General features: G+C 38.8%; 1 protein-coding gene across 2 annotated transcripts; it reads right to left on the reverse strand.

Annotated features, from left to right (window-relative positions):
* Positions 1–14,943: 14,943 nt before the first annotated feature.
* On the reverse strand, positions 14,944–46,896 carry EHF (ets homologous factor). 2 transcript variants are annotated; one of them, XM_009997276.1, is made up of 9 exons: positions 46,814–46,896; positions 28,188–28,287; positions 25,421–25,666; positions 25,055–25,114; positions 21,462–21,530; positions 21,302–21,370; positions 18,357–18,416; positions 16,115–16,310; positions 14,944–15,275 (listed from the first exon to the last, which is right to left on the reverse strand). In XM_009997276.1, the coding sequence occupies exons 2-9, from the start codon at positions 28,282–28,284 to the stop codon at positions 15,176–15,178; spliced, it is 897 nt and encodes a 298-aa protein (XP_009995578.1). In that variant the 5' UTR covers positions 28,285–28,287; positions 46,814–46,896; the 3' UTR covers positions 14,944–15,175. The 2 variants fall into 2 exon arrangements, with proteins under 2 accessions (XP_009995578.1, XP_009995579.1); XM_009997277.1 differs by lacking the exons at positions 21,302–21,370; positions 46,814–46,896 and having other exon boundaries at positions 15,176–15,275; positions 28,188–28,284.
* Positions 46,897–72,089: the final 25,193 nt, after the last annotated feature.

Genomic DNA, 72,089 nt, shown 5'->3' on the forward strand with positions numbered 1-72,089 from the left:
ATTAAGTACAGTGTCCAAAGCTGGACATGATATTGTAGCTAAAGCTAGTCTCACTGGTGCTGAGTAGGCTGGAAAGGTGTTGTTGTTATGTCACCGTTGTCACACCCATTTATATGCTCTCGTCTATTTTTACACAACAGCATGACACTATCGACTCATAGTTAACTGTGATTCACTGCAATAATATGTTCCTTTTTTCTACAAAGCAACCTTTCAATAAGTCATTTGCCATCATGTGTTTGTGCAACTGTTCTGTATTTGTGCAGCTCTTCTATGTTTGTGCAACATATTGAGGCATTGATCTTGGTTTTTTTCTGTCTGGAATGATATTTTACTTACTTCAGATCACTTCTGTTACCTGTCATAAGCTTTTTGAATTTTCATCCTGTCTGTCAAAGGGCTTACTACATCTTCCTGCTGGCATGACTCAGTAAATTGACTCTCTTTTTTTCATGACCAAAATAATGAAAATACTGAAAAGTACTTGGTCCATGACAATTCACAGTGGAGTCACATTAAATCCAAATTAGTTTGCCGGTGAATTGCTACTAACCACTCTTGGAGTGGAATTTTGCAACCTGTTAGAACACAGTTTGCAGTAATTTCATCAAGATAATGTTTCGAGGCCTTGTTTATTAAAGTATTCTGTGAAGCTGTATTAAGTAAAAAGCCTAGCACATTGAACCTAACACATTCTTTCTCCTACCAAGTTTCCAGTGAGAAAGTCTCAGAAGTTCAAAATGCTCTCACTAGTCAGGTGGGGACAGTGAAAAAAAGAAAAAGAAAAATCTATTCCAAACTGAAAAATAATATTTTATAAAATTTTTGAAAGTTGCTTTTCTTTAAAAACATATTTAAAAAGTACATTAAAACTTTAGCAGCTGTAAGTCATGGTTTCTTTTACTTATTTATAATGTGTCTTATGAAAGAAAAGAAAAAGATAAAAGAAAAAATAAAATATCTTGTGATTATCTTAAGTAGATTAATATTTGTGGGTTTTTGGTGGGGTTTTTTTGGGGCAGGGGTTGGGCTGTTTTTGGAAACACACCAATGAAAATTTCCTAGCAGCAATTTTCCATACTATGCTACATGCATCAAGATTTACAAGCTGTATTATATGCCTCTGGTACTCAATACCTGGGCTACGATTTCTACATTTTGGAATAAAACTGATAGACCCAAAGTCAAGCTAAAGGTTTATAAGCAAACAACTCCAGAGATTATTACCTGTGGATTATACTGGTTCCCTTTGACAAATTGCTGTTTTCTCCATATTAGTGCAGAAAATACAGGTATGGCAAACATGGCAAATATAACAGAAAAACATTAATCTTTTATTTTTAAAGCATTGCAGAACTAATCTTTTCAAATGTATCACACTGCAGAAACAATTTAGTGAGACTAGGTGTTGCAGCTAGCTCTCTCTTTTCCCACACATTTGCCATAAGTCAGCTTTCTACATGCAGTGCTTCAGCTGCAATCACTTGGGGCATGGAGAAAGATTTGTGTCTGGAATACAACATGGCACAATGGTAAAGAGGAGTGTCCATCTGAAATGGGTGATAATATATATTGCAAGATCCTTCCAAGTGATCAAAACCAATATAACACATTCCATATTCCCACACACATAAATCCCTTAATAAGGAACCACATAGCACTCCACAGAGGTATGAGCATACTAACCTGTTTATCAAAACCAGGATCTATTTAGAAGAAAGACATTTGCAATTACACTAAAGGAAAAAATAAAGCCTCCAGCTCCACTGTCTTATGACAATAGCTGAAGAAAAAACATCAGACATTGCCAATGAGAAAATGAGAAGACACATGCTGGAGTGATTAACAAGTTTGGACTTCATCGTTAAGATGATGCTTTTTTCTGGGAAACCACTTGAGTATGGTTGCACAGGTACTTTTTCACACGTAGGTAATTATCCAGGTCATATTTATGATTTATGATTTATTAAATTTTGTAAATAGAAACCAACATACTCAAGAACATCTTAAAATAGTAACATTTTAACTGTTTCAATGCTACATATTGCAACGCACACTCAGTAGAGTTACCTGCTTTGTCACCAGAACACGGCAGGCATAGGAGGTTGGAAACTGTTGCTGCAGTACCTTAGCCTCTCTAGTTATAAAGAGGTTCACTTTCTACTAGACCATAGACTTCTTACTACCTTGAGCTCCATGTGTAGTGCTAGGTTGAAAGGACACTTGTAGCTATCCTGTCTCAAAAGAAACTCCTTAGATTTATTCAACAAGAGTAATATTTTCTTTCCTGAATTTTCTGGAAGCAAGTAACATCTTTTACTCTTAACAGTGCAGTTTCCATCTCCCCTTTTCCACTGCTTGAACGAGAGAAGAATGGTTATGACTCCACCTGACCCCTGTGCCCTTGCTGTTAGGAAGGTGAGTGCAGAACAGAGACTTGATCCAGGCATAACACCAGAACTCAAACATGTTGCTGCTTAGCATTAGGAGGGAGATGCTTTATTCTGCCTCACTCCTTTGGATAGATGTAAGCCCAGGGAGCATCTAGTCCAAAGAAAGTAACTGTCTATAACCAACCTTTGCAGGGTTGCGATGATCTACTCCACTTGTGGTTCCTTTGGGTATTTTTCAACCAAGTCCTTTGAATGGGCTAGGAAATGAAGGTGTGGGAACTGACTGAAGAACAGAACTGTGTGGGTTGATCACACAGTAGGTTTTTAAATTTTATTTTATTATTTTAACTATCATATCGAGTGAACACATACAATAAAATAATAAATTTTTAAGGTGGAAAAAACCATAATAGGTCACACCTATCCTACCCCTCTGGCAAGTACCAGATTGTTATCTGCAGTTTATTTTCCATCATGGTTTTTCATGGGATAGATGATAGCTCACTACCTCTGAAAATTGGACCCTAATGGTTCTCAGTGATGGGGCCTTAACAAGGCCTTCCCTTAGGTAAAATGAAGTAACTGTTCTCAGCCATTAATATGCAAATACAGCATCCAGAGATCAAAAGGAGCAGATGCATCACACTGCCATTTCTGTCATTACAGTTATAAGAGTTTCTAATTCCAATCATGCACTACAGCATGGAGACAAGGACAAGAAGAAAGGCTTCTTTAATTATATTGGAGGCAAAAGGAAGACTAGAGGAAATGTGGGCCCATTGATGAATGAAGTGGGTACCCTAGTGACACAGGATACAGACAAGGCAGAGTTACTGAATGCTGCCTTTGCCTTGGTCCTTACTGGTAAGGCTGGCCCTAAAGAGCCCCAGATCTTCGAGACCACAGAGGAAGTCAGGAGAAAGGAAGACTTTGCCTCAGTCAAAGGATTGGGTTAGAGATCACTTAGGTAAACTGGACATCCACAAATCCATGGGCCCTGATGGGATGCAGTCACGAGTCCTGAGTGAGCTAGCAGAAGTAATTGCTAGGCTGCTCTCCATCATCTTTGAAAACTCCTGGAGAAAAAGGAGAGGTACCCACAGACTGGATGAAATCCGGTGTCACAGAAAGAGTGGTTAGATAATAGGCTGCCCAGGGAGGTGGCTGAGTCATCATCTCTGAATGTGTTTAAGGGTCATTTGGATGTGGTGTCGGTGTATATGGTTTAGGGGAGAACTTTGTAGAGTAGGGATGATGGTTAGACTTGGTGACCCCAAGGGTCTTTTCCAACCTGAATAGTTCTATGACTCTATGATTCCATTAATTCACCAAGGGCAAGACACATTTGCCCAATCTGATAGCCTTCTACAATGGCATAACTGGATAGATAGATGAGGGGAGGGCAGTGGATGTGGTGTACCTTGACTTCAGCAAGGCTTTTGACACCATCTTCCACAGCATCCTCACAGCCAAACTCAAGAAGTGTGGATTGGATGTTAGGAAAATGGGGTGGATTGGGAACTGACTGAAGGACAGAGCTCAGAGAGTTGTGATAAGTGAGGCAGAGTCTAGTTAGAGACCTGGGTCTAGTGGTGTTCCCCGGGGGTTTGTACTGGGTCCAGCCCTGTTCAATATATTCATCAATAATCTGTATGAAGAGATAGAGTGTACCATTAGGAGGTTTGCTGATGATACAAAACTGGGAAGAGTGGCTGACACACCAGAAGGCACTTCTGCCCTTCAGTGTAACCTGGAGAAGCTGGACAGTTGGGCAGGGAGAAACTTAATGAAACTCAACAACGGCAAGTGTAAAATATTGCGTCTGGGGAGGAACAGGTCCATGCATCAGTACAACTTGAGGGATGAGTTGCTGAAGAGGAAACTCTGGGAAAAAAAGGACCTCAGGTTCTGGTGGACAACAGGCTGACCATGAGACAACGATGTGCCCTTGCAGCCAAGAAGGTCATTGGTACCCTAGGGCGCATTAAGAAGAGTGTGGCCAGTAGGTTGAAGGAGGTTATCCTCCCCCTCTACTGTGCCTTGTTGAGGCCACAACAGGAATACGGCATCCAGTTTTTGGCTCCCCAGTTCATGAAGAATAAGGAACTAATGGAAAGAGTCCAGCAGATGGCCACAAAGATGATATGGGGAATAAAGGTGAGGAAAAGCTAAGAGAGCTGGGTCTGTTTAGCTTACAGGAGACTGAGTGGGAATCTCATAAATTCTTTTAAATGTAAGTAGGTGGTTGTCAGGAGGTGGGTCCAGTCTCTTTCAGCAGTGTCCAAAGGCAGGACAAGTGGTAATGGGCATTAGCTAGAGCATAGGAGGTCCAAGCTAAACGTAAGGAAAATCTTTGCTGTAAGGGGATTTTGGACTAGATGACCTTCAGAGGTCTCTTCCAACCCCAACCACTCAGTGATTTTTTGTGAAAAAAATGACTTATGCCAATCTAACTGGAAAGAGCTGCTCAAGGGGCCGGAAATAATCTCCCTCTCCTGCAGGTTTTTACCTTCTCCCTTGTGATGAGACTGATGATCCTTTGATCTCAGCATGTGCAGACTCAACCAAAAAACCTGCCCTTTTTCTTCTCAGACTAAGTTTGGGATCTATCATTGAGTGGGGCCAATGCATGCAGTAGTGCTAGTGTCAACATCAGTCAACAACAAGCACAGAGGAACAAAACAAGGGAGTCAGAGCTGCCTTTTCATCAGGAATCTCAAGACACCTTAAACAAGCTATCACTAAAATAATATGCAATCAAGCTTAAGGAGTTTTCACATGGGGGCTGAGTTGGAAGGAGTGTTCCTGATAAGGCCTCACTGCCAGCCTTGTTTTTTTCCAAGCTGAGGAAAGGCTTGTTGATGTACGCCACCTTTTGGATGGGGGACCTCTGCCCAGAAGTCCCCTATAACTCATAACTCTGATGTCCTATGAAAAGATTAGTATGTAATATTTCCCCCCCCCCAGTGTTGCTGGCTGTTACAGTGTGTGACATCCAGGATGTATAGTGCTTGTCTCGAACAATCCAAGAGGTAAGTAAAGTACTTAGGCACTCAGGATATTTGTTGCCTGTCTCGAGATGGACTAAAGAGATGTCTCAGCAACCCACCAAAGCATATTACTGACCTCCCTCCCCCCCCAGCATGATGTGTACCTGAGAACTGGGGAGTTTAGTGTGGGACATGCTGAGATTGGAGACAAAGGAGTTCTATAGCTGGCACCGGGAGCAGAATATCCAGTGATAACAAGGCCATAAGACTTCATGAAAACCACTGATGTAGCAGGAAAATATAAAGAATGCCAGTCTCAAGCTGCCTTCTAGGACCGAACCTCCACTGCAATAAACTAATCCTGTGAAGCCAGTTGTCTCAACCTTCTGTTTTGCAATGGCTGATCTCATTAATTAGCCAAAGACTATCTGCAGGACATAGCCCCAGCACCAATCCCCCTCCCCAGTCTTGAAGGAGCACGGAAAAGATAGAAGGATTTTCTCACCTGTACAGGGAGAAAAGTGTGGGTGCAGTGGGCAAGAACTGTACAAAAATCTGGGACACTATGAGTGCAGTGAAGCACTTCCCCCACCTACAATGTTGCTGGACTATGGTGGTAACTATTCTCTCACTTCCTGTCCTCTGTATCTTTGCTTTCTCCTTTCTTTTCTGTCTTTGTTTTCCTCCCTGTCCTATCCGCTCTAGGGACTATGTTGTGTTACTCCAGTAAAGTTTGTTGTGCACATGAGATCTGACCTCGGTTGGGTCTTAATTTCACCATTTGGGATCACCTTTAAACTTTTCACTGTGCAGCTTATCCCAGGAAAAGAAAGGCAGAATCCAGCCTCAACCAGCCTCCCACTGCGGTGAGGAGTGTTAGAAAGCAAGGGGGTTCTGCCCAATCTCTCATAAGACTGCACACCAGCCCCAGTGCCTATTTTTGCACTTGTGTACTTGTTTTGTTCTGGAAACATAATAAAAAATGGCCAGGCATCTGAATACCAGATCATGACACATTGTAACTTTTTCTTAAAACATAAAGGGGCTTTAAAATGCTGGTATATATATATAAATGCTTGGGTATAGCAGCATCAAGTTATTATCTCATTAAACCATTTATTAAAGGTGACAATAAAGGTTATTAACTGGCTTTCTTCTTAATTTCAATATCTGAACATGGATTATCTGTGCATAGTGAATTCAATTCTTTCTACAGACCACAAAAAAGGGCTTTAAACTCTGTCATATAGTTTTTTATTGTATGCATATTGAAAAATTACTGATGGAAACCTAGAGAAAGGGCAGATCTGGTTATAGCTGTTCATGGACACCAAACCTAATGGTAACAGAACGCAGTTGGAATGCGAGAGTGCTTGCTCAGAACCTGAGAAACCAACAATGGGTCTTTGTGTTCCATCCCCTTAAATTCATTAGCACTGGGTTGCTCCTCATCACATACATGCAGCCCAGCATGTGAGTGACTTTCCTCTGCTGAAGTAGTGAACCCAGATTTTAAGGAGCCAAAGGCTGACTGTCAGCCTCAAAATTCACAGCTGTTCTCCAATCCTATATGTTTTCAGCATTGCCAACCCTGAGCTCAGTTTTTATAACAAAATTAAAGAACTGCTCCATCTGACATGCTGCCAGTCCTCTGCAGTGACTGACAGTGAGGGGTATAAGGAATGCTGACACAACAGGCTGATTTGCTCACTAACCTGTGCTAGCTCAATCAGAGCTTTACACAAGTGCATCACCTTGCAGCCTCTGAGCCATGGTGACTGGCATGGCTGGGCAGGAGTAAGAGCAGTGGGGAGGAGTAAGAGCAGTGGGCAGGAGTGAAGTTGTGCCAAGCATAAGTCTGGGGAGGTGGCAGGGCAAAGTGTGTCCCTCTTTCAGTGGCAAGGTAATACCTTGGGTTAGTTTTATCACCTAACTCTAAATTTCCTTGAAAGCAAATTTAACTTCCATTACGCTCCCACTCCCAAACCTACTCTAAATTTCCTTGAAAGCAAATTTAACTTCCATTACCCTCCCATTCCCAAACCTACTGGAAAGTAAAGAGTGTCCATAGGCTGAATGTGATTGCATGACAGCTGCTGAACACGTTATGCATCCCCATGCAAAGTGCCCTTCTCTATTAGATGGCTCCTGGCATGCAAATTATTTTAGTCTGAACATGCTGGAATGTTTCACTCATGAGTTATAAAGCACTGAAAAATACTGGTTTGGCATGAGTAATGGGTGAATCATCAACATTTGTAATTGTTTGGAGTACAGAGTTTATTTGTCTTCTTTATTTGGTTTATTTGTCTTCTGGTTTCACATGAGAAAATTGATATGAAACAGCAGGAATTTTGTCTGATAAGATCTGGTGAGCCTTCCTCCAGGAGAGGAGATACAATTTAGAGAGAGATATAAAAGCACACAAGGAGCTCTAGAAGGATGTATGTAGACTTGCAGTTTACCTCACATGGCAACACATAGATTTTACCTACTCCTAAAATGAGTGATCATCATCTTAGGCAAAGGTAACTACCTGATTGTATCTGCAATGAGAAGGATGAAATTCAAGGCATTTCCCCTCCTCCCCTTTTAAAATATTAATTGTCTAATTAGGCTTTCTTTGAAAATACAGGGATCTTAGACAGCATAAGACTGGAGTTTGTGAGGTTTTGGTGGCAAATGTTATTTCTCCTTCTGTCAGTGTTCAGGCACAATCTTGGTGCGATACCCAGGAGAAGTACTGTAGGCCACAGAAAACAAGGCAACATCAGACCTGTGGTCTGATCCTCCATTCCCTCTAAGCTGCAATGACTCAGCAAGAGAGGCCCTGTTAGCAGATTTGGTTTGCACTTTAAAATTTCCATGTCTTGGCAAATTCACAGCCTATAACCATGTGAACTAGAGCCAAAGGGCTAGTTTGGCTGAGGCCTGTGAAAGCTGACTCAGAAGAAAAGGGGGCTGATGCACAAATGCTTTACATTCAGTGTTATAATTACTCCACTTGGGAAAAGGGAAGGGGAGACAAGACGAGAGGCAGAAACTGAAATATAGTGAGCAAAACTGGCAAGACTTGAAGGAGAAGGTGCAGTCCACTGTCCCGCAGCACTTCATGGTCTCAAGCAGAGGGCTCTGTCTCAGCATCCTCATAGCAGTATCATCTCAAGAGGCTTCAACAATCACTTCAATCTCCTGACTTTTCTGTAGTGCTCACAGTCAGGGCGTTTGGAGCCCTTCTCCAAGAATATTAAAAATCTGTAGCCTATGTCTGCCCAGCACATCTGAGAAATGCATAAACCACAGCCTGGGAGATGAAGGTATACAGCGGCACGAAACCTCTCTACAGAGTGAATCCTCTGAAACCTGGATAAACACAGTGCTTCTCCTCACCCATAGGTTGCTATGGAGTCATCTTGCAACTTTCCCTAGACAGCTGTGAAACACAATTATTTCCTTGCCACACAATGCTGCAGGCCACCTTACTGCCCAAAGTTTTCAAGACACAGAAAGGAGCTTTTAAAAGCAGCTTAAAAGGTATAATATTCAGACTCTGAGTACCCTGAGTTCCAAGAAGCAGACTTTCAGAGAATCTTCATGCTGTGATGGTCTCTTCACTGCTCTTAGAGGAAAGAGGAGGCTTCTCTGCAAAATTCACAAGATGCATCACTGATACTGAAACCATTGCTTAAAAAGACATTCATTCCTCACTTAAATACCTATAGTCTGAAAAGAATACCAATGCACTTATGTGAATATCTGGGATCACTCAAGAAGCATTTGTCAATGGAAATAAAGCTGTTTTCACAATGCAATATTTGCAATAAATAGTCCACCTGCTAGTCTTATTTTGTGACCTGATTGACTTAATAAATCACTGTAAGAAGAATCTATATCAACATCTAGAGTGGCATAAAACTGCAGACTCAAATACAAAATTAAAAATTAAGTAGAAAACATATGTAAAATGTAAAACAAGAGTTGACAAATATTTATGAATCTTTGCTACTTTTCCAGGACCAAGAAATACTGCATATGCAGCAATATTATGTGTGAAGGCGTGGGCAAAAGCACATTTTATGTTGCTCTTGCATGGAGTTTGCATGCGAAGTCTAGGAAGAGAAACTGCATTTCTGGCCTAGCCTGTCTCTCCATTCCTCAACATGATTTGAGAGGCAAAAAAATTTGCAGTGCTGAGATTTTTGTAGGTTGCCTCCAGCTTTTACCACTTTTAACCTAACATTCAAAGGAACATTTTAGATAAATACTCTACATAAAACAGGTATCAGGGGCAAGCATGACTGTGAAATAAGACGGAGGTCCTGTGGTAGAAAGGAAGGTAAGTAAGGTAGCCACAATGATCTGTCAGGACATAAAATTTATGGGAGAAATATCTAATTAGTTCAACTTTACTAAAAAAAATATAATTGCATGCATCAGATTTCCTGTGAGGCATAACATTTTAAGGAAAATATTCCAAATGACAGGTGCAGTTGATTTTTTTACTCAGAGATTGTCATTAATAGGTTTCTCCTAGAAAAACCTCAAACCTGAACAGACTTTACAGTAAAGGGCAGCTGAATGCTGAGCTACTGATACCAAGGTAGTGAGCATGGGATTTTCATACAGTCTTGAGCTTTGTGATTAAAGTTGCTCACAACTCTTTTTAACTTCTAAAAACAGATGAGTCACTGGAAAAGTACAGAAATGTCACCAGTGCTCCTCTGGGAGCTTTCTTTGACAGTCTGTTTGCTTTTGGGGCTTCTCACCAGGCTTGAATTTACATTATCATTACTGAATAGTTTGCTAACAGATCTTTAGTAGAATCATATTAACCTAGCAGTTTCTTTAAGAGATTTAGTCAAGCCAGTTCTGTGGGTACGTCCCATCCAGGGTATGTCAGCGTGCGTATGTCCTAAATATATGAATCTACTTTGCAAAGATATTCATGAGCTGTTGTCAGTAATCAAAATTTCACTGCATCTTCTTTTGCTCAACAGGATATAGAAAATACAAAATATTTTTCAAAGGGTGACTCCATTCATTAAGTCAGTTTAACTACTGGTGCAACAACTATAATGTAAAAAAGCAGAAACAAAATTATAAAAGGAAGGTTAGTACATAACCTTTTCTCAAGTTTTGCTTCATTTTAAGTCACAACCAAATAAGAGTTTGAGGGGGATTTTAGAATGTGTGTTTATTTGCATGTTTCTGTACAACATTCTCATTCGTCTTTGTCTCAAGTGTTGGCCTCAGCTTACATGAAACAAAAGGTTCAACCATTTACTGGAAAAACAAATGTGTGCTTCTTTAAAATTCAGTTTGAACTTGCTTGCAATCTGATTCTAACTCCTTTTGAAACCTGTCTTGGGACTCCCGTAATCTCAAACTATGGCAACCCTTTCAAGGAACTGGGTTGGTTTTACAGGGGTTGTACCTGTGCTTAAAATTCAAACATGTTCTTCTACTTCCGTGGACATAATTTTGGAGCCCCTTGACATTCTGGGTTTGAATATAGTCTGATTCAATATAGACTGAGCACTTTTAGAGCCATCAACCTCGAACACCCATATACATAACTTCGAATGCAGTGGGATCACTTGCTTGTTTAAAATTGAGCATGTTTGCAGATTATACAGCATAACAGTGTGATCTGGCCCATTGAAATGAAGCTCTCTGAGATTCAAGTCCAAATCCAGACGTGCTGGCCCAGTGACAAGCACAGGTTGCTATAGCAGGCATGTTGTACTACACCACCATGGTGCCCCACACTGCCAACAAAACACTACCACTAGTGAGGCAGTGGCAGTCTACAGACAGGCTCTGATATACAGGGATGTGTGTACCACCACCATGGTGCCCCACACTGCCAACAAAACACTACCACTAGTGAGGCAGTGGCAGAGTCTACAGACAGGCTCTGATAGTAGATCCATGCACTACACGCTTGCATCATACTGATACAGCCACAGTCCCCCCCAGAATGTAAATGCCATAAGGGTCCACTTTGACTTTTTCTTAATTATAGATGTTTTCTCTTTTTATCCTCAGCTTCCAAACCAAATCAGGAGGCATATTCTCTTTGTTCATTAAGTGTTTATATAGCCACCACATAGATGGAAAAATAACATGTGGAACAGGATTTCACAGTTTTAGCTGCTTTGATTCAGTAAAGGAAATTATCTCTGTGAGTCACGGCACCCTTAATAAGCCTAGCTCTTGCACACACTTCAAAATACCTTGAAGTTAAATCAGTGCTGAAGTCAGACCTTTGTAAAGTTTAGCAGCCAAACAAGGAAGGCAGTCTAGCTGTATCAACATAATCAAGTATTCCAGCAAAGCCTGTGAGACATAAAAAAGATTTGGAAATCCGGTATCTTCACAACAGATGGGTTATTCAGCATATTAGTAAATTTAAGCTATTTGATTTTGTGGTACTTACATCAGTCCTTTTGCCAACCTCAAAATATTCTCCAATATTGAAAGACTTCGTATTAGTTGCTTCCAATCTCAAGACATAAAAAAGTTAAGAAAAACATTTATTGGAAAATTTCTTTCCTGAGCATTTTATTTGAATTTGTATCATATGCAGAAAAATAGAAACAGTTTTTAGAACCATTTTGTGATACATTGTCTCTAAGCTGAGGTTTACAATGGCAACAGTGAGATATCTAACATGGATTTGCTTCCATACGTATGCACTGAGGACAATGCTGTGGGAAGCAAGCAGGAAACATACAATGTGTTGCAGAAAGAAACATGAAAATGTAACTAAACATTTTAATGTCTGTGAAGTTCGCCAGCCTACATAGTTTTTCAGGATGTTTTTAGAATAAGTTGCTCTAATTTTGTGCAGAAAATATAGATTGAGAGTGCTCAGGCCAACACGTTTGACATCTTGATTTGCATGTAACTATATAAATATAATATACTTTCCTATCTAGAGTTTTATACATATGAAAAATTATGGTACAATAAAAATCTATACATATGATGCTACCAGTTCAGCAGCTACTAACTTAAAGGATATAGCTAAAAATATAATTGCTCAGCCTCTGAATTATAAAATAAAAGAGTAATTAGAAATGTGTTGTTTGGTTTTTTTTTTTTAAATAGTACTTTACATAAACATTAATCTCTTCATTTTCTCCATTTGCTTAGGTCTGGTAAAAATATTCCCTTCAGTTGGTTGCATCTGTCCTTGGCAAGAACTTTAGTTTTAAACAGTCCCTTGTGTTTATCTTAGGCAAAGGTTAAAATATTTGTAAAACAGAGTAAATATTGGCTGTCTTCTAGTCCAACTTTGTGCTATTGTAATGCTAAATGGCAAGTACCTAGTCTTAAAAGTTTTGTAGGGTGGGAATGGAAATGTTTACATATGATGAAAGATATGACAGTGGAAGACTCGCATTTATACTGTACCTCAGAATAAATCACTCTCTAGATTTATACAATATGCTTCTAAATGAATCCTTGTCTTTCAAAATCTTTAAAAGCAGGTTTAGGTGCTGCTTGGTAACCAAGTGGTGACAAATGTATATTACAAGTTTGTTGCATCTCCCAAGAAGTTTTGTGAGAAATCTGCTATAAAGTAACTTAAGATATTACAATAAGTTTCTGTGACATGTATGTTAACCTGAGATAAGGTGCAACAGTACCCGGGATGTGTGATGGTACCACTGATACCAGATTTTCACCCAAGATTTGGATTGAGTGTGAGGAGGGAGGGAATGGGGGGTGGGCAAGGAGGGTGAAGAGGACTGCAAATAACTGTGGTACCAGGAGAATGAAAGTCTTTTGAAACTAGCTAAAGGTTAAGGTGCTCTCCTCGTCTGGTGGCCTGTTTTTTTGCTATATGAACTACAAAGTGATGGCAAAGGAAGTGGAATGTAGCTAATCAGGCTACAAAAAGGAAATTATTGAGTTGCACAAAAGCAAGGTTAGCATAGTCAAAAAAAAAAAAAAAAAAAAAAAAAAAAAAAAAAAAAAAAAAAAAAAAAAAAAGATAGATGGGAGAAAAAATGCTTTGAAGTACAGAGGCTTATCATTTGTTTTGTAAATAAGATGAACCACCTAGGTTATGAAAAATAAAATTTGTCATGTATGGGTGGTAACAGCTCTGGCATACAAAGTGGAAGAGGTGGTGGTGGTGTTTGACATGCCCTGTATATTTCGATTAAAAGTTAGGCTCGTATGTTTACCTACACACTGCTGCTAGTAATATTTAATGCCCTTTATATTGATACTTCTATTGTATCTTAGTTTCACCTCTATTTCCTTAAAAAAAAAAATAAAAAAATTATGTGTCCTATAATTTTCAGCTCCACCTTGCTGCACTTCAAGCTAATACTTATTCAAATCCAGGGGATTCCTCAGGAAATGGTTATTTGGTGGATTTAATATTCTTGATTTTATTTTTCTTTTTTCTTTCCCCAGACTTCTCAGGCCCTATTATTGTTTTCCAAATTCCCCCTCCCTGAAAAAATGAGTTGGAATCCACCTCGGTTTCACCTCTGTTAACATCACAGAAAAACCCTCTTTCTCAACTCCCACATCTCATGTACTCAGTGACCTGCTGAAGTGGTGCCTCCTCTAGATTTTATTTCAGCATGTTCTGCAAGTGGCTTAGTGCCAACAGGAAGCATTTGTGACTTGGAGAAAGAAAATGCTGCCGATGATGATTCAGTCTCTGCATAGTACTGATAGAGGTGAGCCCAAAACCGTGACCATGATCTGAATGTCCCCAGAATCTCAGTGTCTTTATCTTGGCTGTTTTCTCCAACTAAGAATCCCAAGTACAGTTGACACATACAACTTGGAGGAACTGAGGACACTGTTCCCTCATACCATGTTCTGCTTACCCACCTCCTCACCGCTTTTTATGGGCATATATTTGAACACTTTAATTAAGAATATAAGAGGGTCGGAGGAGTATTAAAACTTCTTCTGGGAAACCAGTGCCTTTTAATAAGTTTGCCCTGTCAGAAAATAATCTTTTTCCTTCAATAGCTTTTGATCACAGAGATTGACACTCTTCCTGCAGTTCACTTCAGAGATGTTGTTTAGAAACCGATAGCCCTTTTCCCAGGATGAGTTGAATGCTCTTTGGAGATTAGGGAGGATACTCGATACCACTGCCTACAAAAGAATGTCCCAGTGGTGAAGGTAATATGGGTTCTCCCAATAAATGCTGACAGCCACCTTGCAGCACCACTGCTCTCTGTGGTTGGGATAAGCTAACTGAAGAGAAATCCACTGTCCAACCCAACAAAAGCAACTGGAAGCCAGCAAAGTGTTAAAACACTCAGAAATCAGAAGAACAAGTGGTATTATTAGCCAATGAGAACAATAAATCAGTTAATTGTGGAAAAATACTATTTGGCTCAGAGATGCTTAACTATTTTCTTCACTTATAGTTGCCTTCTGAAGTGGATTATTCCCTAAATGCCCTAATATCTCACTCCTTCTCTTTCTCTGCATGACTCACAGCATTGTCATATTATGCCTCCAAGATTTAAAAAAAAAAAAAAAAAAAAAAAAAGGAAAAAAACTTCACAAGAAGGGAAAAATGATTAAAAATTCTATAATGTTATCTTATAGCACAGAATACTGTGCACGTTTTTTTCCCCCATACAGGACATACTTCAAATAAAACCATTTTAACACCCATAATGATAATGTTCCTTCTTCCCGACAGAAACAGAAATGTTTTTTCACCCCAGTTTGTTACATAAATATAAGAAAATAGTCTTTGAATATTTACACCCAAGTGTTCAGTGTTGTTTCTTGACACATTTAATTTTCATTTTCTCTCCAGCCACGAGCATTCTTTCCAAATTTATACACTAATCTCCGACCGTCCACTCGCTCCAGGATTTCTCTTTTATAATAGTATCTGTTAAAATTAAAATATAGAAAAATATTTAAGAAAAAAATCACTTATTGTCTTAAAAGACTACTGTCAACTAGGCAATCCCTCAGCTACCTTTAAAGTTTTTAATTTCTGTTGATATATAAAAATTACCTAAGATTATTGTAACTGAAAGACAGAGAAGAAAAAATTGATGTCTTCTTTATACTTTATATGAATTACCTTCAGAGTTTGGATTTCACCATATTTCAAGTAATAGCATGTTGCCATATTTATCACACACTCCTATGAGATTTCACAGGGATATTTTCCTGGTAACCCAGGATCTGAAATCAGACCAGGAAAGAATCTCAGCTTTCATTTTAAAATCTATTTTGAACTTTAATAGATTATGGAAAACTGCTCATAATATGAAAGACAAGAGAAAAGAAAATCCTCACATAGAATTTGTAAACCTGTTTTAAGATAATGGGGAGTCATGTTGAGTTTCTGAACAATGCTGGAAATAACAAGGTCTTAGGATATTACCGGGCCATTTAAGCCTTCCCAGTTCAGTGGCATGTGAACTTTTTCAGCTTGCTGCAACCATGTTTCCTTCATACACTGGTTGCTTGGGTGGACAGCAACAGAATATATATTATGCATATAACACATACGCATGTCATATGTACTCTGTATACTGTAGTATATAGAAACAGAAGGGGAAAGAAAAGACAAAGAAACATATAATGTTACAATATCAAAATTAGTAGGAGACACTCAGTTGTCAAAGAGTGTTGGTGGCAACTCATTTTTAAAAGACAACCAGACTCTCCATTCAGATAGCCTCTTGACTTGTCTTCCATAGCAACATCTCAGCTCACCTCATAGCCCGGCTGAGTTTCTCATAAGTCATGCTGCTGTTGTTTTTCTTCTTTCCCCAGAGCTGAGCCACAGCTTCAGATTTTAAAAACCTGAAGACACCTTCTGACCGGTCTTCCCACTTGATCAATCCTGGGTTTTTCTCAGGATTGAGAAGAATATCTCGAATAAATTCCCAAAGATGAGTTCCTCGAGGGTCTGAAAGAGGAAAGGGGACAGGCAGAAGGTGTGTCTAAAGAGATTTATTGGCTATTACTGCCATTTTTACATCATATTTTTACAGTGTGACAAATACACATGGCTTGTTTTTAGTCAGAAAGGACAGGCCATAGTTCCTGGAGCACAGGACTCCAACCTTAAAGACATAGGCAAAAAATGCAGAAAGACTGCAATATGGCTATAGGTGACTGCCAGTCTTTGGCAGTCTGAGCCCCATGGCAAGTCCAAGCAACTAGGGGGAGTGGAGTCCAAACCAGTCACTGCTTCCTCCTTCCTTTGGCACTTTGCCCTGAAGACAACTTGTTTAAGTCTTCTCCTCATCTCATTTGCCCATTTTTCCTGATATTCTTCTATCACATGGCATGTAACATGATACTGTGTAGTATGAGAAACAGACAAGATAATTTTGAAGCAGGCACTGAATGTCCATGCATTTTAAAGACAGAAGACAAAGGAGGTGAAATGCCATTCCACATCAGTAAGTATTTGATCCAAGATCTCTTAGGTAGACTTAAAGAAGTAAGAAAGTATAGAGTGGATAGAGGAATAATGACAAAATGGGTCAGCCAAAGCAGTATGTGAAAAGGGTATAAAAAGTTTTACCTTGATATCAAAAAAAGACAAAATCAGATCTCTAAGTTCAATAGGCAGTTTAAGCAGAAACCCATCCCACAGTTACTGTAGAGATGGCACCAGAATGCCCAGGTCAAAAAGACAAAAGAGATTAAATAGATCCAACAAGTCAGATGTAGTAGCTAGTGAAAGAATAACTACTAACACAGTGACAATGTGGACCAGAAAGCTCTTCGGTGTGACTTCAAAAGCATTAAATGGTTTAGACTAAATTAAGATGGAAACAAGGTAGTGAATAGAAAATGGTATAAAGTGCACCTTGAGTAGCAGTAGATTTCAGTCAACTTATGCAATATTTTTCTTTGCTATTAGAATTGTTTTCTAGAACAAGCAAAATGTGATGTACCTAGTCTATCTGGACATCAGTAACATAATAGCTCATGATACAGAGCAGTGCTGAAGAAACTGGAAACATAGGGCACTATCCAAGCACAGAAAGGGACATTTTCTATATGCCAAGGGTGTGACTAAGTTCATGGGTGATCTAAAGTTGGAAAAGACCCCTAAAGATCACTTAATCCAACTTCCTGCTCCTCACAGGACTACATAAAACTAAACCATATGACTAAGAGCTTCGTCCATATGCTCCTTGAACTCTGACAGGCTTGGTGCTCTGACTACTTCCCTGGGGAACCTGTTACAGTTAACTGACCACCCTTCCAATCAGAATTTTTCCTGATGCAGCCTCATTTAATTGTGTCCTGTAGCTGGTCAACAGAGAGAGAAGATCAGCACCTTCTCTTCTACTGCCCTCCTGGAGGAAAGTGTAGATTGTGATGAGCTCACCCCTCAGCCTTCCCTTCTCTAAGGTGAACAAACCAAGTGACCTATCTATTCCTTAAATTAGCAATTAGTAACCCTGACATACACACACACACAAAAAAAAAGAAACAAAATCTCTGTATGGAGATATAAAATCCAAGAGCGGTGAGCAAAGTCACAGAGCAGGGTAAGAAGAGAAAGTCAAGAGAGACATATAATCCACAGATCATATTGATACATGATGAAAACAAATACTACAAAACGCAGTAGAAGATCAATAGCAATGTTTTCTCTTATAAACAGGGAATAGCACAGAATGCAATAGACATTCACAAGATATTTTCAGCATGAAAGTATCATTAAAGTACATTAATGGAACTATGTCCAGAAATCACAACTATAGTAACCACAAGCCCTCATTTATAAAAACTATTTGAAAAGTTTAAAAATACTGAGTCAAAAATAATATGAGCAAATAGTACAGTCAGATCCTTGGAGGATTCAATCACATTTATGATCTAGCCAGATTTGCTTTCAAATTGTTTCCTTTTCCCTCCCAAAGGGGACTGGCTTTTAATGTCTTTCTTTTCCATCTGTCAACCAACCATTATAAACATGATTTTGACTTACTGTGCTTTTTGGTGTGGGACTTCGGGGTATGATCTTGTGATTTTTTCACACCTGAAGAATCTGCAGAGAAGGAAAATGAAGCCTATTTGTATATTTGATTAAATGCTTTCCTTTGACTAGTATGCTGAAAGAAACAAAACCACAAAAAGAACTAGTATCTTATTTAAAGATAATCACTTTTCAGAAGGTAATCTAAGTGAGGAGGAAGTTTTGTTTTCTGTACTATATGTTAATCAGCACATTTCACAAAGAGGACATTGATAAATAAAGAATGAATTCAGAGGTAAATATTTGGCTTTTGAAACCTAAATTTGTTTAACAAATATCCCACCTCATGTTATATAAGAGAGAAAGAAAAATAAGACAATCACTTTTATGAAAGGAATCTTGAAGTTTTCCATTATATCTTTGCACTGGTATGTATCTTTGGGGGCACATTTTTCTGAAGAAATGGTCTAATGCGCAACGTATGCACTAGTAACAATGCACAGAACATCTATCTGACTAAAATATAATGAACTGGCAAAGTGTTGTCTGGGGTAAAGTGGGGGAACAGGGCTGATGATTTTTTGGCAGCTGGACATGCATATATGGTTCTGTGGTTCAGAGCCATAGAAACAAGCCTTTTCTCATTAATGGTACTTCATCACCTGTAATGAAATATAGGGTGTCTCGTACAAGCATTTAATCAGAAATGAAGAAAAAGAAAAGTTCCATACGTTCATTACTATAACCTACCTCACAGTCTGCATGTTCAGCCCTCCTTCCCTCAAGCCATTGCATCCTGGCTTTGTTCTTGATATTAATGAGAAAATCTGATCATCTTTTGTCTGATTTCTCTAAGTCTCACAAAATCTGTGGGATAGTCCTGAGAAGGAGCCCCTTCTGTGTTTGCTTTTCAACATACTTTGTGCCTAAACTGCATAAAGAAAAGCTTAAGGTCCCACACACATTTTCCCAGCTTCTATGAATGCATTATTATCCTACTTTTCATGGAAACCAGACATTTGCATGGGAAAATGACTCACAGGAAATATTAATTTGCATAGAAACTTGTTGGATTTGCACAAGCAACTGCAATGTGAAAAGGTAGATGCAAAGTTGTTCACATACTTACTTTATTCATGTATAACTGGAAACATAAACTGGACAGGTCAGTGATGATGAGCCTAACCTCTTCTTTTCGGAATCTTAATGCAATTTTTGACCTTGACCTCCAAGCCTCAAACAGGCTCTGAGACGTTTTGCCTTCCCACTCTCAAAGAGCAGGACCTTGCCTGAACCTCACTCAAGTTGGAGTGGAAAAGTAAAATTAGGCTTATTTGACTTTTATTTGACTTTCCTCAGATTATGATTCCCTTGATGTTATTAAAAATGTGTGGGAACTCCAGTTGAGGACAGCAGGACCCCATCCTTTATTTGCTCTCTTATATAAATCCTTCTCATTTTAAAATCCCACAATTCACTTGCAAATGTTTGTTATACTCCACTTAGCTGGAGATTTATTCTTGGAAGTTCAGTTGCTTTCTGCCTAGCTGGTGATTTATTCTGGATGTCAGCTGTGTAAATATCCTCCCACTCTGCCACTGTTTCTACATGGAGGCCAGTTTCAAGCATGCCATGTTAAGATGCTGCAGCCCAACAGATGAAAAGACTTATGATGTGGTTTCAGTAAAGCTCTCTTGCAAAACTTTTGACAAAAGATTGCACAGTATTTGCATATGATTCAGGAATGAGCCATTTTTTTACAGAATATACAAATATAGATTTTACAGTAGGCTGTGCCCTTGGCATGCCACCCTAGCTTTATGCTTAAGCAACCAGCAGATAAACACACTGTGCCAAAATTTTGACAGGTCCACAGTCCTGTCAGAGAGCTATGAAATCCTGGTAGCCATCTTGTGAGATTGGGTGGAGGTGGCAGAGAAAGCAAACAGTGTTTGGTTGGAGTTTTTAAGGTTTGGTGGTTTTCCACTTCTGGTTAGGTTTTATATTTTTTTATTTTATTTTTTTCCAAATTGCTGAGTACAGTAGTTTAAACTGTATGTCATTTGGCACGTCTGGCTCTGCTTGAAGGCTGGGAGATTCAGCAAATTGGCAGACACAGAGGCTGTAACTGCCATCTGCATGCAGAGGCACACGGTTGCCTCTAGTGCAGACGTAGCCTACAGACTTTCCTACAGTGTGCTTTCCTTTCTTATCCTCCCATGACTTCCACTCCTTTCTCTCTCTGGTCTGTTTGCTTACAAGCCATCTCTGCTCTCCTCTTTTTCCACTGCCTTTTTCTCTCACCTGTACCACTGGTGTCTGCCTCCAGGACATGGCCCCCAGCGTGCCCTGACACATGAACCCAGGCTGCACTTTTACCAGGCACTATGGTAGACAAGTTTGCTCTTTCTCCTGCCCTTTAGCAGGCAGCAGGTGCCTGCTGTACTGTCAGCTGAGATAGGTAGGAAGCCCTTCTGCCAGTGTAGTTGGGCTGAAAGCTTTTGTTTCTGCCCCATAGCTCTCCTAGGCTGCCCCCAAACCTAGCCCAAAACCTATCAACCTCTTCCTCATTAATCACTGGCTCCCTAGGAAAACACAGATACTTTTGGGAAGGAACACAACACTTGTTTGCCCATACCTAGCTACAACACAAAAAAGTGTGATGGAGTTGGAATGTCCCATCTCTCTCCCATCTTCTGCTTTGAACTTCAAAAGATACATGGAGTTCGAGATTATTTGATCTTTTTTGTCTTGACAGTGAGAATAGCCGTTTAATTTCTTTTAAAGCAAGCTATTGTAATAATAATAGTTAAAAGAGCTGTCAGAATCAGTATTGCTTGGTTCTGGCTCAAATTCGATCCTACAATCCCAAAATAGGAGACCAGAGAGAGAGAGCATTATGTCAGTAGCTCTGGGACAAGTGACAATCAACAACAATATAATGACAAATTCCTTACCAGGAGGCTGGTGACTAGGTGTTGTCATGGAAATTTGAGCACGACAGAAAGTTTTACTGTCCAACAGCTCTGGGAATTCAAAAGAACGCATTTAAAGCAATAGCCTCAGACAACAACAAAACCATCTCAGAAATGCATGAAGTATTGTGATGCTAGTTACCTACTGTGGTACCATAGCCACTGTCATACAGGTAATTCTCCTCTTTCCAGGACAACATTAATGATGGATCTGAAGGTAATAACAAAAAAAACAAAATTAAGCAAAACAACAAAATAAAATTAAATCTCTAAAAGAACATTTTTAACACATGTGAATATTGAGTACAGAGAGAATAAGAAATATGAAGAAAAGGAAAACTGTGGAAAGGAAGCATGAAGTTAAGTGGCTATGCACAAAATTATTTCTTTTCATTCACATTATAGATGGGATTTTCATACTCAGGCAAATACACTTACATACAAAGCACTGACTTTTAGAAATAATGTAGTAGGCTCTTCCTTTTCCTGAGTAATATCCCTCCTTGAAGGAGGTTTCCCATGCCAGATCAATTCTAATTCTATTCAATCAAGTCCTGAATTTGCAGCCCTAGTGAGTATGACAGTGCTTTGGTGCCACAGAGATGAAAGTGTTTGCTTATAATGAGCATGTGTTTCTAAAATGGTAGAATTCAAAAGTCCCCTCTGAAGCAGAACTACATGCGTAAGCACATCGCAAAAAACATGAAAGCCTAATTCTAGATGAAGGGCCGTTTCATTCCAGGCACGTCAAGTCCCCACTTGTAACCTAAAATCCACCTTCATTATTAAAGAGGAATCATTTTTAGGAACCTTGTAGTCAGATAAATCAATATAAGCAGAACTATTGTTTTTATGACCTGTATATTGATCAAGAGATTACTTTCTACACAGCGCATTTTTTAAGTAAGAAACCTTAAAAATATCTTTTGCTTTTGAATCCAAGCGAGAAAAGATGAGATGTAAAGTTAGAATCTAGGTTGTTGGTTTTTTTATGTTTGTATAAATAAAATTTAAAAAAACCAAGCAAACAAACAAAACCCCAAACAAAACCAACCAACAAAAAAAATAGTTACAGCTAAATAATCATGTTTGGCTGAGTTACCAATTATGACATAGGAATTTAGCAGGCATGTTAAGTAATAGCTGCATGTTTGGGCACCCAGAGCTTGTGTTCCTATAATAGCACACACCCTTTTCTTGCTTGGACACCTGATCTGTCTAATGTTGCCTCTAAAAACAAACCAAAGCAGGGCAGGGCTGAAGGGCCTCTCCCATGAAGACAGGCTGAGAGATTTCCACCTGGAGAAGAGAAGGATCCAGGGAGACCTTATAGAAGCCTTCCATTACCTGAAGGGGGCCTACAGAAAAGGTGGGGAGAGACTTTCTACATGCCCTTGTAGTGGTAAGACAAGGGGTAATGGTTTCATATTGAAAGAGGATAGATTTAGATTAGGTATTAGGAAGAATTTCTTTACTGTTAGGGTGGTGAAATAAGGGAACAGGATGCCCAGGGAAGTTGTGGATGCTCCATCTTTGGAAGAGTCCAAGGCCAGGTTGGATGGTGCTTTGAGCAATCTGAACTAGTGGAAGATGTCCCTGTCCATGCAGGGGATTTGAAACTAGATGATCTTTAAGATCCCCTCCAACTCAAACCATTCTACTATTCTGTGAACATGGGGACACAGCTCATCTTCCTGTTTTGGCCTTTTTTGGTACCCATGTCTTAGCAACTGAGATGGTCTACAAGAATGAAGCTAACTTTGCCTTTAAGTCACCAGCCCTGCCCCTACTGGCTCACATGGAATCTCTTCCCCAGCAGACCCAATTTGTGTCACCTGCTCCTCCTCATACCAAAACTAAACCCACCATCACTGTCTGTTGTTTACACTGCCAGTGCAACACAGCTACGTGAACCATCAGTTAGACCTGGGCTTTGATCTTTCCAGAATGTGCAGCTGAGGTACTTTGAGCTTAACTGTGTATATCTAGTAGGAAGATAAGCTAACATTATATCAAGATCTCATAATCAAGACTTAAAGATGTAGTTTCATATATGATAAGCATCAAGGCTGCTGCATGTTTATCACTTGTACTGCACAGGCACGGCCAAAAAATGGATTGCAGATTGCAGTGCTTGCCCACTGTAGGGACAGTGAGTAATTTCTGTCCCTGGCTGGAGAGGCTGGATAAATAAACAGGCTGGCAGTAATTGTCAGAGACATCACACTCTCTATGTCTGCATTTGTTCTGCCAGGAGGTAATAAAATGCAGTTCATGAACACACTGACACACAAAGAAGCTGGGACTAGTGGAACAGAGAGGGTTTGGAAATGGACAGAGGTGCTCTGGCTACAGAAACAGGAAAATAATCATGGTGAAGAGGAGGACTGAGTTGAGCTGAAGTTCTTTTCTTGGTGAAACAGTCCTTGGAGGAAAAGGATCTAGACTACATTGGAAAAAAAAGACTGCCACAGGAAAAATGGAGGTTTGATCAAACCAAAATACTACCTGAATTTCAGCTTCATTGCAACATGTAAGTAAACTGAAATGTATTTTTTTTTTTTTCTCTCAGTTATTTTGTATGGAAATTTACTCATGTTTCAAAACATGAACAGCACTTTATGTCTTTTTCCATTTCTTTTTTTAAACTGAGAATACCATGCAAACAGTTTTGAAATCTGCTGCATGAAACATAGAATGAATTCCTTTACAAAGCTGCATTCACTGAGCACTGCAAGCTATTTAAACTCTGAGCATCATTATAGTTTGCTGACACTGCAAAGGACTCCCAGGAAAAGTGGCCACATGCAAACAAGATACAGTGGTGCTACCCAAAACAACAAAAAGTGCATATCGACTGATACTACTTCTTTTATTCTGTGTAATACATTTTCCATTTTATTTAATGCCATAGAATCACAGAATCATTCTGGTTAGAAAAGACCTTTAAGATCATCGAATCCAACCATAACCTACCTCTACCAACCATTAACCTAACTCTACCAAGTCCATTGCTTAAACCATTCTCCTAAGCACCACGGCTATACATCTCTTTACCACCTCCAGGGATGCGCCTCCCTGTGTAGCCTATTCCAGTGTTTAATTACCCTTTCCATGAAGAAAAATTTTCTAATATCTGATCTAAATCTCCCCTGGCACAACTTGAGCCCATTTCCTCTTGACCTATCGCTTGTTATTTGTGAGAAGAGACCAACCTCCACCTCACTACAATCTCCTTTCAGATAGTTCAATAAGGTCTCCCCTTAGCCTCCTTTTCTCCAGACTAAACAACTGCAGTTCATTCAGATGGTCCTCGTAAGACTTTTTCTCCTGACTGTTCACCAGCTTCATTGCCCTTCTCTGGACTCACTCCAGCACCTCAAAGTCTTTCTTGTAGAAGACGGCCCAAAACCCCTAGTCCCCCTCCCTAGTCCTGTATTTCTGATACAAGCCAGGATACTGTTGGCATTTCTGTCCACCTTGGCACACTGCTGGCTCATATTCATCTGGCTGACAATCAACACCCCCAGGTCCTTTTCCTCTGGGCAGCTTTTCCAGCCATTCTTCCCCAAGCCTGTATAGGTGCATGGGGTTGCTGTGACCCAAGTGCAGGACTCGGAACTTGGCCTTGTTGAATCTCATGCAATTGGCCTCAGCCCATTGATTTTAATATCTTTCTTGGATGGACAGTTTCCCCTTTAAGTCACCATCAGAAGACAAGTCACCCAACCTCACCTGTTTGCTCTGTCTTCACAATGACATTATGAGATTGGTACATGTCACTTCCACACTGGCCTGCAAGAAAACATATGGCAAATAGGACGTATAACAAGCATGAAGAATCAAAGCTCCAAGCAACAACTGCTACAGCTGAGCCAGAGGGCTATTTCTGTACTGTAGAACATACCCTTGCACTTGGTCCTTCAGATTTCTGCCTTATTTCAAATTTAAGCAATTTATAAATGCAATGTGTGAGGTATAAGCAGCATAGCAAGCCTTGCAAATGAGATCTGACAGGTAGGTCTCTGGGGAATGTAAATGACTTCCGAAGATCTCAGAATTCAGACACTGTGCATGCATCTCTAGCTAATATCTATTTACCATTCCATTTTAGGTGCTGAAGGTTGCTGTAAAGCAGCTGCCCTGCTGTCCCAGCTGCCTGAGTGAATTCCTGCAGGCTCATACTGCACAGATGCTCCCCATTGATATCGAACTCCTGGAAGGGTATGCAATTAGCATCCAGTTGGTTGGTATCAAGGAGATGCTGCAGCCACTCCCAAACTTGAAATTTAGTCCAGTATTGTGGATGTATCTCATGCCATTGGGTTCCATAGAAGTTGCTGGACACTAGAAAAGAGAATAGGTATTTGCTGTATCTGTTAGCAACACAAGACTGTCAATGACAAGAAAGGTCTATAACTAAATTGCATGCCCTGCAAGTATATAAATCTAATATTTTCTTTATTCTAAGTCTTTACCACTAGTTCAGTAGCTGTTGCTGGAGAAGAGGGTTTTTGGGGGTAGGGAGTGTTTGTTTTGCTTTGTTGTTGGTTTTGCTTTCTTCCAGTTAAAAATTGGGAATTATTACACCTTTCTTGGCAGATTGTGTATGAAGGAATTAAATTATTTATGTTGGCTAAATACACCAAAATTCTTTTATGGAAGATACATTACAGAAATGCTAATGAAAAGGTATGTTGTTCCTTGTCTGGGAAAATAGTTTTAGTGCATCAGAAAATGATGTAAAAGCCTTGCAAAATTCTCATAATATGATGTGGAATTTTTCTTTTAATAAGGGTTTAACAGGAACTGAATATGAATGATGGGATTCAATCACAGAATGGTAAAGCGATAGCATTCTCATATTGCTCCACAGTAAAAGCCTATCAGTATGGCCCACAAATTCAAAACAGAGCTCACATTCTGATGAATGCACATTATTTCTGTAGTGAGGTAAGGCAATGTTTTAATGCAGTTGTAATAAGTTTTGTTATGGAAGCTGCCTATTTTTCTTGTTAGGAGGTATTTTCTTGGAAATCTTTAAAATTGCTTTCAGTTGTATGTCATTACACAACAATAATTTATGTGTGCAAATGAAATAAATTTTATGTCAGGACAGGATAATTATATAAGAGTAATGGCAGGACTACTTCGGTCTGCCTTCACAGGCAGCCTGTCGAAAGAAGTTCTGTGCAATTTGTTCCTTGGGAAAGGAGGACAATGTAGTATGCCAAGCACAGATGATGTGATAAAATGCACAAAAGTGCATAAAAGATTTAAGTATGAAGAAATGAGAGATGGCAGAGGTGGATGAATTATGGGAGAAGGAAAAACTACTGTGGCCTAGCACTACAATAGGGGCTAATGACTACTTCAGGATGTGGCACTAGTCCATTCCCAGTCTCCCCAGTAAAAAGATTACCCACACAACTCTTAGAAATACTGACAGCAGTGGATATTGACAGAGGATCACAAGTAACGGAATTGGTACATTTTAGGAAATCACCTCCTCTTAGGTTCCACTAGACCTCAGATCTCTTCAGTTGAGATACAATGTTCAATGCTCATTTCCAGGTAAACACAAAAAGCCCCATCATTACTTGGGTTTATTTAGCCATGTTGGCCAGCAAGGTCTGCATCAGTAACTTAGGGAGTTTGCATGACTATTTCTCATTCTTCTGTTGAAGGATTTGAGGAATGAGTGTTGAAATAATCAAGAACATATTACATCAGTAAGGGGTTGATGGAGTTGTCAAATATTCCCTGAAAAGGAGGTTGATATGTATCCCTATCACTCCAGAAGGGAAGAGGAATTTCAGAGGCCACTAGACTACTAATATAAAATCAGAGCCTTCAGTTAAAGGAAAGAGTAGCTAGGTAAAAGGAAGTGAAGTGGTGAGTGATTGTAGAGGCTAGTCTGTGCCTTTGGGTTCCTGTCTGTCATAAATGAATGCTAAGGAGTTTCACACTGGAACCATGAAAATAGCCACGCTTCACAAAATCCTGTGCAAAGTAAAACTCACCCAGGACTTTTTTCCTCATTAATCTGTTACAAACAGGTCAACATATTTATCAAGTGTACACTTACGTATTGTTGTGTATGTAGCAATTACACATTAAAAAAGTACAGAGCTTCATGGATTGGAAAGACAACTGCAGTATATGTTTGTCCACTTAGATTTTAAGGTTTACCCATTGACTAGGAGATCAAAAGAATTAAAAATTTGTATCAAATGTTACCTCTCTCTCTCTCTCTCTCTATATATATATATATATATGCACATATATATCTACTTACCTACCTAGCTATACATCTATATATTTTTATACTGAGTGAAAATATATATGAACACATTTTTTGTATCTACAGCCATAAAATCAGGAAAAAAATAAGAAAAATAGAAAGTTCTCATACCACAAGCTATTTTGTGCCAGAAAGCTACCCAGTAATTAGAGCTGAAAAAACAATTACAGTAAAGGAGTAAAAAGACTATTCCCCTGGAAAGCTAGAGGTATGCTTAACATTGAAGAATAATGTTGGTTCAGAGAAGGCATGACTGGTAAATATAAGAGACAAAGAATTCTGAACTGTGGAGAGGGAACTTCTGCCACTTTCAACATCATCAAATTTCTTCTCAGAAAAATAACCAGTCAGGAAAATAACTATAAACTGGTCACTTTCAGGGACATAGTATTATGGGTTCAAGCTTTCTACAAATAAAGTAACAAATGGAAATTTTTCGTACCAGAAGTGAAACTCCAATAAATTAATATTACTGAAAAATTATACTTGTGCATTGGTGTAGTAGCCCCTTTCTACCTGCCTCCCCCCAAAAAACATGACTCAGAGCCATTGAATTTCTCCTACCATTGCCTGTGGAATATCCATCTGTCCAGGAAGGCTGCTGGTGAAGTAGATTGCTGCTTGAATTGATACTCATTCTGCCTGTTCCTTCCAAAATCATGATCTGTAAATTAATGGAATTTCTCGCTTAGTGAACAGTGGTTAGACCAGTAGACCAGGAGGTAAAGGGAAAGGAGGAAAGGAGGAGGAAAGGAGGAGGAAAGAGGAAGGGGAAAGGGAAGGGGAAGGGGAAGGGAAGGGAAAGGAGAAGGGGAAGGGAAAGGGGAAGGGGAAGGGGAAGGAGAAGGGGAAAGAGAAATGAGCATGACCATCCCTGCTGGGCAAAATGAGCTAGGATCAGGGATAGTTGTTTTAATGCTGTAAAAACAAGACATCAGCTGATTTCAGTCCTTTTACTAATGAAGGTATGCCAAGGAGTTCACAGATAAATATATGTGTGAGTTCTCCAACAGGATATTGATTGACACTGCGAAGGGCGGAGTAGAGCGGAGAGGAGAGGAGAGGAGAGGAGAGGAAAGGAAAGGAGAGGAAAGGAAAGGAAAGGAAAGGAAAGGAAAGGAAAGGAAAGGAAAGGAAAGGAAAGAAGGAAAGGAAAGGAAAGGAAAGGAAAGGAAAGGAAAGGAAAGGAAAGGAAAGGAAAGGAAAGGAAAGGAAAGGAAAGGAAAGGAAAGGAAAGGAAAGGAAAGGAAAGGGGAAAGGAAAGGGAAGGCAAGGGAAGGCAAGGCAAGGCAAGGAAAGGAAAGGAAAGGAAAGGGAAGGAAAGAGAAGGCAAGGAAAGGGAAGGCAAGGGAAAAGGTTCAACTGAAGGTGAAGTGAGGAAGCCAATTCCATTTGTAGAAGATACAATTGAAATCAAGAACATGTTGCCACAAGCCCTTTTTCAGTGCCACAACACCTCCTTACTGTAAACATTACCATGATTGATTTGCATATGCAAGAAACAAGTTTCTACAGCTGCCCATCTATAAATGAATAATCTGTAATCAAAATGAAGCTGAATGAAAATACAAGGCTTGTGACAGAGCAATGCAGAAAAACTGCCAAGTTTTGAGAAATTAAATACTAAACAGTTTTAATTTTGGGTGGTTTTTTTAAAGCTAATTTAAAGTAAAATGTGTTTAAAATGTGTTTTTCTTTTTCTGTATTCAATTTTTTTTTACGGGAGATGAAATATTTTTCAGTAATTTCAAATGAAACTATACAGTTGACAACAACCCCTGTTTAGAAACTCCCTCACACAGAAGGACCCACATGTTAATGTTACAGGGAGGTCAAGTTACAGGGCATATCTTGTCCCAGTTTCTTATCTGATCAGTGTCAACAGTGTTCATAACAGTTCTCAGGAACAAATATAATGGATCATACATTTTGAACCACTGAAAATATCAGACAGTCAAAGATCTTGTAAATGAGGCACCTATTGTAACAGAAACAGGGTTTTGGAGTGATATCACCCCCAAGACAGCATTCCCTCTTCTAAGTGACAAAACCTGTCCTTTCTACTTATAGTAGCTTTAGCACAACAGGTAAAACTGCACTTAATTTTATTTATACTGTAAAAAAATCCTAATTATATGATTTTTTAAAAAATTGTCATGCATTTATCACATACTTAATCAGTCCAGTGAAGATATACACAATTCCCAAGTTCTCGATATTTTACGTTATCTTTCTGTGATACGAATCTCAAACATTTTAAAATATATGTTTCAACCATAGATATTCTTCAAGACTTTGGAAAGTTACTTTCCTAAATATTATAAAGGCTTCAGATATTATTCTTACATAAATACATAGGAAAACCCCAAGCTATTGTACAAAAATATCCTAAACTGAAAGCCACAAAGTCTGTAAAAATGAAATTACATCAGAAAAGTACGTACATGCAGCTAGACATCATCTTGGAATTAAAAAGAGGATGAAATACAACATGGACTTGGAAAACTTAAATTCAGTGGTCTTGTCTGTTTACTCACTAAGGCCAATGAGAATACTTCCATTGAGAGCACAGCCTGACAAGCTTATGTCAGTGACCTTTTTGAACAGAGAATGGGAGTCAATAGAAACACTCACAGCCTTGGTTTTAGAGAACAACCTGAAAATTACCTGGGTTGCTGTTTTCCTCTAATTTAAAATAAATTATGTATCTTTTACAAATTACAAGTCTCTCTCTCTTCCATCTCTACCCATATTTAGAGAGGGATAAGAGGAAAAAGACTTTATTGAGAATTGCCTAAAAAGCCAAATCTTTAGGAAGTTTATCACAGAAGCATGGTGCTTTACTGTATAACCTAGGCCCTAGTTCAGGGCCTTTTTTTTGTAGCTATACAGAAGGGCAAAATCAAACCATGGATCTAATAACAGTTGCTTTCCACTCTTAATTCTAGCTAATCATCTGTGACTCAGAGACTACCAGCAAGGAGAACTTCATTTCTCACATCAGGTATGGAGAGGATATAAAATATTAACAATTAGGAGAGATAATACTTACTGGCCCACTCTGACCAAACAAAATATGACCATCATATGAGTCAGTGAATTTATACAACAAAAGACATTTTTTAGTTCCATGATAAAACCAAATGACAAATTTGTTGTAGCATATCATGAGGGAGAAAGCATATTTTTAAAAAGTGTATTTAAATTTATTCTAAATTATAAAGATGCTCAGAATATAATATGAATATAATTAATCTCATATACTTGCTATATAAGTACTTTTAAGCAATAATGCATGTTTGACCATCAATACACTTCTGAGATGGTGTAAGTTGATGATACAGCGAGTTATTTATTTAACCTGAGTTATAATAATTTAAGACTATTGGATATGAATGAATGAAGTATTAATTATAAAACATTATCACAGTATCAAGCAGAGGTGTGGTAGAATGCTAGCTATTCTGTGAAAACTACAGAACTTTAAAATTAGCAAAATACTCTTGCAATCTTAGTTTTGTAAATTCACTTTTAAAAAAATACAATATGCACTTAATATTGAATTTCAGCTTATTGATCTGAAGTGACATTTTCAGATGCCATTTCAGAATTTCACGTAGTGTGTTAAGAGGTTTTGTCTTCTACAACTTCTGTAGTTTCTGGAATTTACATATTTTTAATGCCTGATGTTTGTGCAAATAAAAATACGGCTGGGAAAATGCGTGCATATGAACTGAAATTATTTGTGTGATCAAGCTCCTGTGTAATTTCGTCCTGAAAATTCAGTTTAAATAAATTCTTATGTTTCCTTCTTCATAACTAATCAGGTGAAATTCCAAACAAAATGGTCCTATTACACTTTGATTCCAAAACTCAGCCTACAGATAGTTAAATTAACCAAATGTGTTTTGCATCATTTATCCAACCCAGCAGTATCTGAAACCAATGCATGTTAGAAATCTGAGAAGAAGCACTCTGACACCCTTTTTCCTAGATTTGAATTTCAGTTATTTTCCTTTAAAATTCTCCCCCACCACAGTCTAGCAGACAATTTCTCTCCCCAGTATCCCTAAACAACATTAATCTTTTCAGATAATGTGCTTGGAGCTTGCTTTATAAAGTAATAAATCAATCCATTGTGTTTTTGAAAACTATGTAAGTTACCCCAACCAGAATAACTTAATTAGTTTCCAATATCACCTGTAGGAATAACTGCATAAGAGGAAGAATTTGCAATATGACATTAATCACAGGAACAGGACTAGCTGTAGTTTTAACTGAAACTTTCCCATAGTTCTGTGTATAATTCAAGGTACTGGGTCTTTGTTGATTTGAAAATTGTCAATTCACCTCCTTTATCTTAATTAAAGGATGTTTTTTACCTGTAAATCATTTGAGCACTTAGTTCAGGGTATAAAGTCCCGCTAATGTAACTTCCACTCCTCTGCTTGGAAGTATACAGCATCATGCTCAAGAATATTTTCCCTATGAAAATCTGAACTGTGATTTTCTTCATTTCATCCCATATATGCCATTCTTTGATACAAGTTCATGGCAGATTTATGCTTATAGCAGTGTCTCATCCCACACTTGGAAAGATTTTGAGTCAGGATATTAGAATGGTGTGCTTTTCATCAGTTTAGTGCCAAATCCTCAAATCCCCCTTGTGTACAGTCAAACCTGGGTAAAGCGTGTGAAGCCTTGAGGGGAAGGATACATTATATATTTTTTATATATATATATATATAAAATTTTATATTTATTTTTTTAAATAATCATATGCTATGTATCAAAGGAATTTGTGGAACTAATGAAGCCTGGTTTCCTGTGAATGTGTATCTTGTGGTTGGATTCTCTAGTGTCTAGTAAGATATAAGCACTGATTGAAGTTTTTCCCACAGTTGGGGCATTCATAATATCTCATTGTCCTAAGAGACTGAGCTCAAGCTTCACTCTTTCTTTCAGATGGACTATCAATAGATTTTTCTTCTGTACTTGGCAGCCAGTTTTCAGTATTACTTCAAGAACTTCATATCTTTGAGCCCTGAACATAATATCAAATTAAACTTAAATTAATGATGGGACTCAAAGGTTGTTACAAGCCAAATGCAAAAGCCAACACACAGACAGAAAAACCACAAAAGCCTCATATCCTCAGCAAAACTCATTAAAAAGGGATTCTTACTAAGCTGAGATTTTTGGAAAACTATATAAAGATCTTGGGATCTCTCTCTACTAAGACACGGTACACTATAAATGAAATCACACATTCAATCCTATATGTATATATGCACATTTATTTATATACACACAGATACACACATATACCTCTGTGTGTGCATTGCAGCTATCAGTACACGCATTTCTAATTTTTTCCTACGAGAAGATATCTTTCGAGTATAATCTTAAAACATTACAAGGATTGTTGCACAATTTTGAGAAGCAAGTAACACTCTACTCAATCAGCAAGGTGAAATATAGTTATGCACTGGTATTCAGCAATGTTCTTTTAAGAGACAGTCCTATATGCAGGGATCTTTCACCTACATTCAATATTATCTGTATGTTTTTCAGAGACCAAACCCTGAAGACCTCTTAGTGAAAACTCTCACTGGAGTCAGGAGGAGCTTTCACTGAGCCACAAGCCCACAATTTGGCAGTAAAAGGAGGTTATTTGCACTGTTTTTCTTGCCTTCCTTGACCACTTGAACACTCTAATATAAAAGACAGTAATGGAAAGTACAAGAAGCCATGGCCTGCCCATGGAACAAATCCAGCATTGCAGAAAAGCACATTTACAAATCCTTGAACCTTGAACACTATTAAGTGCACTGTATACAAATTATTTTATTACAGTACAGGTGTGCTCTGAAATAAATTGCAAGGATCCCCATTTCCACATTCATCCCAATGAGTGTTAGCATCAAGACAATGAGTTTCTCCTTTCTTTGAACCAGAATATTTCAAGAACATCTCATATTAAATGGCAGGAAAATACTGAACACAGTATGAAAGGCAAATGAGCACTACAAAGTGAATCCTAAAGTGCTACAGCCAGGGTGATTGTTCTGATATTGATTTATATGGTTGGTTATATTACAACACTGAATTGAACTAAGGGTCTCATTAATTATAAATAGGAGAGGATGTGGGGCCCATGGGGGAAGGGGGCCAACAGCCTTCTGGTTTATACAGCTATGTACTCTATGCAAAACACAAGATGTATAAGGCAAAACTGACTGAAGCTATTAAACTATGACTCCACCTGTAAGCTATGCAAAATCTAAGAGGGATTCCTAGCTAAGACAAGCTCAGAGCAATTCCTCCTGGTGCGTCCAAAAGGGTGGCTTTTTTTTTTTCAGCGTATTTTCTTATGGGATCCTTCTCCATTTTTCCCCTTTTACTATCATGTCTGAAATTCAAATGTAGATTTCAACTGGTTCTTTTTTCTTTGAAGTATGTTATGTACAAAGTGAACACATAATCCCTGCTTTTCAGGACTCGAGTTTATGTAACAAGCATTTACAGAGTATGTCAATTATTTTACATCATTACTGCACCTTGGGTTACAGTCAAGAACTTAAACAGCATTCTAAAATAAATTATACCATGTAATAATTGCAGCTGCAGAGGAATAGAATTTGGATTTTAATATTTTTTCTTGAAAAATCAAAAGACAACCAAATGGGCAGAGTTTCCAAGACATCAGAAGCAAAGATTATGTACAACAAAGCAAGCTGACCTGCTTTACACATATGGTTACTTCAGAACATAAATGCATTGTATTTATAATGTATATGATCAATTAGCTGCTTTGCATTACAACCAGCTATTTTACATCTCAGGGGGAGCAGGGGAGGGGTGGGGTAAGGGCAGGCACAAACTGAAAGTATGAATATTTAGAACCTGTTTGCATGTTACTGTGAGCTCTGAGTCTTCTGGGTTTGTTTTTTTCCTCTCATTAAATGTGTATTAATACCAGGGCTCCAGGGTCTTACTCTGAGCCAGTGTGCCTATATGTACAGTCATAGCTATATGTTGCTCCGTGATGTCTATCTGTCTATTTTGCAAATGTCTCAGGTTCATCCTTGGTGTCTGTGCCAAAATTCCAGATAAGATATCATCCCTGCCACAGCTCATTTTCAGATACAAGTTTCCTGCAGTGTGTTAAGTTCCCTTCTGCTCATGCAGGTCCATGCTCAGACACCACACACTTCCTTGTTTTCATCCCTTCATTTTAGGGCTTAAAAAGCAGAGAGAAGCCTCAAAAAGAAACAACTCATCCCCAGCAGGGATCCACTTCACAACAAAAAAGCTCAACTTTGGACCCCTTTGCTATGACCTGCAAGGTACCATTCAGATACCAGCCTATGTATCTTTGCCTTGTTGATAATTGCAAACATAGCCCATAAAAACTCATTTCCAAATTCTTTGAAAGCTTTGAAGAAAGTTATATGAAGAAGATCTATTATCACTCTCATTACTTGTTGTATAATGTACTGAATGTCTGATGTATTTCATTTTCAGTCCATCATATGTACCTTCAGGCCACAGTAAGAAAATTTGTTTACTGAATCATATTGTGAGTGTGAAGTTCAATTAATCATCTTTATAAGAAAATGTTCTAAATAATCTCCAAAACTCTTTGTATTGAGGATTCTGGTTTGGGCCTTTGAGGCCAAACTTTGGTCTACTATGCCTCTCTGAACTGTACATTCCTATGCTTCTATATTTTTGTTGTACACAGCTGTGGTTCATATACCTAAATTCACCTTTGCCTGTGCAAAAACTGACTCTTGGTGAGGTTTCAGTGCTTAACTTGAGACCTTGATCATTTACTGTTGTGGGCTTTTGGAAAGAAAGTGTGGGATTTATTCTTTTGTTTTCTTTGGACCTTATATATTAAAAGTATACATTAAGTTAAAGTGAAAGACCAGGAAAAGGAAGATTAATAGAAAAGGAGCATTTAGCATTTACTTACACTACAGATAGGATCATGATAAACAAAACCAAATAAAGCTTGATTGGAATCTTTTATTACTAAAGTTCTGATTTTCATTATGTACTACATGGCAACTTTTGTAAGAGATATGTGGTTGCTGTTTTAACATGTTCCTAGATGTTTCAAAATCTTGCATATATATTTCAACTAATGAGGAGCTTGGGTACAAAAGTTAGGATCTAGATCCATATCTGAACTTTCATTCCTCTCCAGGGGTAGGGTTTGGTTCTTATCTCTATTTTAACAATGTAATTTAAAGAGAAAAACCATAGTTCATTTTTTCCTTTTGAGAGAGAACAAAGTTCACTTTATGAATGCAAAAAAAAAAATAAAAAAATTTACTTGATGATATGCAACTCAAAGGTTGTTTCCTCTCTGTTCATTTTTTTCATGATCAACCATCTTCATGTGAACTGACTTTAATTTTCAAGTTACTCATTAGTATAAAGAATGTAAAAGGGAGAATTTTAAAAGAGGTTTTATTTGTTTTTCTAAAACAGAAGGCCAAGTGTGAACAGAAAGTCCTCAAGGTATGTATGTTTCTGATGATGTTAGCTGCCAAAAGTTGGTACTTCTGTAAATTTTACCAAGTTATATTACCTTAGCAGAGGAAACAGTGAACAGAAACCTGGCACTTAACAAGGAACCAGTGTTTGGGATCTGTGTTTCCTTGCCACGTCACAGGCTAGATATGCCTCTTCTTGCCATGCCACCAGTTTTTGAATGTGAAAAAAAGAATATCATAATTTATTTTACTGTCAAAAATCTTATTCTCATCTTGAAGATCTGTGCAGAGTTCTGTATATCATTAGTAGAATTAATAATCATAGGGCAAACACAAATGTGAGTCAAGATTTTATTTCTTATGATAAACACTCATGTCATTTTTGTATTAACATATCTCTATAAAGTTTGGATCAAGTAAATACATTCACTAAAAATTGGCCAAAAAAGTAGGCTTTTTTCTTCTTTTATTTTTTGGAGTTGGTGCTGCAAAACATGGCTTTGACCAGCATATGGCACTGCTTTCATTACTGTTTACACTATCTCAGGAAATTCATGATAATTTGAGGCAGCCATTTTTCCTGAATATTTAGAAGTCATTTGCCATAGGTTCCTCAGTCTAGCCTCAAGGATGCAGGAATCATGGAAAACACAATAATGGGAAAAGATGCCTATGCTCTTATACTCTTCTTTCAGCACTCAATACCACACCTCATGAAACAACTCCATACCTTTCATGTCCTTCATATTTCTCTGTTACATCCTTTATCTAACCAGGAGCCAGCTCATCTCCCTAATTTCCTTTTGCTAAACACCTTTCTTTCATTTACAATACACTAAATATAAAAATGGCCCAAAAGTACTCTAGGTGCCTCTGTAGCTTGATAAGCCACATGTCTATAGTTATTCAAGAACCCCATCAGCTAACAAAATATTACCATCTAACACCTCCTTTTTCCTTGGCTCTGATTCCCCAACCTCCTTCTTCTGCCTTCCTCGACAGCTTTTGTTTGCACTGTATTAAAGACTAACAGCATATCAAGTGAACTGTTTCCCATAGTGCTAATATGTAGTCTCTGTGACTTTTCAGTTATTAGTGAATAATTACAATAATTATGATAGGTTCATGTTTGGTTCTCATTAGGTGCTGAAGTGTTTCTGACATAACAGCCACTCATATATAGACTCTGACATACACTGCTGCAGCAAACAGTATTTCATGAAGAAGATTGTTTTAACCACTATCACAACAGCACTTCCTTGTTATGGGACTAGTCTGGCTTCAACAATAACAACCACTAATTTGTCTACTTCCAAAGTAAAAGATCCTTTTTTTCACTTTGTTTGTAAATTCTGTTTCACACATTTTGTTTTTATAAAAAGCGTCTGCTTGGAAACTGCAGGTTTCCCCTTTAGGGCTCTTTTCTGAGGAAAAGGAACATGGGATGGAGACCAAAACCAGGAAAGAGCATTGGAGAACATGAACATTTTCCCATTGGGATTACTATTTTTCTTAATAATTTATTCATTCAATCAACAAACTAGTTATGTTTCTTAACCAAATATGTGAGGGGCACAGCACAAATTAGCCAAGACAGGGAAGCTGGAAGTTGAACGTAAAGCATTTTATCCTGAACTAGCTTGCTGGTCTAACCCAGTCAACAGCAGTGTTTATACCTTATTACAACCCACTGCCTAACCACCACCTAATCACACAGTTTTGCTGGCCTGATAGCAAAAGGATACTTCAGGGAGACACAGCAGAAGGACTTCAGGGCTCATAGCGGAAAGGATCATTCTGTGCAGCCAACAGGAAGGACTTACATGGCTGATTATTAACTCCTCTGCCTCGGTCAGCCACATTCCTTAGTGCCAAGCTGGAACTTGCCAAGCCCACCTGCATGGTAACTCCATCCAGGATGCCTGCTGACCCTGTATTCCTCTCTAGACTACCAAGTATCTCAGGGTGGGAATCTTTTTGCAATGTAAAATGTCCTGAAGTGAGTGGCCACCACTGAAATAGTTTAATGGAGCTCACTGACTCTATTTCAGAAACCTGCTGTCAGACCATTAATTTGACTTTCATTGAGGATTGCATGTTGTGTTTGTTTAGTAAACATTTTTTTGGAGCCCAACTATATCCATGTGGTTCCTTCATATTGTATTTATTGTGTAAAGAATAAGAGATTGCAAGGTTACTCCTCTGGTATCCCATTCCACTGGGCTGCATGACAGCAGTCTGTTTCACCCCCATAGCTGTCCACTTCATCCCTGGGTGTAGCAGACAGTTCACTCACTCCATAAACACAAGACTTTGAGGAAGGCCTGAACCTCCCAGAGCCACATGGCACTGAGATAGTAGCTGACGTATATGCTGGGTCTCATTTATGCTCACTGCCTTCATTAAAAGTAACCAGAAAACAGGAGGAATTAATTTTCCTCACTCTGCTGCCACCTTCTATAGGTAAGGCAAGATGCTGTGGGAAACAATGTCTTTTCACTTTTGTAAAAGCTGAGGATAGCTTCCTCCTCTCTCCCATCTGTGTTTGGAGGATCAACACTTCTATGGCATTGCTCCTTCTCACCTGGCACAGCAAGCACTGTCCATCCTGTTTTCATTGCTTTCTCCAGTGGTTGCCTTAAACAATACAATGGAGTATTTATGTCAGGGTTAGGAGCAGGTTATTAAGTAAACCCCACCATAAATAGAGCCGTTAATTCGGTTGCTGGCATTGGCTCTGTGTTATCTACTCAATACCTCCCAGAGGTCTTAACCTTTCATTTGAGTTGGCAGCAGAGTTATTTTTTTGCACCTGCTGCTTTACTCTGATAACAACACAAGCCAGCTTTGATTTGTTGGAATATAAACAAAAGACCAAAAGCCAGGCATCTGCCTCAACAGCCTGGGCAGGTTTGATGATAGAGCTTTTCCCACTGGGTTTTGTACGAATGTACTCTTTCAGTTCTTACATGAACTCCCTCCCGCTTCATAAATAGTCCTTTGCTGCAGGATAATCTCGTCTCTGGAGGAAAGCTCAACACTGTACTTTTCCATCAACTGAAAACCTCAACAGGTCAAAGTAGCACACAGGGCTGAGACTTAATTCAGAAGAGATGTCCTGCAAAATGCATAAAGAAAAACCACCTGAGACACAGTGGTTTGAAATTTAGCAGGAAAAAACCAACAAATTAAGTGTAAGCTATAAAGGAACTTTACTGAGAGATAGAAAACCTGAAGCACTAGGAGGGTTTGCTTTTCCATATGAGCATGCACAGAGTCAAATCCATAATCTAGGAATGAAAGGAAAGAGGAAAGGAAAGGAAAGAGGAAAGGAAAGGAAAGGAAAGGAAAGGAAAGGAAAGGAAAGGAAAGGAAAGGAAAGGAAAGGAAAGGAAAGGAAAGGAAAGGAAAAATGTTCAACTGAAGGTGAAGTGAGGAAGCCAATTCCATTTTTACAAGATATAATTGAAAACAAGAACATGTTGTCAGTATCAAGTATAAAAACTGCAACTCAGCCGGCTGTGCAGAATTGTTTATAAAAGACAGAAAATGTCAATTACCAAACTAAGAAATTACTGCAAACAGGAAGTAGTGTCAGCACAGCTGTGCTAGAACCAATAAACTTGCCTAAATGGCTGTTGTGTGCACAGTCACCAGGGAACCTTCTGCAGAAACTCACCGTGGTAATGCTTTAATGTAGCCTTTGTGCACTACCAGATTTGACTTCTCAAATACTACCTAGGATGTGAAGTTTACAATCCTGTTTATCCTCTTTCAATAGTCACTGCTATTCCTTCTCTTCTTCCTTTTTCAATTTTTTTAAAAATTTTTGTTCAAATTTTTTTCTCTCTCCATTTCATTTTTTCCTTCTATTTGCCGACTTGGCCAAGGAAGCTATGTTCAAACTCCACTATAAACCTGCAACCTGTAAAAGAGACAAAAACATCATCTTCAATTATCTATCTGGGTCAGAGGAGTGCCAAGTCTCACAGCAACCACTGAGTTGGTGGGTGGTCTCTACGATGGACATTGGAGGAGTGAGAAACCATGAAAAATGCTCACTTCCTTCAGTTCTTTTTGCTCCCCTGCTACAAATATGTATCTCAGTCCTAAAGGTGACTGGAATAGATTTCACCAGCAAAACTAGTAAAAATTTCTATACTCTTTCAAATAATTATTTTCTCACAAAGCAATTTATTACCAAGTTTAACACTGTTCTAGGAAGGGAGTGTTAAAAGAAATCCTCATAACACCTGTATTTCTTTTCCTTTCTTCTTTTCTTTTCTTTTCTTTTCTTTTCTTTTCTTTTCTTTTCTTTTCTTTTCTTTTCTTTTCTTTTCTTTTCTTTTCTTTTCTTTTCTTTTCTTTTCTTTTCTTTTCTTTTCTTTTCTTTTCTTTTCTTTTCTTTTCTTTTCTTTTCTTTTCTTTTCTTTTCTTTTCTTTTCTTTTCTTTTCTTTTCTTTTCTTTTCTTTTCTTTTCTTTTCTTTTCTTTTCTTTTCTTTTCTTTTCTTTTCTTTTCTTTTCTTTTCTTTTCTTTTCTTTTCTTTTCTTTTCTTTTCTTTTCTTTTCTTTTCTTTTCTTTTCTTTTCTTTTCTTTTCTTTTCTTTTCTTTTCTTTTCTTTTCTTTTCTTTTCTTTTCTTTTCTTTTCTTTTCTTTTCTTTTCTTTTCTTTTCTTTTCTTTTCTTTTCTTTTCTTTTCTTTTCTTTTCTTTTCTTTTCTTTTCTTTTCTTTTCTTTTCTTTTCTTTTCTTTTCTTTTCTTTTCTTTTCTTTTCTTTTCTTTTCTTTTCTTTTCTTTTCTTTTCTTTTCTTTTCTTTTCTTTTCCCTTTCCTCTCCCTTCTCTCCTTAATATTGAAGATATGTCTTAGCATAAGGCAGAGTGATACCTTGACTGTAAATGCCCTGAAGCCCTATTAGCTTTTTACATGTATAGTAGCACTGATTATGCTTTGAGCCTATGCATCCCTCCATTATATCAATGCTAGAATAGAAGATCCTGGCTGGTGCTAGAGCTGCAGGCCTGGTGCTCATAGTGTGGTGTTTGGGAAAGAGAAGCCCTGGGCACACCAACTCTCAAGACATGTGTGTTTCTGCAAGAAAAACTGCTGCAGCACAAAGCAAAAACATCAGATGTAGCATTTTAAGGCATTAAATGAAGGAGTCCTTTAGATTAGCAAGCAAAATTGCTTGAAATTGGGGCAAATATTTGAACTCCTATTTTTAAAAGTAAAGCAAGAAAGCCTGTGTAGAAGATAAGGGATGTGCATGTGCATGTACTTAGTGCAGTATGCTTGTGTGAGTGCATGCTTATTGGGAATGGCTACAGGCAGACTAAGAAAAAAATTACTGGATAGACTACAACTTGACTATAATCCAAAAACATTTAATAATTTGAGCTTTTAAAGAAAGAAGAGAAGTTTCTGCCTAATCTTACTAAGCATTACAGCCCCATTTAAAAAAGTCTTAGGGACAGTAACGATATCTACAAGTCACTAAATGAAGGAAACATCTACTCTTTTGTACATCCCTTGTTTGATCAATTTGAAGAATATTTTACTCATTTAATCACCTACGAATTCAGTCTTGTAAAACTTTACATCTTCCTCTGTCAGTGCAGCTGCTGAGGGAATATAATAAGTAAGTTCTGTTTTATGTAAGTAGTGTGTGAGATCCTGCTGCAAAGGAGATGAGAACCGTGCCCTTGAACATGTCAGAGTTTGACTCCGTGATAAAGCCCCTCCACAGCCATGCCAATCTATGAGACAATTGCTTAAGCAGGCACACTTTGAAAGTGTAGCATCAAGATGCAAGGTTCTAAACTGTTGTTTAATAATAATTAAACGTTTCAGAAAAATCATTAAGACAGGTTGGGGCTAATAATTATATCATGATTCCCTACCTTGATCTTTGGCAGATCTACACAGGTTCATTAATTACACAGCAATAGAAATCAGTTACCTGCTCAGAGCTAGATGAAAGAAAACCAAGAGTTGATGATGGCACTAGTAATTTGGACAGTAGAGTATATTTTACACATAGTTCCTTCATACTTAAAGACTTGTAGGGGCTCAAGAGACTATTCTGACTACATCTGATTGTTAGCTGAGGAAATATCTCAAGTGTTTATGCCTGTAACATTTCTCCATAGTAGGCAGGGACTTTTGTTTTAGTTTAGTGTTTGTTTAGTTTAGTTTTTGCAGATCCTGTAAGTAGAATTACTTCCTTTTCATCACTGCCAACCAATTCTCTTTTATTGCCTCATCTTCTTGGTCTGTAACCAGTGACTACACAGCCCAAGCTAGCAGTTTTGCCTAATAGTTCTCATATGGATTCCTGTGGGGCCCATTTCACTGGATCAGCAGAGAAAAATTAACAATAACCCTGTGTAATGTCAGCTTTTGGAAAAGGAGTCTTGAAGGTCTCTTCCTCAGAGGGAGATGCACAAAATGGCAACTGCCAGTTGATTGCTCCACTGGCTGCATGACTGCATGTTTTACTCATTCTCACCCTTCTATAGATCAATGAAAAACAAATGTTGCACGCATTTTAGGCATTCAGTGAGGGGTTTGGTACAAACTATATCCCTATTAGAGCTCAAAGAACCTCTCATACTAAGAAAGACTTCATATTACTTCCATAGAAGCTACATTAATACTTCCTTTTCCATATCCCACCTATGTGAACAAACCCTTCTTTGCTTACCATTTCTATCAGCAGTATTGTTTATGAATCTCATCCTTACCAAGTTTGCAATGCACCCTTTTCTCGAAAATTTACTAAAATAAATCCTCAGTTTATCAGGGGCTAAAATACATGTAAGCTGCAGGGTGTGCTGAAGGTAGGGACAGAAAGAATGAGAAGGAGACATTTTTAGTTCTAGATCTTGAAATGCCCTTGAGCACTAGGCTCTGACTGACTGAAAGCAGTGAGCTTTGCTAAAGATGGTGTTGGACATCACTGCTGCTCACAAGACACTTATAAGGAAGAAAATTCCATGAGTTTGTGCTTGAAAGTTCAATAGTAACTAGGCTGTGAGACTGGGCAGAGACTTTACTTCCCTAGACACCACAACCTATGCAAGATAGAAAACTAGTTAGCATTTCTGGTCATTTCCTCATGTGCAGCAAAGCCTTTATATTTGTTTCTGCCACATCATATCATCATATGTCATTAGTAATGACAATTAAGTTTGTGACTCTTTCTTTTTATGTGCTGTTTGCCTCAACAATACTTTGTCCTCAACAGAATACCTACTTTACAACTGTAGGAAGGCTGATGAGAAAGTCAGCACTGCAAGAACAGAGAAAATCCTGTAAAGGGTGGTCAGAGTGCCATCAGAATAATAAGTGGTCATTCATCTTTATCTATAGCATGGTCTTGACACACTGACCAATTTTAAGCCCATCAGGCCTGTATCCTGTACCACCCCCCTTCCAATCTCTCTCTGTACTGTAGGTTATTGCTCCAGTTCACAGTGATGGTATTCATTGTACTGCAGGAAGAACTTGGACACGTGTGGAAATAGAATGTAAGCAAATAAACAGCAATAGAAAGCACATAACTGTAGATTCCACAGAACAGATTGAGGTTACACTGCACTTAGTGGGAAGTTTGCCTGGGACAAGACTGAATTATTTGATCATGAGACTAAGTTAGGAATGTTTATAAAGAGCATGAAGGGGTTGAACAGGGGAGGGAAGGTAAGCGCTGATTCTAGAAAGGTGTCACAGATCTCTGAAAGGTGTCACAGTTCTCTGAGTTCTCTGAGCCAGCAAAACTATTAATCTTCTTCTGTGAGAATTGTACATAAATATTCACTTCTTCAACAGCTGTAGAATTTCATCCTTGCAGGGTTTTTCTTGGTGAGAATAGCTGTGAGGCAAGCAACAAGCTAACATGTCAGTCTTGTCTGGACAGATGCATCTACAGAAATCCTTTTTTTTTTTTTTTTTTCTTTTCTTTTTTCTAATTTCTCTTCATCCTGTGTCTCTGGATGACTTTTATTTTTCAGTTTGATCTCTCTCCATTGTAATTTGTTACCTTGCATCTCCCAAAAAGAAAAAGTACTGATGTTAACAGTAAAATTCATTGGGAATGAAAAAAATCAAGGAAGTTCAGTGGGAACTAAATTATTTAATTTTGTCTTTGTCCAACTCTCCTATTGTCTCTTTCAACTACTGTTGAAAACTCACAACACTGTGTGAATATCTGAAGTAATATGAAATTACTCTGAAAATACCATAATATATTTTCTCAGGTGACAAGAGGGTAATAATATCCCATGTTAAACACACCACGTTCTATTATCTGATCTCACCATGACTGGGTTAATATGTATTGTTGTCACCCTATAGATTGCTGTGAAGGGCTACCTGATTGGTTCTGGGGCAAACAAGGCATTATTTTGGTATGATAAGAGACCCTTTACTACTACAACGCAGGAAAAACATACATTTTTATAATCCTTATAGGCTTTACAAATGACACTAGACTAGGAAAAAATGGCAAAAAAAATTCAAACAAACAACATCAACTGTTCTACAGAAAACCTCATCTCTGCATTGGGGCCAATGCTCAAAAAAAAGAAGGGTTTGGAGGACAATGACTTGAACATGCTTTATAAGATCCTGACCCAGAACTCCCAGTATATTGACACATATTGCCTTTGGTGCTGCTATTCCTGAAGCTGACTTCCAGTCCTGAATCCAAATTTCACAGCAGATTTTGAAACATTAGGGGAGACTATTGAAGTGATTAAAAGATGGAAAAGTTTACAACGCAACAGGTTGAGGTTTTCATTGCAATGTAAGATTTTCCATGAAAGGAAATAGCCTATGGAGCTCAGACTACCACAATTATCAAAGACTAGGCTAAGGAAGGACTTGTCCTCAGCTACCTACCCAAGGAACAGAACTATGTCATCTAGGGGAAGTTGTCATTAATCATCAAAATACAACAAAATCAGGTAGCTGAATGTTGAAGCTACATCATTGCACAGACTGTAAATAAGATAAAATATTTCTAGACAAATGTTATTTAATTGCTGAGGCACTTAAAAAAGTTCTGGTGAATTTCGCATCACTGGATTTCTGGATAATTTTGTTTTTAAGATTGGAAATTTTCTTAAAAGATAAGCTCCACTTCAAGCTACTTAATTAAACTCTTAAAAATTCTGGGAAGAATTCTGATTTTTAAAACTATAAGGGAGAAGAATTCAACTGTCATTAATTGATATTTGTTGGCAAAATACCTTAATCTTTTTTTTTTTTTTTTCTAATTTTAATCACAAGTGTTTTCTTTGGTTTCTGCATTAAGTATAAGACTACTATATTTTCCAGCTCTGGTATTTTCTACAGTGCTAAACAGACGTCATAAAACTGGCTTAAATTGCTACCCACAAATTTGCTATAAAAAAAAACCATAAAGGAGTGCATTTTTAAATTGAACTACAAGCTTTCACAAGTTACAGATAATACTAGTGCAGGATAGGTATATTTAACACAGTTCCATGAGAGACAAGTACAAATAATATCACTAAATTAAACTTTTACCTCATGGTTAATTTATGTCATTATGATCTGGTTTCTTTGTCTACAGAATAGGGAAAAAATGATAGTTGGATGTACTTTGGAAACAAAGGTATCATATGATATTTTTTGATTAATTAATCCAAAAGCACATTACCGGTAAAGTAACTTAATGACCATATACACAAGGGCATGTGTTTAAAATGTCTCATGGTGAATTGCAAACATTTATCACTAAGCCCATTAAAAATTTTTACAAAATCAACATAGAGCTTTAGCAACTTTTTTCTTAGCATTCACTTCCACCATTACTTAAGCAACCTTAAGGGGCTAATTCTGGTTATATTCAAATAAAATTACCATTGGAAGAGAAACAAATTAAACAGGCAAAGATACTGCAGGCCTCTACTCACACTGTTTACCTACTCAGTGCTTGAGCTGGGTTCTGTGCAGTGCTTTAAGTTAGAAGGGACTAAGATCAGGAGAATCCCCCTCACCACAGAACTGCCAAGAAATTGCCCTGAGGACAAACCTGAGACAAATTATAAATGTACTTAGAATTTTTTGTTATCAGCACGATCACCATCAACATCCTCACCACTAAAAGCAACAGAAACATCGCAATTTTAAGATGTTGCCCAGTTCTGCAACACCAACACTTTCAATGGTATTGAGAAAGTCCACTTTCTCGCCCTTTGTCTTACTGAACAGATGACCGATCTCTGGACAAAAGCAGCAGAATATTATTAGATAATAATAAATAAATAAAAAGAATCCTAAGGAAACTTTAAGTAATCATGATGAAGCCACTGGTTCAATTCAAAGTCAATAACAATTCAGGGTAAATAAAGGCAGCAGATCTAGTCCCACTCAAACTTAAACAAAACAGAGGTATTTAAACAGAAGTAAGATACAAATTCAGAATAGGAAAACAGAAGTCTTTATTGTAACTTTAAAAAGCCTTTTGATCAAATAAGCTTAGCTGCTGTTCCAAAGAGGGGAAAGTAGGAGCTTGGTAGGGTGGGCATGACTCCAGCAGACACTTCTCTTTTTTTTTATTTTCACTGGTTTCAGTTTTTCAATTTAAGGGAAGTATATAAAAAATAAATAAACAAACAAACCAACCAATATATATATATAACCTGAAGACCTTACCTCATTTAGCTGCAGATTCTGAAGTGGAAATCCTTAGCTGAGGTAGTGGGAAAACTGTGTACAGAACAATAGGTTGGGTAAACAGAGGTTATGTCTCCTACAGACTCTCAGGAGTGAAGATAAATGGATGTGATATTAATTTTAAAACATTTTACTGAACTCTCAGGGAGCCAATAGAGAAATTTCTTAGGTCATTTCCTGTTCATTTGATTGGGTCTGCAATGACAACAAATAAAATGAGCTTGGGAGTATTTGCATAAGGCCAGCTCAGTCCTCAGTATTCAAGGAGAACAGGTCTAACCGGGTTATACTTATATGTGTGTTCCAGAACAAAAGAAAAGATTGATTTATTTCTTTTTTTTTTGTTTTTTAAGAACTTCTTTTTTTTTTGGTGGGTATTATTTCACATAGATAGGAAGATTATAATTAGAATGAGAATGAAAAGCAGCCATGTCCTAAATAAAACTTAGACTGGAAATATCATTAGGAGATATATGGTATGGAGTTGCCCTGTGCAGACAGGGAGGTGAACTGGGTGAGCCAATATCATGAGTTCAATTCTTTCTTTTCATGCCTTGACCATCCTTGTGGAGTCTCTTAGTCTTCCAGCATCTCTGGGTATCTGAAAGAAAGTAAAAGAAAAAAGAAGGAAAACATCATAACTGTGTGCTTATGGGAGGGTGAGTATGAAAAGTCACCTACATTCTTACTGGAAGGGCAGAAAAAACAGCAGTTGAGTGCTTAGTTTTCCATTTCTCTGGTTTTAACTGTTCTAACAATGAATGTTAAGATCAGCAGGGGAAAGCTAAAACTTTTCTTACAGTACATCTCCACAGTGCATGGAAGTCAGTCAAGATATTTTTGCTTGTTCCTCTGAGCCATGACCTGGACATGGCATTAGAGACCTTTCACTAATTCTGTCATCAATTTATCTCTTAGCTGGGATGAAAAGCAAGGAAAGGCTGTTTCCTTATGTGCTTGCAGGACAATTCTAAGAGTTGTGAGACCAAAGTTTTTCTTGACTGGGAGTTACCACTTCAACCTGAAACCATGAACCTGAGCAGGAAATGAAGTGCTTAAATGAACATAGAAACCATCATCTAATTATTTCACTATTTAGAAAAGACTTCTAACATGAAAACAGCTGAAAAGATAGTTACTTAGGAAGGCTTTGAAGTTTCAGTAAATTATATGCATAGAACAGAAGAAGTGCTAAATATTATTGTACAGTGACTCTTCAGTGGTGAATTGAATTTTACAGCCTTTTTAAACTTTTGGTTCTGGGACCCACCATAAATCTCTCTCCAGACACATACTGCCATGCATTCTCAGTGCTACATTTACCAAGCACAAGGAATGAATTGTCCTTCAGCATCCAGAGATACTATTAATTATTAATCAAGGCTTATTGTCAGTGTAGGGGAAACATTTAATGCATGTTATTTATACTGAACTAGTTTAAGATAAATAGTGGATATCAGAAACAAGGAATGTCACCTTTGTTCCCATCATCCACATTAGCACAAATTACATCAAAACTTGAGTTGTTATAGTCAAGTTGCATGGCTGCTCACCTTGACTCTCTCCTATCAAAGAAATTTGTCCTTGAGGAAGAAGGAAGGCTGTAAACAACCACCTTGGAGAGTATTATTGTCTTGTGGTTACAACATCAAGGTTTAAGGAAGACACTTAAAACAGGTAGGCAACTGTTTTGAGTTTTCATAAGCGGGTGCAGGACCTGTAAGATTTCTCTAATCATTCATGTTACCAAATCCACGTATTTGCATACCAGTTCATGTCTTCATGAATATCTATACTAAAGTTTTCATCATCAAAATAATGACTTATCAATCCAGACCAGGAAAAAGCTAAGTAAGCAAAGAATGAGAAAGCAAAAAAGGGCACATCTCTTCCTCAGTAGGACATCTTTAACAAGGAACCCACCTCTTACATTGTCCCAATTGAGGTTCAAAGAGTCATACTGAAATACATCTCATACATATAATGCCGAAGCACCACAGGACAATGTGCCCACTGGATTTCAAGACAGTTAGGAAAATCAGAGTTTCCTACTGCTAGAAAAGAGACCAGTAAAAGCAGCAGAAATTTGGTTCAAATGTGATGTGTATACTGGTGTGTCACTTTTTAGTTTTGTGGCTGCAAGCCTTCTCTGTCTCAGCTCCTAAGGGCAGAGACATCTCTGGTTACTAAGACGCAGAATACTTCCAGACAGACAAACGCACATTGTACCAGCAGGTCTGGGCAAGGTGAGGTTAACTTGGCCAGCACACCAGCATGCATTATTTAGTAGAGTGTTATTTTCAAAGCAGCGTGCCATACAGGGTGGTGGCTCCTTAAATTTACTGTGCTGCCTGGCCAGCTATGCTGCCCCCATGCTCTCAAGTATGCTTGTTAACATTTCCATGTGGTTCAGAAGAGAGAGGATTATGGGTTCTTTTCAGAGACGGGCAGGTCTTTCCCTCTGTATAACCTTCTCCAGCACTGCAGCCACATACTTTACATGATTTTGGTCCTCACAAAAATCTAGGAGGCAGAGGAATAATGGAAATCTCTATAATTAAGATCTAGGAGAGCAAATTCACAGTATGGCAGAAGAGTCAGTGCAGATGCCCCTAATTAATTTAATTACAGCCATCAAGCATCCAGGAAGTTATCTAAAACTGTCTAGTTTCTTAAATTGTCATCTGTTACTGTAGTGTCTGACGATGAAAACAGAGAACAAATGTATGGTAATTTCTATTTTCTTCCATTAATGTTAATGTCTGCTTCATTGTTAAATTCCAGTGGAATTTCAAAAGAAGAGTGTAAGAATCTGATACATAGGTTAGACAGGCCAAGCAATCAGAGAATTCAGCGTATTCTGTTGTCACTTCCTTTTGTTGCAACAAAAAGAGAAGCAATTAATAGAGTTTGCTGTAAAATAATATACTTTTTGTAAACACATCATTAGAGAGGCCAGAAGGAGCAGGGTTCAGCAGAGAGAGGATTATGGGTTCTTTTCAGAGACGGGCAGGCCTTTCCCTCTGTATAACCTTCTCCAGCACTGCAGCCACATACTTTACATGATTTTGGTCCTCACAAAAATCTAGGAGGCAGAGGAATAATGGAAATCTCTATAATTAAGATCTAGGAGAGCAAATTCACAGTATGGCAGAAGAGTCAGTGCAGATGCCCCTAATTAATTTAATTACAGCCATCAAGCATCCAGGAAGTTATCTAAAACTGTCTAGTTTCTTAAATTGTCATCTGTTACTGTAGTGTCTGACGATGAAAACAGAGAACAAATGTATGGTAATTTCTATTTTCTTCCATTAATGTTAATGTCTGCTTCATTGTTAAATTCCAGTGGAATTTCAAAAGAAGAGTGTAAGAATCTGATACATAGGTTAGACAGGCCAAGCAATCAGAGAATTCAGCGTATTCTGTTGTCACTTCCTTTTGTTGCAACAAAAAGAGAAGCAATTAATAGAGTTTGCTGTAAAATAATATACTTTTTGTAAACACATCATTAGAGAGGCTAGAAGGAGCAGGACAGATTCTCTTTCCAGTGTTTGATGTTATAGGCAAGCATTACATGTTAGTAAGGTTGTCCATTACTCAGGCTTGTAAGGTCTTGTAATTTTTTCTTTATTGTTCGCCAAACTTTAAAGCTTAGCTGCTTGGCTAAATTTAAATTTTCAATCATGGACATTTGCTTTGAAAAAAAATTTTGAATAATTGTAATTCATAATAATCTATGATTTTCCAAGAAATTAAAGAAGACAGGGAAAAGATGCTGTTCTTCACATTATTAGTAAAAAATATTCCTGCCTTGTCTTTGGAAAACTCAGGAATTTTATGTTTGAAGCAGGGACTGATTACAACAGGCTGTTGAGTTAAGAGTGTACTATTTACCATTCCCAATAAAATCCAATTAAAATTAGCCAGTTGAAAGCTCACGGACTAATCATAGTCCACAAAATGGATTTCATGGTGAAGAGCCATATTCACTGTAGCTTCCTACTTCACTGAGTGCTCTCCACTTTCTGGCTTCACAGGGCTTTCCTAGCAGCTAACAAAGTCAATTCTCGTGTATCCACCCTCCTGAAAAGGCAAATTTTCCAGCGAGTCCTCCATTTGGCCCAGCAGCTACTACCACTGCTACAGACCTTTGTCATAGAGGATCTAAAAGTTTCATCCATGGGCATAATCCAGTGTTGAAAAACCTATTTTTATACATGACTTATTCAAAACCTAGGAACCATACACAAGAAACAGAACTAGAAGAACATTATTAACCTTGTGACAATTTAGGAGGTGTGGTACTTAAGACACAGGCAAGACTGTACAAATTCAAAGAGAACCTAGCCAATAGCACACATTCAGGGAGTGGCCCTGAGCTGTATTCGCTGCAGATGAATCAAACTTGTTCTGAAAACATCAATTCATTTCCTCATGAGTTTTCTTATAGTGTTCATCCTCATGGTATTTGAGGTATTACAGTAACTCATTTATTTATAATGTAAATAAACATTTAATGTATGCACATTACTGTGTTACATTCTATTAATGCATTAGCACTAATAATACAGTATTAGCACCAAAATATTTATTTATTTTTATGCTACCCTAGTGAGGTGAGAAAATGCTGTCATCAGTCTAGAAAATAGTCTAAGCATTTTACCTGAATTTTTCTAAACATATTAAATCTCATGCAAATGCCCATTTTACCTCTTCTGGTCAACATTTGGATAAATTATAAGAAAAGGTAGTAACAATAAGGAGCTAGGCAATGGTCACAAGAGACTACTAGCTTTGCATGCTATTCCATGAAGATCCAATTTCTAAACCGATTGAGTTATGTTTGTTAATATTTAATATTTCTTCAGCTTCTTCACACACATAGTCATCAGAGAGACCCTAACTTGCTGTAAACTGGAACTGATGAACTGGAAGTAATTGAGTAACAAAGCATTTTAGTTCTTTTATACTCTCTTTATGAAAAGATGATCTGCAAATCCAGATATGGCTCAAAAGGGATACCGGGCAACCTGATGAACAAGGGATAACAGTCATCCCTCTCAAATTCCTTCCCCAGCGAAGCAGCGAAGTCATCTTCCAGCCAGGAGGCACCATCTAAGCACCACTTCTTCTGCTCCTGGGTAGGAGAATCCCTCATCTTGAAGCTTTGGTCTCCTTTCCACACAACTCAATGAAGGGACATTTTCTTAGAAACATTACCGTGGCATGATGAAGAAAAGGAAAAATCCAGTGTGTATCTCTTCATGTATGGACTTGCAGGAAAATAAGAATCTTTGCAAAGATCCCTGCAAAACTGTCCAGGCTCTGAGAGAGAGGATCATGGGAAAAACAAACAACAACAAAAAAACACAAACTCCTGCACTGAGAAACAATTCGGGATAGAATACAAACTAAAAAAAATTATAAATAGCAAGGTAAGTTTTCCATGGAAAAGTTAAGGGTAACAAAGGCTAGAATGAAACAGCAGGGCAAACATGAATTGGTTGCACAAACTGAAAGGAAAAACATACAAATCCTAGAGAGAATATAGACTTGTTATTAATTATGTGTTTGGCTTGGTCTCCTCAGTGTGAAGGTCAAAGCAACTCAATGTAACAGTGCAGTGGCATCCAGCCACTCCTTTGTGCAAGCATTTCCGTCGTTGCTCATATTGTTGGGAGTAAACGTGTATGAGAGAGATTGGTATTAATAAATAATGTCTGTGGCAAATAAAAAGTTCTGTAGCACTGAGATTCGACCCAATGCAACATCAGTTATTTTTTTCTCCTCATTTGAAAGAAAAATGTTAAAAATGTGTATGGAGTGATAAGGACCAATTGGTAAGAAAATATTTATAAGATTATTTTCTGTCCATATGAACTGACACAGTTCCGTGGATTTCTTTGAGGTTTTGGCAAAGTATACCTTACAGCAGTTATTAATACGGTTGCAAATATTGCCTTTTCAGAAGTCAAAACATTTATTATTAGGCCCTACTGACTATGCAATGATCACTCAGAGAAAAAGCTTAACAATTATGCAATACTAGGTGTTAAACAGGCAGGGCAAAATAGATTACTGGGTCTAGTCTCTCTATTATGGTTAGAATCTCTTAGCAAACACATTGATGCTGTCAGGACCAAAGCAAAACTGATTTTTGAGCACATAAAACTATCTTTCACTGAATGCAAAGACAATGTAATGCACAAAGATAAAGAAAGGATCACAAAAGTGGTGAAATAATATTTTAGCAGAGATATAAAACTATTCCTCTTACATTCATAAACCAGGACATGGTAAAACCACAGGAGCCAGTAGTGTTGCACCTCTCTCTCTCCCAAGATCTCGTGAATATAGTACTTAAAGCATGGCTACCAACAAGATGAAAACTCCCTATTTACAAGGAGCCACATGGAAAAGACATGGGGTAATGAGTGCAAGCTGACCCTGGGGAGATTCTAATTGGACACAAGAGATAAATTTTTTACCATGGGGACAATCAAACATTGGAATAATCTAAGGAAAGTGGTAGATTCCCCCACACTGGACAGATTTAAGTCTCAGCTTGACAGGGTGCCGAGCCACTTCATATAATATAGTATTACCTAAAAAGGTTGGACCAGATGATACTTGAGGTCCCTTCCAACCTGACATTCATCATATCCATGTTTGCACTAGAACCACTTGTAACTACAAACTGTTGTGCAATCCCCCAGATGCCACTGGTTTACAGAAACAGGAACTGGAGCACAGCTAGAGAGATTAGAATCTTATGTCATGTGGATACCTTGTTAATGAGCTAGAAATACAAGAAAAAATGGCGACAAGTACTGTAGTTTGCCTGGACAAGAGTTTAAGTTAATTCCTGAACTTAGGTCTCCATCAACGACTCTGTATTTTGCTATGGCATTTTATATACAGCATATAATGTCAAAACTTTTGGGAAGGCTGCAAATGAGTAAGCAGCTCCCAGCTGCAGGATGCACATTCAAACAGTGTTTCTTATACAATTAAAATTTTCCCAGTGTAAATGTGTTTAAGGGTGGATTCCCTAAGAGGGCACCGGGGTCTTTGTGAATCTAAATGGTTTGAACATACCTAAACTTAAAGATGTTCAGAGGAGAGGATTTGATTTGAGATAATGTCCAGCAGAGATCTATAAGAAGCATGTGTGGTTTATTTTATGTGCTGGGAAAACAGGAAATTAAAAAGTAAGGACAACACGCTGCTGAAAGACCAGCTATGTGTCATAGCGACATATAAAGGAGCTAGTAAAATGGGAGTGAAAAGGGATGGCAGGAACAGTTACGTGAAAATGGAAATTGTTCACACCGTAATCAGCTACATTTCAAGGCAGTCACCCTTGTAACCCATACAGAGTGGCAAAATGAAATAGTGATGATCCCTGGACACAAATATCCACATCCAGATTTAGATTAAAACCATTTCAAGGCACAACACAGGTCCTAAATGAAGATACAGAGACAGGTTGGGACACAGTGTCTGAATGGGAGATCATGGATTTGATGGATAAAGCAAGAAGCTCATTAAGCATAGGTATCTCTTGATGCCTAAATGCGAGCTGAGTGCATTTAAATGGGTACATTCATGTATGTGGGAAGGCTATTAAAGAAGTCTCCAAGTTTTCAGCATTTACAGTCAGGGAGTGGGCATATCTGCCATAAGGAAAAGTTGGAATAACTTCACAGAAATTAAAGAAGGGGTCTAAAAACTGCATAGGTACAAAGGGAAAAAAAACACCTTATGCCCTTGATGGTTCAAGTCAGCCTTAGGAATCATACCAGAACAGATCTTTTGAGGACATCTCAAAGCAAGCAGCTACCTGCAAGATAGAATGAGGTATGAACAGTTCATAGGCTAACCTATATTTGTGATTATGAGATTTCTTTTGCAAGCACCTGAGTGGGGGAGTGAGGGTTAAGCCTTGAACATAGCTATACCAGGCAAACCTTTCCAAACCAACTTGTCCCAGCTCCAATATCTACACAATGCTCAATGCCCGTGAGACGCAAATATCAGGTTTATGATTAACTGTGTAAAAATTCCATGGAACTGCAAGTACTTTTATTTGTTTGTATAATGAAATTGAAACAATGCACCCTTTGCTTACTATACTTCAACCTTGCTGGCAGTTAAAAAGAAAATTATCAGTGGATATATGTGCCATACCACTATATTCCTCAAGAGCTTCCTTCACATCTCTTAGTTGGACATAACAGAACACTATTTGCCAGGGAAAATACATGATTAATGCATGCGTGAACATGGCCACTATGGATGGAGGATAGACTAAGCAAGTATTTTACACTGACCTCAGAGAAAGTCAGCTGGTTCCTGCCACAAACCTTGGGCCATTGAGGAGATAGTTTTGCTACACAGGACATAGAGCCCTAGATTATTCCTCTGGGTTATACTACAGCCTTTCAGCAATTTATCTCTCTAGATCTATCTAGCCTATGCTGCTATAATGAGGTAATTCTTCTTGAAATGATGTAACGCTATAAAGTTCAATGCATTTGTGTTTGTGAGAAATTCCAGGTTTCAGTGGATGGGTCTAGATATGGAGACTCTACAAAGTTGAGATCCTGAAGGTCTTGCATACATCAGACAACTGTACTTGCACTTACCATGCTAATTGAACTTGAGGGGCACAGAAGTTCAAACCTTTGTCCTTGGAGTTCTACTGCATTAGTCTTTGAGATGGGCTGTTCATGTCTGATAGCTGTAATATTGTCCAGATGCCTTTTACTCTGCAAAGTTTTCCTTTTTCTAATCCTTACCTTTGGCATGATGTTCCCAGCTGGAAGTATGTGTATGTCTTTTTTGCCAGCAGAAGGGACCTATTCAGCCCTATGGTTGTTTGATCAATGAGCATTGAGAAGGTGCATTGTCCTTTTAACAACCAGGCTGTTAAAATTTGGAAAGTGACCATGTGAAAAGCATTGCAGGTACTGCAGAGACATGCAGGTACTTCATCACCTCTATACAGGATTACCATGCAACATTGCATTACTCAGAATTAATCACTTGATTTCCTTAGAAAGAAAAATGTTCTCCCAGGTCTCTCCCATGCCCTTTCTGAAATGACCTTTAGCATTTGACATGGTGAGAGGAAAGAATGAGAAAAAAAATGTAGTGACTTTACTAGGACTCATTCTTTGGCTTGCAAACTACACTGAATAACCCAGAGCAACACAGCACTGAATTTCAAAGGAATTAATCTCTCCTTGGCTTCTCTCTATTCTTTTAGTAAGCTAACAAAAGCCTTGGAGCTGGAGTTGTGATCATCAGGAAACTCATTTCCTGGTCTCATACCCTGCAGGCAATCCTTCTACTTCCATGCCATTTGCACAGGAGAACTCTACAAGCTTATTTTGCGTGAAAGTAGTTCTATTTAAGTGCCAAGACATATTAGCAGGCAGCAGTGCCTGCTGCAATCACCCTAGCAGTGGGAGTCAATCCCCCCAAAACACTGAAGTGAGCTGCTGATTAAGCAGACAGGTGGCTTTAACATGCACCTCCACACACTTACACACACACAGAAATGCCTTTTAAAAGCATACCTGAAAGAAGCACCTATGAAGCAGCCATATCTGGAGGAAAGAACAGACCCAGTTTTAAGTTGGTCTGTACTAGGACAACACACCATTGCTAGTAAAATGAATTGGCTATTTTCTCATTACTGCCAATAACATAATGTATCTATTGGTCTTGATGATCTAATCTAAATGATGACTGGCACAACATGCTTACATCTGACCATTCCTCGGTATGGACAGATAGTGCACAAAAAGCTTGTTCTAGGATCACAACACAGTTACACAGGGAAGTGTTAATTGCCCAGCACTTAGAAAAGCAGAAAATTAGGGGAGATGAAATGGAGCTGGGGGCGAGGGCAGGGGGGGTGGGTCGGAGAGAGAGAGAAAAAAAAAGTGAAAAGCATGGGGGGAGGGGAGTTTCAATCCACTGTAGGGGAAGAGCAAATTCAACACCATCTAAAGAACCAGAAAGTGCATGATTCCGTGGGAATTGGTGAGATCCACCTGTTGCTCTGAGGGAAATGGTGAAGTTAGTTGCAAAGCTCAATATGAGTCAGCAATGTCTGCTTGCAGCCCAGAAAGCCAATCATATCCTGGGCTCCATCAAAAGAAGTGTGGCCAGCAGGTCAAAGGACCTCAAAGGTCTCATCCTCATGAGAAGACCTCATGCGAAGTACTATGTCCGTTTCTAGAGCCCTCAACATAAGAAGGACATGGAGCTGTCAGAGAGAATTTAGAGGAGAGCCACAAAGATTATTAGAGGGCTGGAGAATCTCTCCTATGAAGACAGGATGAGAGAGTTGTGGTTGTTCATCCTGTACAAGAGATGTCTTCAGTAAGACTTTATAACAGCTTTCCATACCTGAAGGGGACCTACAAGAAAGCTGGGGAGGGACTTTTTATAAGGGTGAGTAGTGACAAGACAAGGTGTAATGGATTAAAATGGAAAGAGGGGGCATTTAGATTAGGCATTAGGAAGAAATTCTTCGGTGTGAAGGTGATGAGAAAGTGCAACAGGTTGCCCAGAGTAGTTACAGCTGCCTCACCCCTGGAATTGCTCAAATCTAGACTGGACAGGACAGGTGGTGTCCCTGCCCATGCAGGGTCATTGGAACTAGATGATCTTTAACATCCTTTCCAACCCAAACCATTCTATGGTTCTATTATTCTATAGACTGTAATATACAGTCTTTATTTCTTTTCTTCAGCATAGCCTTGGATATATGTATTTCATAGGATAATTCAGGTTGGAAGGAACTTCAGGAGGTCTCTAGTTTAACCTCTCACTCAAAGAGCAGTCAGATAAGTGATCAGACTAGGATGCTACAGGCTTCAGGTCTTCATCTGTCCCCCTAATCCATTCCTTGATCAATCAGGTGTTTTCCATGAATAGAAACTACTATTATAACTACCATTGTAACTAGTCTATCATCTAAACTAATTTAAAGAATTTCTAAGGATACTACTTTTACATCTTCCTTTATTATGCAATGATTTATCACGTTCTAGCAAGTAGCTTATGTTTTTTCCTGCTTATGTTCAGTCCACTTATTATTCACTGTCATATTCTTCTTGCCATGTCACTTCATCTTCTAAACTGTACATCAGATGCCTTTTCACAACTCCAGTAGCACTATGTGTAGAAGCACTGAGGCACCATATAATGCAGTGTCCATAAGAATACAAGTTAAAAGAACGCAGCCACCATTATATTTCTCCCTATAACATCGTAAGGACCAAGCTCCAGTCCCAGAACCACCTTTTGACCCTGGAAAAACAGTGACAGTCAAGGCAAGTAAGCCATGAGATGTTCACACATAGATTCCTCACTCAAAAGACAAAACAAAAAATAAATAATACTACAAATTGCAAGCACGTCAACACTCTTACCACTCCATGCATTCATTATCTTAACACTGTAGCTTATGAATTTAATGTTAGTTTCTAATGAAAAAATTCTTCAATAAATGTATTTTGTTTACAGTAATAAGAAACACAGGATGTATATCTTAACATCCTGGTGTAAAAATATTTGGTCTGCAAGTTCTAAGTCAGAAACAATCCTCCTATTTGTTGATAGAGAAAAAAATATTATTTATTATAATATAATTTAAAATACGGAGGAGGGACAGACTGGTAATTGTCTGTTAAGCACCATTTGGCAACTACTAACATTCTTTGAGAGGCAAGGTGAAAAACACAATCTGTGTATAAAACAAAGCCATATTTTCAAATCACTATCCAGATTTCATTCCTTCAGAACTAAGAATGAGTATTAAGATATATAGGAATATAATATATATATGTGTGTATTATTTTGACTCAAATTAATTTTGATAGAAGTGGCCATTTGCAATATTTGGAAGTGAATGAATGCTTTAAACTACACTATGCTTTCGCATAGAGATTCTAGAGCTGATGGGAAGCTTTAAATTGACACAAGGTCTTCCAAGAGGAAACTATTTGCTGTTCACTTCTGACATAGTGCATTCAAATACTCAGGCTAGCAGATCAAAGAATTCAACTTCATTGTGTTTTTAAATGCATTCTTAATATTGAATCCTATTCACAATCACTGTTTAATGTCTTGATTGACTAGGAGCAGAGAAAGAAGTGAGAAGCTGCTCAGTTCAGTGCTGTGGTTGGCTGAACTCTGAAGTGTTGCATTTTCCTGTTTAAAATCAGGTCTAGAAATGATGTCATCATCAAATCACATCTCTGAAAATAGCTACATCACCTGGTATTTTTCAAATTGTGTCAACTATAAAATTTACAGACTGTAAAAAGAACAAATCTCTTCTACGAAAGAATAAATCATGACAATGCTGATTCACTCCCTGTATTGAGAAAGGAAAATTAAAGGGTAAGTCTTTTAATAAGAACTGAGACCTGAGTGAGGCCAGTTACTGAGATAATTAGCCGATGAATGTAAGATGAAAGCTAAAGTCTTTTCATTTATACATTAATGAACCAGAAGATCAAAGACCTTGGCTAGGCCTATAACCACAACTGCAACATTGGCTTGCTATGCAATAATGAACTCATTATTAGCTGCTTTAATAAATTACCTGCGGTAGACTATTTTATTTTTAATACTGTATATAAAGCACAAAAAACAACTGCAATGATATTTTAGAATACTTTAATTTCTAAGCATGCATTTTTGTGCAATGACTGATAAAAGAATAATGAGAGTAAAATGTTAACATCTTAAAATCAATGTGGGGATGTTTTGTCACAAGCAGACAAGTTATGTGGGCAAGTTTTTATATATCCTGTTTTAAAGGGCACAGGGAAGAAAGGTATTTTATGTGTTGACAACATTTCTGATGCAAAGAAGATATTTTCACATGTATTTATGACCCACTCAGAAGATCAATCAATGCTGGTGAGAACTTTAAACTTAGGGGATTAATCCACCAGTTACTACAGCACCGCAAAGCAATTATTCACTTCCCTGGGACACTGTTTCTCCTAAATTTTTAGTTAATTATTTACCTTTAAGACAATGTTTGGATGATTCACAGGGTAAGTGAAATCCCCACATTGAACAGCTTGCTCAGAAACTGTTTTTACCTGGAAATTATCCACAAGCTAAAATTTTTCCATGTGCTTCATTATTTTGAAGTGCTCTGCAAACTTTTATCAACCCCCACAGTTCTCACCAAGTATGCACCAAAGCTTTTGTTTCCAGCATGACTATTCATAATGTCTTATTCATACTGTGACCTCAGTAACAGGTTATGGCTGTTTTTCTCCCTAACTGGATTTCTTGAGAATCCACAAAGATCTAAGGTGGCTGCAGGAACATTTCCACTGAAAATACTCGTGCATGTCAGAGCATGTCATTGCAGAGATGCAGCTAGATGGATGTTTATGGCTTGTCCCCATTTCACAAACACAATAGTAAACAAAATGTCAAGCCAAATGTAAAGATCAGCAAGTACAGTCCAGTGTTGTTATTAAAACATATATTCCCAAAGCTCTTTGAATCACTTCAGTTCCCTTGAGAAAAAGAAACTCATTATTGTTTTTTTAATATGCTGGACCTACACAGTACAGGCTTTTTTGGTCCTTGCACCCCAGAGAGAAAAAAGAATGTGGCTGAGAGACCTTCAACTGGACACATTTCCCCAAGAAATGCTCACAGTCTCTGAAAAGGGTACATCAGCTACGATGTGTCTTTGGGTGCCAAAAAAACAGCTCTTCATTCCTTTAGTCTCAATGATCAGCTTGCTATCATTTTGACTGCTACCTTATCTCTACTACTCGTAATTAAAATGTGTAAGGAAGGGCAACACACTTTCAAACTGTGTGCTTCTTTCGAGATAAAAGCACTTGATTAACTCTTGACTAACTCAATTAACTCTTCTGCACGCATACTGTACAATTTACATTTCTGCATCATGAGCAAGTATTTTCTGCAGCTCTGTTGTCCCATCCTCATCAGGATTGTGACTGTTTCTGAATCAGTTCTTGTACTTCAGTGTAGTGTTGGGTCATCTGGCAAAAATAATTCCCAGAGACAGCTGATCCAAGCAGCTCTGAAGTCTTTTATCTTCAGTAGTGGATCAGATGAGAGCTTAAATTCGTCGAATAATTTTTCTTGTCCTACAAATGCATCCTACTATTAAGGTAGCTGGAGAGTGAAAATAAATAGTCCATTCTTTGAGTTTGATCTTGTAGATAGGAAAAGACTAAACTGAAGTAGTCTTTCCAATCCATAAGCAAATCTTGAGATGTAGGATTTGTTTTCATTAAGGCACAAACACATGCAATGGCTTTACCACTTAAGAGTGGATCTAACTGTGAAAGTTACAGTATCTATGCATTTGAATAAGGAGGATATGCAGACCTCACAACAGATAACCTGATCTGATGCATCACTAAAACATCAAGGAAAATTAAGCTCAAGACAGCTCTCAAGGTCCATCCCTGCGCATGGACTTCTCTGTGAAGAAGCAATTTGTCGGACTCAGCTGCTTGTCAGCAAGGAAAATACAATGCTTCTTGCTGTTTAACTAAGTAATATATCCACAATGGCATATAAATAAGACAAACATGACAGGAAAAATAATGCAATCTGAACTAAAATTTAAAATTTTTATTAAAACTGTTCACAGTTAAAAACCTTTTTCCTACGAGAAGGTGAGGGAAAGAAGAAAGAAATAGAATGGAATTTTAGTTCAGTTATCCAGCAAAAGTCCTAGCTGTTTTTGAGATGGCGCTTGATCTATGGATGAAAGTCTGAATAAGTGAGTAAGTGAATAAGTGAGAATAATATGATTCTGAATAAATAGCCTCCAACAGGAGGGGATATGACTCAATAGTTAGAAGTCTTAGGTTCACTACAGTATTCTGCCTTGCCAAGATTTTCTTTAATAATTTTTTTCCCTTTTAAAATCTGCTGTTGTTACAGAGCCCCCAAAATGCATTACAAATTTGCAAGCTAAAGCCCAAGCACAGCTATTCAACATTGACTCACTGTGTGCCTTGAACAAGTATGTGTTATTTCACGCAGAAGTGAACATAGGAGTGATAATTCTCAGTCTCATCAAATATTTTAAGATGAAAAATCCTAGCTCCATATCAGTCTTTTACCTGCCTCCTTCCTAGTCCAGTACCATCAACAGAGAAAACCACAAAAGTCCTACAGAAAGGCAACTCCTATAGCTGACCATCCATTTATAGCAGATATTGAGAGGGAGAAAGAAATAAAGAAAAAAACTATCAGAAAAATATATGCTTAGTTATTCCAGGAGTTTTATTAAAAGGAAATCCATGGAAATGGGAAAGGTGAGGTCTATGCAGAGATGGTAGAAGGCTGAGGCTCCTGACAGCTGAAGAGCAGGGCTGCAGCTCACTCTGTAGTCCCTGCGAAGCAGTGGCTGGAGGCTTGTCTGGTCTCAAGAACATTATTTGTGGATCCGTGCCTTTACTGTTTTTGAGCGGTGTAAGTCCACACATCTAAAATGACAGGGAGCATGTAACAGGACACTGCATTACCTAATTATAATTTTCAGAGCTTTTAGTAGAGCTAATGAAGCCTTTACAAAATCCTTTGCCAGCTGTCTCCCTGCTACTAGATAAAAATGGAAATTGCATGAGCTCTTTGGTGACCTGCTCTGGGGGAACCAAAGTGGCTTGACTGTGGCCAATATAAGATCAGAGCCTGCCCGCAGCGGGGAGCAGACAGTCCCGCATCAAGGCAAATGCAGCAAGTAGCTGCACTGTAAATCACGGGATGCAGACACTGTAAAATCATATTTCTTTCCTGCTTGACTCAAGCTTTGTTTTTAATTTGGCATGTCATCCACTTGTTTACAGTTATGTAGGCCTAGTCTGGAGAAAAGAATATGTGATTTCCAAAGAGCTAATGCCTTCCATCACAGGTCATAATCCTATGCTTGACTACATTATGACCTCTAGCAATAATGCTGATGTGCAGAATTGCACAGAGGATATCTGGCTTCTTTGTTTGTTTCTTTCAGACTGTACCATAAAGGTGAATATATATGGTGGTAAAAAGACATTGGGGTGTATTGACACAAAGCCATTGTTATCAGTTACAATAACACCGTTTTGCAATGAAGCATAAGTTTTGAAAAAAACAGACTCCAAACATCCTATAAAGCAGTTATGCACAACTGCTGGTCAGACCTGTGAAAGCAGGTCACCTAGTGCAATACATCAAGATGAACAGTGTGGGCAAAGACAGATAAAGAATTGCAGCGGGGCCAATATGGCTAGATATTAATTGATTGGGAGTGAACAGCAACATCAGGACAAGGAAAAGTGCACCATCTGGTGGAGAGCAAGCCACAAGTAAAAACAGTGATTCTCCTGACTTTTTTTCATCACCAGATTGCAAAGAATGGAGGAGTTATTATTGTCTGTAAAATCACTTTGTGCAACTTTGAGAAGCCCTAACTTACTCTTCAGAGACATGAGATAGATTTCGTTTCATGCAAGCAATCTGTGCAACTCATCATATAAGGAAAAATAGGTCTATGAGTCTGGGGAAACCTGGTTTTGATTTAAATACTGAGCTGAATCAGATCCAGGTATAACACACCTTTAAAAATAAATTTTAAAAAATCAGGGTTGTTAAGCAGAGAACTCCCCCATCTTAATTTGTTAAAGCACTGAATTTCTTGAAAAGCGATGTGCAGAACCAGCACCCACAAAAGAAACAGAGGCAACACTGTGGGGGGGCTGTAGCTGGGACTTAGACAATTAAGGACAAAGACAGCCAGCCCACCTTGCTATCTTTGCAGCCAGGACCCAGCCTTTGGTAGGAAAAAAGCTACATTTTTGCAGCTTTTCATCAGGAACTGCAGGTAGGCACTGGGAGCTGATTGGACTAAGACTGTAAGGACTGAGTGAAAAGACTGATCAGAAGCTATTGACCACCCTGCAAAAGAATATAAAGAAGTCTGTCAGTGGTTGTTGTCGGTCATAGCTGCTCTTGCTCACTTCTGCTGGAAGAAAGGACATAGAAGAAAAGAAGACAGAAGAAATGGGAATAGAAGACCAAATAAAGACCTGAAATCAGTACTCTCTTGAGACCACAACAGGTTGTGGTTCTGCCACCAGACCCAGGTCCAGAGAGGCAAAACAGCTTGTTGGGCTCCTCGCCTATCCAGCATTCCTGAGATTGTCGCTGTTGCTGCTGCTGTTGCACTTCAGGAATCGTAAGGCTATCTTACTCTGAAACTCCTTACGATCCTAATCCTATTGAGCCTCTCTCACCACCGGTCTATTGTAATCAGCCTCTCACTATCACACATACTGTCTACCCCAAAAGGGGAAACACGTTGAGTACCTGCCTACTGTCTGTAATAGTTTTCTTTTTCTCTCATCCTTTTGTACCTCTATAAGCTAAACAAGTATCTATGCACACTCATCTATATTCTTTCTCATATACAACACTAATACAAACCCTGCTACAAACACACATCTCACCTGCTTGTTTTAACTCTCGGTGTATCCCATGTTTTCCATTCCCTTTTCTTTTAAGGTTGTTAAAAATAAGAGGTTCAATTGATTTCATGGAACTGTTCCTCTGTGTGTGTGTCTGTGTGTGTGTGCCCGTGTCTGTTCAGAGCTTCCAGTCTACAGTGTAAGCAACCTGGTCCCAATTTAGGGATAGACCCATTTGATAAAACATCCTGATCAGTTACACTCTGATCTGGGCTCTGGACTGGGCCAACTACATGGATGTTATGGGAAACAGTGTCAAAAGTCTTGCTAAAATTTAGGAAGACAACATCCACTGTTCTCCCTGCAACTATCCATTCTGTCACATCATCATAGAAGGCTATTAGATTAGTCGAACATGATTTCCCCTTGGTGAATCCATGCTGGCTACTCGTGGTAACCTGAGCTGCTAATCATAGGTCCTGTTACCCGGGTCCTGTTTCTTTCCCTTCTTGAAGACTGGAGTGACACTAGCTTTCCTCCAGTCCTCAGGGACCTCTCTCATTTCCAGGGCTTTTCAAACGTGATGGAGAACTAGAGTCTAGCTCTGACTTCTGCCAGCTCCCTCAGCACACATGGGTGCATCCCATCAGGGTACATGGATGTGTAGATGTCCAGTTTCCTTAACTGATCTTTGACACAATCTTCTTCAATCAGGGTAGAGCCTTCCTCACTCCTGACCACTTCTGTGGTCTCAAGGGTTTGGGAATCCTGAGACAAAGAAATCCTGGTTGCCTGTGGATTTTGGTCTTCTGGCACAGATCTCAAAACCTGTGTGGGCTGTGCCTGAAAGATTCCCACAGTAAGACTGTTAACTACAGATGCATTTCATCTGGATTCTTTCTTGTCTAGTAGGTGTTGCAGCACTTCCTGGACTTTGTCTTCTACTGATGGACCTGTTTTCCTTACCTGACCATTTACATTGAACCTGTGGTTTCCTTGGGACTGCTACTCATGTGTCAATTACAGTTAAAACTGGCCAATAGTTTCAATAGGTACAAGGAGGCAGACAGGAAAGATGCACATACACTAGAAAACAAGGCTGCAAAGACAAGCAGACAAATGTGAGCCATTGCCTCATCCAGTTGTTTTGCAATGAATGAGACTAGTATAGTGATTGCAGAGTGTTTCTGAAACAACAACATTGCAAGAGAAAGATGCCAAGCCAATGTCTGATCACCCTTTCTGTGAGCATGTGCTTCAGCAGAATTTGTCCAATGAGTACAGTTCAGGTCAATTCCAATGATTCTGTAATTTGGAAAAGAGAACACAACTAGTAGTATTTTCAGATTTGAGTCAGCAAACATTATATAGCAGGGAAGATTCAAAGGGACACCTGAAAATAAACCCCAAAATCAGTACCTTTGAAAATTACATTAGCAGCAGACTGTGCTATGTCTTTGTTTCCTCAAATGGGGTCACAGTTTCTTTTCCTGCCTTTGTTTTTTTAACAGCATTTAGTTATCTTGCAATAATGAAGCATCAAAGAAGTTGCGTGCAGTATTGTATAATTTAATGGGTTCTGTAAAGTGGTTTCTTCCAAGCTATTTTATTTTTGCTCACCTTGCTAAAGAAATAAGATATACAGTATCAGTGAGAGAATAGATTACGTCAATGGATTCTATACTCTGCACAGCAGTTGCAGGGAGATGATTAATGCGTGTGGTGGTTTAACCTCAGATAGCAACTAAGAACCACAGCAGCTCACCCGCTCCCCCCAAGTGGGATGGGGGAGGGAATTGTAAGTGAGAAAACTCATGGGTTGAGATAAAGACAGTTTAACAGGTAAAGGAAAAGCAATGCACACAGGCAAAGCAAGGAATTCATTCAGTATGTTGCTTCAGCAGGCAGATATTGAGCCATCTCCAGGAAAGTAGAGCTCCCCTCAAGTGTAAACATTGCTTGGATGTCAAACACCAACACTCCAAGTAGAGTTTCTGGCAGTCGGATTTGACAAAGAATGCCATTTCAAGTAATATCCTCTTGAAATTGATATATTTTCACAAAGTTTTCTATTTTGGGCAAAATGGAATTTTCTGGTGGAAAAAATGTTGCCCTGGCAGATTCTTCACCAGCATTGCATGAAAAAAAATAATAATAAAAAATCTCCTTGCTTCTGCCCAAGGTCTTGGATCTTCCTTCTCAAGAAAGAGTAATAAAAAGGGGGTTTAGCCCATGAGCTGCACTCCTAAGAGAATGCTTAAGAGAAGTAAGAATGTGACTCACTGTCTGAATCTATTTTATCAGCCCAGCCTCCTCCTTGTTTTAGCCTGGGACCCATGCCTGTCTGAGTGCATTTATTGTATTAATCCTGTTCCTTTGCACATAACTGTGTAGTCCAGACATGCATGTGTCCTTCCAGAGTTTTTCTTCTTTTCTTTTTCCTATATTTCATTTTGTTTGTTGTGGTTTTGCCTTTTTTTGTTTTCCGAAGGAAGTATACTTTAAACAAACAACCAACTTTTCCCCCCTGCAGTCAAAAAAGAAGCTTCATAAGTCAAAGGAAACTACTTTTTGGTTTAATACTACAAAGTAATGCAGCCCATGGGGACTGTAAGCTCTAACAGTATTTCTTTCTATTCTGTCTCTAAGCGCAATCTCTCCCCATGATAAAACTGTAAATGGTCTTTACATCCATTCATAACGTCAACCCCATCAAGAGGGAAACTGCAAAGTGTTATATAAACCACCTTTCTATCATAATTTTTCTTCTTCCTTTCAACCTAAGTGATTATCTCAGGAAAGTTTTGAATGCGGACCTTGTAGGAACACCTTGTATCCCTACATTCTAAATTCTATTCCCACATATTTATAATTCCATTCAAACTGTTAAATCACATAAAATACACCCCAGTGTCCAGTCTCCATTGCATGTGGGCTTCTCTGCTCTCATATCTGGGATTTCTGGTAAATCGTACATTGGTGTCATCACCATCCCCAAAACCAGGGGTGGATCCTAAATACAAAAGGGCTAACCGCTCAGGCCCATCAGAGTCAGAGGCACCAGTCGAACAGGGTCTGAACAGCCAGATGCTGTCCCCTCAATCCCCTGTCCATCAGGCTGCAATCTGTATCCTCTAATCACCTCCCCCCCCACCTTTCACTTTTCTCATACTCATGTGGTGTATTTTAATGTGGACTGAGGGCACCAACAATCACACATCATTTACATCCTCATCCCCTTTCACCAATTTACAACAACCTTTCTTACTAGCTCTGCATACAAAATATAATCCTCCTTAGTTCCATGCCTCTTTTGAATCTCTGGTCTTCCATACAAAATAAAAAAGCATCCACATACAGTACCTCATTTCACTTATCCATACTGCTACAAAGCATCAATTGAAATATAATGTAATAATTTGGAGTCCCATTTAGTGGCCAACAATTACAACATATTATAATTTTCTTTTTTGTCATTAGAACATTTCCAAATATTTTCCAATTTTTTAAAGGATGCATGTGAAATGAGAGTCAGGTGGTATCTCACTGGAAGTAGTCATACCCATACCACAACCTTAAAAGAATTACCACTGTTTCAAACACTCAGCTCCAGCAGAGACAAATACCCCATGTCTTGCCACACATCTACTTGTGAAACTTCCCCTATTTAGTTTTATAGAAACATAGAATTGTTAGGGCTGGAAGGGACCTTAAAGATCATCTAGTTCCAACCCACCTGGCATGGGCAGGGCCACCTCCCACTAGATCAGGTTGCTCAGAGCCTCAACCAGCATCTGGCCTTGAAAACTTCCAGGGATGGGGCTTCCGCCACCTCTCTGGGCAACCTGTTCCAGTATCTCACTACCCACATGGTGAACAGCTTCTTCCTAATGTCTAATATGAATCTGCCCTCCTCTAGTTTTGATCCATTCCCCCTAGTTCTACCACTACCCAACATCCTAAAAAGTCCCTCACCAGCTTTCTTGTAGGCCCCCTTAAGAAGGCCACAATAAGGTCTCTTTGTAGCCTTCTCTTCTCTGCACTGAAAAACTCCAACTCTTTCAGTCTGTCTTCATAAAAGAGGTCCTCCAGCCCTCTGATTATCCTTGAGGCCCTTCTCTGGACATGTTCCAGCATGTTCATATGTTTCTTGTAATTTGGGCTCCAGAACTGGATGCAGTACTCCAGCTAGGGTCTCACAAGAGTGGAATAGAGGGGGAGAATCACCTCCGTCGACCTACTGGCCACACCTCTTTTGATGCAGCCCAGAATATTATTGACTTTCTGGGCTGCAAGCGTACACTGCCAGCTCATGTTGAGCTTTTCACCCACTGGTACCCCCAAGTCCTTTTCTTTAGGGTTGCTCTCAGGCCAGTCACTACCCAGCCTATATCAGTGCTTGGGATTGCCCAGACCAAGATGCAAGACCTTGCATTTGGTCTTGTTGAACTTCATGAGGTACACATGGGCCCCCCTCTCCAACCTGTCAAGGTCCCTGTGTTACTGAATTGACTAAATTTTTATTATTTAGAAGGCCTGGGCCTGGTCAGGCCTAATTAAAACAAGGCTTTTAGGAGAAACTGTTCTCATAGGAATCATACTGGGAGGGGGTAAGTGTGTGATTAAGTTTTACTTCAGTAGTTAGAGAAACCACATGTACCAGACAAATAGTACATACACGTAGCTAACGTCTAGAATTACATAAATAATAAGATAGTACACTTTAACAGCTACCATGGAAGGAATAATATAATAATAAATCTTCAAGGTAGCACGGGGTGGCCAAGGTCACAGTAACCAGTTATGCTGCTTGGAAACCCCCTTTTCCCATCCCATCCTGATTTAAATATTAGGGACTATATTTGGTGAGATGATCTATAAATGATATAAATGATCTAACTATAAATGATCAATGATTTTTTGTTAAAGATTAATATGTATGAGGTTATGTAACTCAAAAGATCATAAGGGGGCCAATCAAAGCAAATGTTAAACTTAATGAGTAATTAAAAGCAAGCATTATATGCATTTTTATGTTAAATATTTTAGACAATAGAAATTGTTGATAGTAATATAATGGAGGATATGCTAGGAGGAGTTATCTCCTGTATGCTCACTGTGTTAATAAAGAAGTGTCTGCTTATTCACATCACACTGGTGTTAATAAGTTGTTTTCCTCACATTTGGTGAACCTCTGGATGGCAACTCTTCCCTCCAGCATGTCAGCCACCCTACACAGCTTGGTGTGTTTGCAAGTTTGTTGGCAAACTTGCCGAGGGTGCACTCAATGCCGCTGTCCATGTTGCTGACAAAGATGTTAAACAAGACTGGTCCCAGTACTGATCCTTGAGGGACTCCACTTTTTACTGGTTTTTACTTGGACATCAACCCATTGACAGCCACTCTTTAGGTGCTGCCATCAAGCCAGTTCTTTATCCACTGAGATGTCCAACCATCAAACCCATATTTTACCAGTTTGGAGACCAGGATGTCATACAGGACAGTGTCAAAGGCCTTGCTCAGGTCCAGGTAAATTATGCCAGTTGCTCTTCCCTTGTCTATTGATGCTATGAACTTCTCATAGAAGGCTACCAGGTTTGTCAGGCACAATTCGCTCTTGGTGAAGCCATGTTGATTGTACCAAATCACCTCTAGTATCAATAAAACTGAAACATACAACTTTACAGTGGATATTTCAAATTTTCCTCTCCCCTGCCAATAATTCTTTTATAGTGTTGCATTTTGAGTTGTTTGCTACCTGACATTTGAGATGAGCCATCAGAGTTCCCCAATCAACAAGTCAGTGTGTGCTGGAGCCCCAAACAGTCCAGTCCATCGTCAGGAGGCAAGCCTCTACAGCAGTTTCATCTGGGTTGCCAAAACTGTTGTCCTGGAAGCGGGATCCAATTGCCTGGTGTGCAAGAAGCCTGCTTTAATATCCAGTTCTCCACAGAAAAGGGAGCAGGGTGGTATTCCACAAAGCAAGCTCGGTTTTCCAAAACACAAGTGCTACTTTTGTACCCAAAAACTTGAGAAAGAACTTTATCTGTGACATTATTCTATCACTGGCACACATGATTGGTCAGCTAATTCCTTGCTTACACTTAAAGTGGCAATGCTCATGAATTTCACTATGCATGCTCAAAGAGTAAGGGGCTTGTTGTTAGTAGAGGTCCACCTCCTCATTGTAAATTGAAGAATGTAAACACAGTAGATGTTAACACTTCCTCTGATCCATTTCTTGTCTCTGAGATTCAAAATGTGAACCCTTTGTCATGACAAAAGGAAAGCCAAATGCTTCTTCCCCAGTGCCTCTTCACTGTGCATCCGTATCAGGCACATATTTTAGGGATGTGTGAAGGGTTAAAGGTTGATCTTCATGCACAACAATGTGCTGCTTATCTGCTCATTGTTTGTAGGGAGCCCTTTTACTGAGCAATGGGTATGTGAGCAATCCAGCCTTTACTGAAAACACCTGGGCCCTGACCAAGGATGCTAAAGTGTGAGGTAAATAACCAGATCATGACTGTGCATGTGCATGCTTAAGGCTAGAAACCAATCACTATTTAGGTCACGGCAGGCTTTGGGACAATTGACCAATGACAAGTGTAGTTCTGCACACATAGACACAGTAAGAGTCGTGTAAAATAAAGTTGGCATTCACCTAATCATATTGATTCCTGTGTGTTTGTCCATGATGACCTTCCGCAACTGGCGCCCGAACAGGGACCCTCAGATTTGTTGTTAAAGCTGCCGGACAGCGTGAAGAAGGCAGGACGAAGAGGGTGGAGAAGCTGGCCATAATCTGTCGTTGCGCTGACGACTATGTTCCGCAATGCCCAGTGGAACGGCCCGCAATCAGCGGAAAAAGGCCTGCAATCGGCAGAAGAGGTGCACCTCTGACCAAAGGTCCAAGAAGGAATCTCACTTAAAAGGCAAGTGAGCAGTTGGGGAGGAAATGGGATCTACGCTTACCAAAGAAGAGGAAGCAGTAGTGAAGTTCCTCCAACATATACTCCCTGTGAGAGGAATTTCTTGTGAAATGAAAGCACTTAAAGGCTTACTGCAATGGGCATGGGACAGAAACTTAATCCCTGGGATCAGTACAGCATTTGAGTTGTCTACCTGGGAAGCCATAGGTCTAAGCTTATTGGATGACATTAGTAGGGGAGGAAAAAATGGAAGAGGCTAGTAAATATTCTACATCATGGAGATTGATCAGAGAAACCTTATGTTCTATGAAAGAGAAGAGGGTCGCTGCCGCTTCTGCTTTCGCTGCCTTAGATCCTAATGAAGAGGAGGATGGGAGCGGTGCTGCTGCAGCTTCTTCCCCTCTAAATCCTTCCACCCAAAACTTCGCAATACTGGGTCTGCAGGCTCCCTCTGTGCTCCGCTTGCTGCCATCAGGGTGCCTCCCGGGGCTCGTCACTGCCCTCACGACAAGAAGTGCACAGCAGGATGGAACAAAGCCGACTGAGGCTGAGGCAGTAGTGAAGCCGCACAAACACCAGGAGGGTGGTCCTGCTTGCAGACCAAAGGTGGAACTGTACCCACCCCTGTCCACGTCTAAGTCATCTACGACAGCAATGACACCCGGTCATCATGAACACCGCAGGGATCGGTGGAAGAATTGTTGAAAGAAGTTTTGGTTAAGCTTAGTGACCTCAACATACAAAACCAGGGCTTGACATACCCACCCCCACCACCGCCTGAAAATCCTTTTACCCCGGCTCTTCAAGAATCAAATAGCTTATCTCAGCGATGGAAGGGAA

Source organism: Chaetura pelagica, unplaced genomic scaffold (genome assembly GCF_000747805.2).
Source record: "Chaetura pelagica isolate M959 unplaced genomic scaffold, ChaPel_1.0 scaffold134, whole genome shotgun sequence".
In the NCBI taxonomy this organism is placed as follows: Eukaryota; Metazoa; Chordata; class Aves; order Apodiformes; family Apodidae; genus Chaetura; species Chaetura pelagica.

Bases quoted from the DNA above. Each gene is read 5' to 3' on its own strand.
- EHF (XM_009997276.1), bottom strand. From the start codon at position 28,284: ATGATTTTGGAAGGAACAGGCAGAATGAGTATCAATTCAAGCAGCAAT. The intron at 18,417-21,301 runs GTAAGGAATTTG...CCTTCTCTGCAG, and splicing joins ACCTAGTCACCAGCCTCCTG to ATTCTTCAGGTGTGAAAAAA. The intron at 16,311-18,356 runs GTAAGTCAAAAT...TTCCTCTTTCAG, and splicing joins GTCCCACACCAAAAAGCACA to ACCCTCGAGGAACTCATCTT.